Here is a 68164-nt window from a genome sequence, read left to right on the forward strand (position 1 = left end):
ACCAAGCTGTGTGATGAGTCCAACATCCCTGAGAGAGGGGATGCCTGGGGATGGACAGACTCAAGCAATTGGACCATGCAAACCTCATACAGTTCAACAAGGCCAAGTGCAAGGAGCCGCACTTGATAGGGGTAATCAGCAGTCCTCCTTTACTCTTCTTTCATGAGGTCCCACCTGCAGTAATGCACCCAGCTCTGGGGCTCACGGCACAAGAAGGACATGGACCTGTTGGATTGGGTCCAGTGGAAGGCCATGAGATTGATTAGAGGGCCAGAGCACCCCTCCTGTGAAGATGGGCTGAGGGAACTGAACTTGATCAGTCTGGAGAAGAGAAGGCTCTGGGGAGACCTCATTGCAGCCTTCCAGTACCTAAAGTTCCCTTTAGGTACTGGAAATATGGGGAGGTGTGAAGGATTGCAGTGACAGGACAGAGGTTAACAACTTTAAACTAAAATAAAGGAGACTTAAGTCAGACTTAGATCAAGATTTTTTTTCCTGAGAGGCTGGTGAGGCACTGACAGGCTGCCCAGAGAAGCTCCATCACTGGAGGTGTTCAAGGCCAGGTTCAGTGGGACCCTGGACAACCTGATCTAGTCGGTGGCAACTCTTCCCATGGCAGCGGGGGTGGGACTGGATAATCTTTAAGGTCCATTCCAAACCCAACTGTTCCACAGATCTATGGAAAGCCTCTGATAGCATCTGGAGCTAGCTCACAAAACACTACCTGGAAAAGTGGGAGTCCCTGGTTGTCTCTTCTCTTCATTTTGGCTGTTTTATTTCATTCCTCTTCAATCTCTTTTGGCAAAATTAAGCAGGATATCAAGGAAAGTTCAAGAATGGATGAGCAATGCCCTGGTGCAGCAGGTATTGGGGAACCTCCTACTAAATCACAGCATCTATTAGGGCAAACTGCATTTTAGGATTCACAGAACAGCCAGTTGATCAAAAGTAATTCTCACACTATATCTAGTGTTGCTGTGGGCTTGATACATTCGATTTTCTCCATGTTAAGGCCTCTGAAATGATGTTAAGGTCTTTGAAATTGTTCAAAGGAGGGCAACAAAGTTGGTAAACCAGCTGGAAGGCTTGAGGGGCTAAGGACTTCTGGGTCTGAAGAAAAGGAGACTGAGGAGTGACCTCATAGCTTGCTGCAACTTCCTAAGGAGGGAAAATGGAGATGGAGGTGGTGGTCTCTTCTCCCTGGGAACCAATGCCATGATACATGGAAATGGCCACAAAGCTGCACAAGGGGAGGTTCATTATGGACATCAGGAAAAATTTATTACTGCAAGGGTAGCCAAACACTTTAAAAAACGCATTCTGGAAAGGTGGTTGATGTTCCTACACAGCAGTGTTGAACGATATTTACATAACACCCTGAATAACATGCTTTAACTTTTGGTTAGCCCTGAAGTGGTCAGGCAGTTGATCTTTGTAAGACCCTAACAACTATTCTATTCTATTCTATTCTATTCTATTCTATTCTATTCTATTCTATTCTATTCTATTCTATTCTATTCTATTCTATTCTATTCTANTCTATTCTATTCTATTCTATTCTATTCTATTCTATTCTATTCTATTCTATTCTATTCTATTCTATTCTATTCTATTCTATTCTATTCTATTCTATTCTATTCTATTCCATTCCATTCCATTCCATTCCATTCCATTCTATTCCATTCTATTCTGTCTTTCTCTACTCTACTCCATTTCATTCCATTCTCCTCTCACCATTATGATAAAGAGCAGCATCTAGGAGCACAGACATGGGAAGAAATCCTTGATCTGCAGCCAGTAGCAGTTCCCTGCTCTGATTTTACACCATCCTGTAAAGGGGAAGGAGGCCTCTTCTTGATCCCACCTCCTAGCAGCCACAGCAGGGGCAGGACATTAGCAGAGCTGGTTGGAAGGCACAGTATAAGTATCCTTTGCCAGAGAACACATTTGTCTGAGGAACAGCAGAATCCCTTTGATTGTGTTGAGATTTTGCTTGGGAAATTGAGGGTTATTTTGCTGAGTGACTAAGGAATAGGGAGTTGAATGACATATCTCTGGGTTTAGATTATCAAAAGCCAACTTGTAGTCACTGGTGTCTTTGGGAAGCAGCCAAATCTCATCCCTGGGCAGGAGCCTCTTGGGGTAGCTCTGTGTGCAGCATCCAGCCACCGAGGCCCAGTATGGGGGAGATGCTGCCAGGAGAGAAATCCAGCCTGCACAACAGGAGGGAGGAGAGGTGGAGTCCAGCAGCGTCCAGGCATTACGGTCAGCCTTTCTGGAAGGAAACATTCAAGTTTTCCTTTGGAAATAATTTCTCATGTTCCACTTCTCTTCAGTTGTTTCTCGCTATCTCACGCTATAAATACCATGTCTTCAGAAAGTAAAAATCAAATATTGCCATGTTCCTTCACTGAACTCTTCCTTGGACGTTCTTTTGGTGGAAAACACAAAGGCCAGAAGGCCAAAACTGAACAAAACTAACATCAGTCTCTACAAGCCCCTCTTCCACACTTCTCTCCGTGCCCTACACAGATTTTTCCATCCCAATGGCCAATGTATGGGCACACAGAGCCTTCAGCAAAACACGAGATGAAGGAAGAACAAAGGGGAAGGAGCTGGAGGCTGTGCAATGGAAGAGAGCTGCCAAATCACCATGGACTGTAGGCACTGGCTTGGCTCCCCTTGTTTATTGCCTCTCTGGCGCTTTCCCCCTTTAATAGCCAAGCTGCCCAATGAGCCACATGGCCCCACTTGCGAGCAGAGATGAGGAGCCATCCAAGCGCTGGCAGGTTTGCTCTCACATCCCCAGGTTTCTGGCTGTTGTTTCTGCCCTGACATCCCTCCGTGCCAGCCCAGCCCTTGCTGCTGCCGGTCAAGCCCTGGCAAAGGGGAGTCCCTATAAATAGCAGAGTGCACAATATCTTCTTCCCTCTTCAGCTGTGAGCTTGCCCCCAGTTTGCAGTACGCAACATTTGGCGTGCAGCCATGCACAGCGGTGGGAGCAGCTGAGTCTGCTGGGGGAAAGAGCCAGGTTTACTCTACTCTCATCCTTACAGCAGCTGTGGTGTTCTCACTAGGACAAGAACGTACCACAGCAGCAGGGCTGAAGGTGGAACTGCTGGTCATGGGCAGTGAGCTGCAGGGTCCTGCATGCTTCCTTCCCTCGAGTGATGGAGGTAGATGAAGCAAAAGTTCTGGAGCAATATAGTACAGCTCTGGAGACAAGGCACAATGCTCATTGCAATTTTGCAGAGCAGAGGTGAAGAAATGAGGAAGATGTGGAGCTAAAGGAAAGAAGGAGACAGCCTCTTTAGCAGGGCCTGTTGTGATAGGACAACAAGAAATGGTTTCAAGCTTAAAAAGGGCAGATTTATGTTATATACAAGGAAAAAGTTTTTTACAGTCAGGGTGGGGAGGCACTGGAACAGGCTGCACAAAGAGGTGGTGGATGCCATGTCCCTGGAGACGTTCAAGGCCAGGCTGGATCTGATGCTGAGCAACCTGATCTAGCTGTGCATGTCTCTATCTATTGCAGAAAAGTTTGACTGGATGACCTATAAGTGTCCCTTCTAACTGTAAGGATTCTATGATTCTGTGTGATCTTGCTAAGAAATCTATGTGCCATTGTGGGTAGTATCTGTAGAGTGGCACCTGGCTGGGTATCTGCCAGCAGTTTCTCCTTGCATGATGTGTCTGGCCACAGCTGGGACAAGACAAGCTGCTAACAGAGCTTTGCATGGCATGGAGCATCCTGCCATCCCATTGCAGCTGCAGGACAGCAAGATGAATTGGTACAAAGCAGAGCTGGCAGGGCAGGAGCTGTGCAGCACCACTTGGGGTTTTTACTGCCTCCTTTCAGCAGTTGCAAGCAGCCCGAGCTGTGACCATAATAAATAAAGTGACAGCCAGGGAGCAGAGCTCTCTGGTTTCCTGTACACTCCAGGCTGGCCAGGGTAAACACACAGCAAGCCTGCACTTTGAGCAGGGCCATGCCCAGTGCACGTCAGCCAGAGCCTGGCCACACCAGGCTTTCCCTTGCCTTGTCCAGCTCATTAGGAACCCAGGCCTTTGGGACACCAAGTACAGCCACTGGGGCTGGGCTTGGGGGCACGAATTGCAATGCACAAACATCATGGGGTTACACTGCAGCGTTCACATGCATTCATCTCCTACCCTCAGTTCCCTTCAGGCAGAATTCCACTGATCTCAAATGCACCTGGTGATTGCTGAGGACCACTGGCCTGTCCCTTGCTACCATGATGCAGCACCTCCGCTGTGGCCTTACACATCTTGCTTTGAGCTTAGTGTGAAATCATAGCCTGGAAGGGAGAGCAGTGTGTAGCCCAGGAGGTTGGAGGGGTCCTGTGTGAGTCTATTACAGCGAAACCTAAGCCCCAGCCATTATGCTCATGTGCTCAAGTCCTGACCTGCCTATACAAGAACTGGTAGTTCCCCCTCTGGGCTAGTGTCTGCTCAGAGCTGACAGGGAAGGAGGAGCCCAAAGGCCCCAGATTCTGCCCTTCTGGGGTGCTGAGTGGGTGACCCACTGCTGAGTGGGATGGAGCAGCCAGTCTGGGTTGTGGGATGTGGGATGTATGTGGAGGTTGCAGTCTGAGTCTGAGGATGGAGCAGAGCAGAAGCTGCAGTGTCAGAGCTGTAGGCTGTGCCTGCTTTGCTCAATGTGTGCCACAGCAGCCCCGTCCCAAGGGCCCTGGTGTGTCTTTGCTCTCAGCCCTAATAAGCACCCCACTGTCCGAGCAGATCCCACCCTGCTCTCACCAAGAATGCCCCTTCCTCACTCAACATTTCAGTCTCTCCTTGCTGGCTCCGCATGCTGCTGGTGCCTAAGCATGGCCCTGTGTCCCAACACCCTACTGCCAAGTGTCTGTCTGCACTGTTTACTGCATGACCCCTCAAAATCAATCCCCATTTTTGCCTTCCCAACCTCACTTCTGGCAGAGCTGGGGGATTCCCCGGATCTGCAGCGTGGATGGGCTCTCCAGCTTTGCAGAGGCAGAGAAAGCAATGCGTGGCTCCCTGCCAGTCCTGGCGCCAAGCAGCCCAGCTCTCAGCTCACAGCACCCCACAAAGCACTGGGGAAAGCCCAGGGTCTGCTCCCAGTTGGGAACCACAGCCAAATGCTTACTGCCACCCATCCAGCCCCAGACTTTCCTAAGGAGCTGATCCTGCAGGCTGCAGCCCGTGAGCATTGCAGGGAATGTGAGCAGAGCAGCATTGTGGAGTTGGAAGGGGAAAGCAAGAAGTTGATTGGAGGGAAAAACTCCCTTCCCAGGAGCAGTTCCACCTACATCCCCAGGCACCCAAAATCCCCATGAGCAGATGTGAGCAAAGAACCTGAGAGGCTCAGGGAGGGACATCCCCAGCCCTGGCATGGCCCCAGCATGCTGTGGCACAGGCAGGGCAGATGTGGCCACATGTGGCCAATGAGGTTGCAGCCCAGGCCACGAGCAGATGTGCCGAGCTGCAACATTCCTTGGGCAGTGTGGGCACATAGCCTCAACCACAGCCAAGCGCATGCCCACATCATGGCCAGGAGCCTGTGTGCGTGCTGGGCTGGGCACACTCACCCTACTGCTCCCAAAGTCCCCATTTTAGACTGGGGAAAGACTGGGAAAATGTGCAAAGAACTGCAAAAAACCATGCTTCTCCCAACCATATGGGAGAATTGAAGGGAAGGGACCACTCATTTCCAGCCCTGCCACCCTAGGGGAAAGCTTAGTTTGCCCCTTGGATCGTGATCATTGAATTCCTTAACACCTCATATCCCAGTCATTACATATATTAATACCCTAGGGCAGAAGGCGGAGGAGGTTGCATACAGGGAGGGGTTTCCCTGTGGGTTACACCACTTCCCCAGTGCACTGCTTGCACCAGTGCTGCTGCGGCAATGGCAGCGTGCACAGCCTCGGGGCACGCAGTTATTGTAGAGTTGTACAGGAAGGTTGGCCCAAAGGAAAACACCAGTTTGTTACTGCGGGATTACACGGGAGGTGAGGTGACTCACGGGCTTGTTATCGTGGGGCTGCAGAGCACGAGCAGGTAGTTGGGTGCTGTTGAGTGGTTGCAGAGGAATGCAGTGATGCGGGCAAGGAACATTTTGTTACTGTGGGATTTCAAAGTTGGGATGTGATGCAAACACACCTCGCTTATTCCAGGGGGGCTGCAGTGCACTCTGTTATTGCAAGATAGCTGGAGTTGTGCTGTGTGGATGCTGCATGAACACAGGCACGTGGCCCTTATCAGGCTCTGTGCCCGTGCATATAGAAGTGCTGGGTCTGCATGGGGCTCCCTTAGCTGCAGCTTTGCTGACCTCAGCTGGGGTTTTCAGCCCATCCTGGGAGACCCCAGACTGTGCTTGGACCCAGGTACCAGGGGAAAAGTCCCTGTGGGTTTTGACTGGATGGTTTCCCACTGCAGAATTTCATCACAGTTACTCCTCCTGCAAATATTTACTCTAATGGAATATATACATACACACACACACACACACACATATATATATACTCCAAGGGAAATCAGGGAGGGCAGTGAAGAGGTAATGCTCTTTAGAAAAGAGGAATGCAAAAGTACTGAAGGACATAAGGAGGAAAGAGGCTTTTATTTTTCTTTTTCCCTTACGGCTGAGGGACACGAGCCTGAGGGCCAGATTTCATCCTACGAGTTAACAAGCTGTAACCCCTGTAACACCCAAACCACAAGGAAATGACAGGAGCAGGGAAACTGAGGCACGGGCAAGACCTGCATCACCCCTTTCTAGGATGCTCTGCATCCCAGGGGGACCCTGACCCACGCAAGCCGTGAGCCCCGACGGGACCGGCTGGGCGAACCGAGTGCCCCGGAGCCATCGGGATCCCGAGGGGTTCGTGCCCCGGGCTGATGGAGCCGCACACCGGAGGGTGCGGAGCTGCGGGAGCCGGTGCCGGTGCCGGGCGCGGCTCGCAGACAGGAAGCGTCCCGGAGCGGCGGCGGCAGATTGGCAGCGCCCTGCTCCAATTGAGCGGCGTCGGGCCCGCACCGCCCGCGTTGCCTCCCCAGCCGGCCCCGAGCGGGCTCCCCTCCGTCGGTGCAGCTCTGCGGACCCGTTGCCGGGCCCGGCCCGGCTCGCTCAGCACCATGGACACATAGCCCGGGAGGCGCGGAGGAAGGTAGGAGCAGCCCCGCTTCTCCTGTTGGTGACTCTCCGCCCGGTTGCCGGCTGTTGCAGGCAGGCAGGAGGCTGAGCGCCGTGCTTTGCCGCTTGCCCCGAAGCTCGGGGAAAGGTAACTCCCCGCTCAGCCCGGGAGCAGCCCCGCGTTTTCCCTGCATGCGGGTACCCGGCACTGCTGCCCTTCTGGGCTCAGCTCCCGCGTGGAGATGCATGGGGGGTGGGAAGAAGTGCTGGGGTGGAAATTTTGAGCCCCTTCCCCATCATCTGCTCTCAGTCTCCCCTCTAAGCTCCGGGGATAGTTTTCTGGAAAAAGTTTTGAACAATACCAGGCAAAGTGCCCTCACCCCTGCGGAGCCACAGGTCTCCCTGGCAGGGCCCTCTCTTCTCCTGGGGGGTCTGGGGAGGAGAAAGCTGTTCTTAATTACGAGAGGCGCGGAAAGAGCTGCTTTCTCATGCGCAGGCATTAGAAGGGCTCAGCCTGCCTTGTCCCTCCTTGCCCTTGTCTGGCTCAATCACGGCTTCTTAGTCCCTTGCGGACACCCAGCTCTGGTGCTGCTTGTGTCACCTTCCCTGGCCGTGTCAGCCCCCGGGTCTCTTCTTGACTTCTGCCAGCAGACTGGTTAACAGTGTGAAAGGAGCTGAGTTTCGCTTGAACTTTGCTGCCACAGCTGCCGGCCCCTTCTGTGATGATGCTTCAGTTTAATTGTATCTCTGCAAGAGGAAACACAGAGATACAGCAATTCAGGGACGTGCCGCTGTGCCCCAGGCAACAGTGCGGATGGCACAGCTGCTGCTGTGCGTGGCTGGCCCAGTGAGTGCCAGGAGGTACCTGCTCCTGCAGGCTGCAGCCACGTCTGGCGTTGGCTGGAGGAGGAGGTGGGGTGTTTGCACTCCGTCTGTGTTTATCCGAGGGCAGGTCATGGTGTGGTTACGCTTGGGGCTGCACGGAGCTTGTGGCATCTCAGCCTCAGAGCTGTGAGCTGGCAGTCAGCAGGGCTCCTCCTTGGGCCAGTGCTGGGATGGGACATGGCCACCTGGTCTTCGGTACTGTGCACCGTTGTTCTCCAACAGCCCAGCTCAGAGAGGAACAGGGTTTGCCCTCCTCTTGTCTACGAACTGCCGCAGTCTGCTGGGAGCCTCGTGGGGCGGGGAAAACATGATCCTATCTGATAAGCCACTTTTTCCCTGTCCTAGAGAAGCAGTCTGGCTGTCACGGTAGCGGGGGGAGGAGGATGCTTGGCTGGGTGCAGGCCCTGTTTATGAAGGATGAATGAATGACTCACTGCGTTGCAAGTCTCTCCGCTGTATTCAGCCTGGAAGCGCTGCCACTTCCCTTTTGCAGCTGCCTGGTTCAGCAGAAGCTGCTGTGCTGGGTGGGCACCCAGAACCCACCCTGTGTCCCCCTGTCTGCAGGTACCTAATGCCACCTGGCCCTGCCTTCTGTGCCATCTCACCTGGACCTTGAGATGGGAAATCTATGCAGCTGGGGACAGCGTGTGGCATCCTCATCTGCCAGAAGCTTTCCTTTCAAACCCTTCCTTTCTGCTCCAAGTTGTGTTCAAAGGCAACTCCAAGGCTTTTCCTGCACACGCAGGACTAAACCTCCCTCTGTTTTCCTGCCTGAGTATATTCCTGGAGAGTTTATTCCCATGTGGCTTTCTGCCAACATTGTGCTTTTAGTTCAAGACCTCTTCTCCCTCTCCGGTGTTTACCCTGCTGTATTTATAGCATCTTCGTTATTTTATATGGTCAAGTGAGCCAAGAGATCCTTGTCTCCTAGTGCTGGATCAGCTCCGGGTTGCCTTCACTTCATCCTCCACTCTCCATCTCTATCCCTGGCTTGCACTGTCCATCCTCAGCCATTCAACATTCCCTAGAGGGCTCCTGCTGTGTCAGTGGTCCCTTTGCAAGGTGTGTCCCCCTGTTTATAAGTTGCTCATTTTTATATTGGCAGAACCTTGGAATTCAGGTGAACATTTGTCCTGGGGACAAGGTGTCCGCATGCCCAGAGCAGCGGGCTGTGAGCATCATGCTGGAGATGTGCACTGTGGGGTTGGGCAGAATGTACCCAGAGCCTGGCAGTGTGCCTGTGTGTGTAATGTGCTTTCATGTGGGCACATGAGGCTGTCCTCTTCCTGCAGGCCTTGCCGTGAAGGAAAACCCTTTGAGAGATGCTTCCTGGAGGAGGGGTAGGTGCCAACCAGCTCATGGCTCTGCTTTCCTCCTGTACAGCATCATTAGGGAAATTTGGCACCTTTCTGCCTTTCTTTCTTCTCTTCTTGCTCGGTCATGGGATGTGGTGGCTCTACCCATGCCAAAGCCACAGCCAAAGACAGAGAATGTCTCGGGTGGGAGCTTTCCCCTGGGGCAGTGAAACGGGGCCTTCTTTGGCTTTTGGAATGCTGATGCAAAACCAGCATCAGGAATTAGCTCCGGGGTGACTTGCTGGGATTTTTAGAGTTTTGGGTTTTGCTAAGTGTTCCTGTGATTAAGAAAGCATCTCATGTGTGAAAATCACCAAGTCTCTCCTGTCAGAGCTTTAAAGTGACTCTGTGACCCCAGTTCCTACCAGCAAACTCCATGCCTCCCAGTGATGCTTTTCTCTGATGCGCCCTCCTGCTGGGCTGTGGAGGTGGAAAAGGGTGATGGTGTCTTAGAGTCATGGTTTACTTGTCTTCCCTAAGAGTCACATTCCAGTGGACCATTTCCATGGAAAAAGAAAAATTCCTCTGGAAATTAGAAGCAGGTTTGCTGTGTCAGAAATCAACTCATTAGTGGGAGTTATCTCTTGAGTCTGGCTGGTTCCCAGGTCTCTGAGTCACCCTGTCATTGAGGCAGCCCTGGCATGGCCTTGGGATGGGGTGAGTTTCAGGTTCCGTGGGGCTGTCCCATCACCCGCAGTGTCAGGAGGAGGATGGATGGATGAGTGAGGGAGGATGGAGGCTGAGTAGCAATTCCACCTCCCCTCCAGGCTGTGAGTTTTAGAAATGGGGGAAAAAATGGGAAACCACCTCCTAATCTCTGCTGCATCTGTTGTTTGGGATAGGGAGGGCTTGGGATAAGAAAGGCAAGGAATTAAGCTATGCTCTAAGACCTGATTCACCTCCATCCCAGCAGGATTTTGTGCTGTGGTCACATCTGACCAGTGGAGCCTGGACAGGGGCCAGCAGGGATCAGTCATTGCAGAAAAAGCTTACAAGGGATTTTGGAAGGGTTTGCTGGAGGGTCTGGCTGGGGGAAGGCCACATCTGTTCATACACATTTTCTGAAGATGCATATGGAGATGGCAGCCGGGCTGGATGGACCACTGGTGAGAGCTGGTATGGGTGGATAAGTTGCTGAGCTGTGCAGGGGGGTGAAAGGTAGGGTCATGCACTGAACCTGTGGGAAAACACACTTGAGGAGGAGAGATTAAAAGTGATGAATCCTTGGGTTTCCAGTGGGCTGTAGCCACTGGGGACATTTATGCAGACCTTGCTGTGGACAATGTGGTGGAGGTATTTGTGGCAGTGGGCAAGAGGGTTGGGTGTGCAGAGAAGGGCTGATGCTGAGAGTGTTTGGTGGGGTTTTAGAGTCCACTCCAGGACTCCCCAGTGGCTGCCAGGTTCTGGTCCTCTCCTCTCAATATGGAGAGGGCAGAAATAGAAACAGCATAATAAAAATGGTTACGGCCCTGCAGAGATTTCCTTATAGGGAGGGGTGGAAAAGTTTAGGGCTCCTTCGTGTAATGAAATCCTGATGGTGGAAAGAAGGTCGTTTGGGCATTTTCTGTTTTACCCGAGCTATTAAAGTGAAAACAAGGGATGCCGAGCCTGGTTTACAGAACAATGCTGGAGACATAGTAAGGGGCAGGGGCAGAGAAGCTACAAGCAGGCAGAGCTCCCCGTACACCACAGTGGCAGGGCTGGCTTACCCCCTGGATCACAACCCATTTGGGGGATGCTGCGTAGCATCCTGTGGGCCCCAAGTGCCTGGTTTTGGCACAGGGGTTTGGATTTGCTGCAGAACACATAATACTCAGTGTCCCTGTGCAGGGCATGTCCCTGTGCCCACAGGGTTAGCACAGCTGGTTCAGCTGTTTCCTTTGCCTTCCTCTTTCCTTTTGCCAGCCCTTTCCTTTGGGACTGTGCACTCCATTCTGGCCAGATCTCAGTCCCTGGAGCTGGTACTTCACCAGCTCCTATTTGACAATGGTCAGCCCAGACATCAATGCTTCTTGAATTCAGTGATAAGATGAAAAGAGTGATTCAGACCTTGCCTTCCTGCAAAGGCAGCTACAAAAAATAAAAGGGTGACAGGGGGCTGCTGCATGGCTCAGCTGGAGCGTCACCCCATGGCATGTCAAATTGCAACAGAGGAGCTGCAGTACAGAAAGCTGTGCTGAAATGGCCCCACGAAGGTCCCCTGGGGCTGGCCCAGCTGCCATGTCCCTTGCATTGCTTTGCGAAAGCCACTGTCACGCACGGTGCCTGGGCCAGCTGGCATCTCCCCATACTTTCGTGCAGAGCCAGGACAGACCCTGAGCCCCTGGGGAAGTCCACAGGAGTCTGTCCTTTGCTTTCCATGAGTTTTGCCCAAGGGCCAAGTCTTAGGAGGAGCTGGTGGGCTGAACCAGCTCTTGCTCCATCACCATCTTGCAAGGGCCAGCATAAAACTCCAGAGGGTTTGGCCGCCCTCAGGCTGCTTTTGACTTTTAGCTCCTGCGAGGCTCCCAGGAGGCTGCTTCACAGCTCCTCTGAGGCCGCTCTGCCCCATCACGGCTTAGAGTTTCGCAGTCTTGCAGCTGGAGCGTGACAGCACTGGGGAAGCATCCTTTTCCCTTTGGCCATCCCTGATGTTCTTTTCATCTCCTGCGGCCAGAGTAATGCCTGTTGTCCTTGTACCCATGGCACTCAAAGGCAACATGGGTGCGTGGGGCTCTCCATGTGCAGCATTGCACTTCCCTGTAGCACAAGGAGCAGGATGCGGCTCCTTGCAGCAGTGCCAGGTGTGAACTCCAGAGGGGATGTGTTCCTGGAGCATCCTCTTGACACTGGCTGCAAACTCCTCCTTGCTCTCTCCCTGTAGGCTTCATACAGGCACTGAGATCCCTGCAGCTCTGACTGTTCCAGGAACGTCTTGCAGGGCTCTGAGGTTTGGCTCCCAAGCAGCACAGGATGCTGGGCTGGGATGGAGACCTTCAGATAACTGTTAGTGTTTATGCTGTGCTTAGGATGTAAGGATAAAGGGCATAAGGATGAAGGATGTGAGCAAGGCAAGGTCTGTGGATCTGTTTTCACCCAAGATGTAACTGGAACAGTGCTGGGGCATTGTCTGCAGGCAGTGTCCCCCTAAAACGTATCACTAGTGGATGAGGCCACGGTTAGCACCAAGCAGGTCTAGGACCAGACCCTGCCAGCTGTACATTTGCTTCCTGCAGTGCCTGGAAATATCCCTGGGAGTTATTTTCCTCGGTGTTGCGGGGGGGGCAGCAAATGCCTTCCTCCATCCTTCACCTCAACGAAGGGAGGGTGGAGGGGAGGCAAAGGAAACTTTTGCGGCCAGCTCGATGAATTTCCAATTAACAGCTCGCCTGTAGCGTGTCTCACCACCACGAGAGGTTAATGCACCTAATGCTTGGAGAAACGATCCATTTTTCTTAGTAATTTAATAGCGTGGGCAGTCTGCTGGCTGACTGAGATCCAGCAGCCAGCACTGAGGAGCTTGTGTGCCGGGCTGCAGCCCGTAACCACCTTCCCTATGCGAAGGAGGAATGCTGACCTAATAGAAAAGACATTTAAACAGAAGTTTTAAAGAGCAGCACGGGTTGGACTGGGGTGCAAAGCTGCTGGCTGCAGTGGAATCAGTCTGTGCATCGGCACAGTGCAGCACAGGGACGGCCCTGCCAGGAGCACCAGCGGCCGCCCACCAGGTTACATTGGGCAGCTGCTTTGTTTGCAGGGGAAAAAGTGAAAAAAAAAAGGCAGTTTTTGGGAGGCCGGCACACGCTGTGAATTGAGGCTGGGTTCAGCGCCTGGCCTGGGCTCTTGCCAGGCTGGAAAAGCCGTGGCGTTTCGTTCTGACATTTTCCAAATGAGACGTTTTGATTTTATTTTATTCCCCACCCCAAGGTAATGTTTGGAAGCCAAATTTAGCTCGGTTTAATTCGAACCATTTTAAAAAAGTAAAACCGCTGAAAACTAAACAAGGCCTATCATTTAGAACAAAATGTTTTGGTTTTCGTTTTCCTTTTGGCACAAAAGTTCAAAATGTGTTTTGTTGGTTTTTGTTGGTTTTTTTGATTTTTTTTCCATTCTCCTCTTGACCCACAAACAACTTTTTTTTTTTTTTTTTAATTTTTGTTTTTATTTCTTTCCACTCCTGGTTGTTTCCCAAGATGATGCTGTGATGTGCATGGCATGGGGACAGCTGTCCCCAGCAGGATGACATGGCATGGAACAGGACCTTCTGTGTGATACCTGGGTTGGAGACCCAGCGCTGCAGCTGGAGGGATTTCGGGAGCACATCCCGCTGCCAGCACTGACTCAGCCAGGAACTCCTTGAAACAAGGGAGGCCCCATGGCAGGGGAGGATTTGGGACTGTCCCTGGGGTCCTGCGACCGAACACCGGGCTGTGTGTGGATGCATCCTTGGATTCAGGGAGCTGCAGGGAAAAGTGAGCACTGGCATTGCCTTCTCCCCTTGTTTATTCAGGTTTAAAATTAATCTGGCCTTCCCCCGCTCAGGCTTGTACAAACACTGCATGTCCCGGGGCGGGGAGCTCCCTTCGATGTGCTTTCCCCCGGCTCTGGGTAAGGTCCCTGATGGTGTGCTGTGGGCTGGGGGTACAGCAGAGCGCCCATTCTTGCCATGGGTGCAGCATCATACAGGGATGGAGCCTCCAGCCATAAAGCAGGGCACGGTTAATCCTCTGGACAAACACTGCCCAAAGCCAGCTGCCAAAGGAACAGCCAGGCGGCCGTGTGCCTGGATCTGGCCCCTCTGGGCTGGGTGAGGTGCCCATCATCCCCCCGACTGTACCAGCCCTACTGCTGTCCTCCGCCCCCCCGGCCGTGCCAAAGCCCCGCTCTGCTTTCCCTGGCCTTACCGGGACGTCTCCAGGCTTCTGGCTGTGAAAGCAGCGAGGAAGGGACAGCGCTGAGCCAGAGGTTCACGCTGCGATTCCCTGACTCATTCAGCACCTGATTTTATTTGTATTTTTTCCCCTCTCCTCCCGAAGCAGCGCATTCCACAGCGCTGCTTTTTATAGCCCCGGCACGCTCCCGGCTGCATCCCCACTGGCTCTGGGTGGCACAAACACCGTCCCTATGGCATTACAGCAAGGGGAGAGCGCAGGCAGCGGAGGAAGGGAATTAAACCCTCACCCGGAGCCACGCTCCCGTTCCACAGAGGTGTTTAAAGACCTGCATTAGTCACCCACGTGCCACGTGCCGGTGGCAAGCGGAGGTGGCCGGTCCGTGCCTCTGCGGTCCTGCTGTGTGTTCGGGGGTGAGAGGCAGGACAGGGGCTCCCAGTGGGCGCTTTGTGAGCATAGGGGGCAGGCTGCCAGCCCTCTACATAGGCCGTGCATCCCTCCAAAAGACGTGGGATGGGGGTTTTGCACTGCTGGGGAGGGGGCAGCCGGCCAGCAGGCAGCCAGCAGGCAGGGCAGGATCCTCCTCGCTCCGGGGACGGCTCCACGCGTGCTTTCTCCAGACGTGATTTCACTGCTGCAGGGAGGGCCCGCGGCCAAGGGACCGGCCCCAGGCGCCCCGGTGGCTCCCGTTAGTCACTCAGTGGGGCCAGGGGCCGGGGCGTGCCCGGGGTCCGTGCGCGGTGAGGGGATGGAGGCCCAGCAAGGCTGTGGTTTTGTTCTGGGGAGCTGCCAGGGAAGGCGGAGGGAAGGAGGGGGAGAGGAGGGAGGGATGGGGGGAGGCCGCCTGTCGGCCCCCTCCTCACTGCCACGTGGCCGAGAGCTGCCTGGGGAGGGGGCAGAGGGCAGCGGCAGGAGCCAGGTGTGAGCAAGCAGGTGGGGATTGTGTGGGGATATGGGGATGGCATCCAGGGACACTCCTCAAGGAGTTGGCTGCTGGGCATGGCAGTGAGGGAGCACAGGATGTGCCACAGGGGAACAGCATCCCCTGGTTGGGAGTAGATCAGGGGAGGTGATCCCATGGCGGGGTGTAGAAGGAGCCCCTCAACTCACCTCAGAGGTCAAAGCCGCCCCTCACAGTGGTGGATACCCGCTCAGATCTACACCAAGGGAAAAACTGGTGGGGGGCAACAAATCCTTGCCACCCCCAATCTGTATCTCTTCTCCTCCTGTGATAGTTAACACCAGAGTCAGGCGTGATGCCAGGAGGTGTGAGCAGTCACCCTTGACCTGCTGCTCCTTCACCTTCAGGGACACGATACCAAAAGGTGACCTGCAGGCAGCACTGGGAATGTGCGGGGGTGGCATATGCATGGGTGGTTTTAACACTATGCCAGGTTCTGCAGGGGGCTTCAAAACCCGTGTCATCCCACAGCCTCTGTGTTTGCTGAGTGCCTCAAGCACTGTTGAACAGGGTTGTGACAAGTGCCATATAGGCTTGCCTCGGCCATACGTTCCTCACTGTGCCCCAGCAACTATGGTGATGTGTGCCATACCCCAGCAACTGCTTGAGGACTGCAGGGGGTGGGGATCCTTCCAGCAGCACCTCATCCAGTCCCTCGTGCAGCTGGTGGCAGGCACAGGGATGGCCCAGATGGATGCTCAGGGCACAGTGCTGTCCCTCCACTCCTCAGGACATGCTGAGGGCCATGGCCATGTGCTGGGGCTGCTGCCACAGAGCTGCTCGCAAGCAGGCCAGGTGCTGAGCATGCCGGGAGAGGGGAAAGCCTCGGAGACTCGTTCAGAAACAAGGCTGCCCTTTTATTCTCCTTTACGACTGTGTTTTAATATCCACAAACACCCCTCCCTCCCCGGGCGGTTGCCAGCAGAGCCTGCATCGCTTGCACTTGGCCGACCAAAAAACCCCAGCCAAGCTCAGGGCCTCAGAGCAGGAGGGAGTATTATTTTCCCCCTCCTTTTTAATATATGTTTTCTGTAGCTCTAATTGGATGGGCTTGAGCTGCAGCCAAGGCAAACACACCTGAGGGAGGCTTGACTTGCAGACCCCATCTGCTGTGCCAGAGGCTCTGCTCTCCACACAGCCGCTGCCTGGCCCCTTTATAGGGAGGGGGCTGCCTTTGAGCAAGGACTGTGCAGGAGCCCCTGCGCAGGAGGAGGAAGCAGTGCAGCATTGCACCGGCAAGGCTGCCCGGGAGATGGTGCAGAGCTGGGGGGGCAGCAGGCAGCTGCAGGGGACCCCCCTTTCACGGCATGACCCCCGCCTCACCCGGAGCCGAGGTACCTCCCCACTTGGGTGCTGGCGGTGGCAAGGGACGCTGCGCCTTTGGGGGTGGTGGAGTGGGTGCTGGCCTTCCTGGGGTGACCGTGTGGGTGATTCAAGGGGTTGCAGCCCCTCTAGAGTCTCCTGTGTCCCCAGGGGAGAGTCATGGCAGTGGGGTAAGGATGCAGGGGGTCTCTATTGTGCCCTGCTGTTTCTTGGGCTGCAGGGCCACCTACCCAGTGACACCCATCCAAGGAGTGTTTGGGAAAATGAGGAGGGGACATTCATGTGCAAGGCCACCACAATGGCTTGCATTGACAGCCAAATCCCAGCCCGGTGTTTGTTTAGCACTCTGGTTCCCTGGTTCGTCAGCTTCTCTTGGGTGGGCTTTTCAGCTGAAATTTCCTCACTGCCTTTGTTTCAGGGCCACCCTGGTGTCACCATGGCTGGGTGGCTGAGCTGCGCAGTGAGATCTTACACCATGACGGTGCCAAGCAAGCCGAGGAATCTCTTGGGGGTCTCTGCTTGCCCATGCTCTAATTCTTGGGATTAAATCTCGGTGCCAAGCAGGGAATGGGGTGCACACCCCAACCGTGTGCTGTGGGTCACCTTTGGGTGTCACCCACTATGGCCTGTACTGGGAGGAGCTCTCCTCTTCCTCTCTATATGCAGTCTTTCCTTGTGTGCAGGGGACAAGGCAAGGTACCCTCTCCATCTACAGGGAAGGATGCAGCATGGCATCTGCTCCTGCTCCCCCTGTGGCAAACAGGCAGGCATGGAGCAGACATTACCTGCTGCAAAATGCTGCAGAGAATCACTCCATCATTAAAGCACAAAAAGCTGGATCCAACCCTGCAAGGAGCTGATGGATTCCTCCAGGTGGTGGGCTGGGCAGGAGGGATTTGCACAGGCTGGGACATGTCTGCCTTCCCCCTCCAGTAGGGTTGCAGTTTTGCCATGCATGGGTATTTTAGGGTGCAGTGGCTGTGGACGGAGCCAGGCTGCACAGAGGGCAGCTCAAGCATTTCACGAAGGATTTCAGAGCTGTCCTGGCCTCGAGTCAAGGCAGGCTGAAATGGGAACATTTCGAAATTCTTTTGGATAAGGAAAATTCCACGGGCAGCCCCCCTCCAAAGAAAGTTTGGGATGGTTGAAATGTTTGGAGAGAGAGGCTGTTTGCTTTTGTTTACTCTGAACTATAACTTTTCGGGGGGGGGGGGAGGTGGAAAAGAAAAAGGAGAAAAAGAGACAATGGGAGCTTGTAAACAGAGCTGTCCCCAAGCGGGGCCAAGGCATCCCTCCAGCAGTGTGGAAGGAGATGTGTCAGCACGCTCCCAACTTTGCCCTGCTATTCCCCCCGCTCAGATACACTCACACTCAATCCTTCAGGAGCACTTTCTTTTTTTTTTTTTTTCCCCTCCCCCAGCACAAAATGATCCAGCCGGTGTTTTTCCAACCTTCTCAACTCAGAGCCCCCCCACCCTCTGGCCCTGCTCTGTAGCCCCCTGTCCTTGGCAGCAGCCTCCTCCTCGCGTACTTTCCATCGTCACTGCTGTGCCATGACTGCCTGTGCCAGTAGGAGGTGACAATTAATCAGTGCAGCTGCAGGGAAGCGTTCTTCCCATTCTGCTGCATTGGTTGTGTGCGCAAAAGGGTGCAACTTTGGGTGTCCCACTATGCAGGGACACCGGAGCCAGAGCGTGCAGAGTTAATGAGCTTGTAGTGGTTTTATTTGGCTCCCCAGGTGGCCCCTAAAGGCACCTGAAATCCCCATCCAGCCCAAAAGAGATTATTATTTTTCTTGCAGGAGAGTGACAGTAAATTGCTAGTTGCAGGAGTATTTGAGCCATTGAAATGAAACGTTAGCAGCTCCTGAAAGCAGGCAGTAACAGCAAAATGTTTATTTTGGACCTGCCACCCTGCGGTGTCTTGGCTGACCCGCACGCCTTCGTGCCTTGCAGATGGAGCTGAGCCCAATTGCTCCCAGACACTGCTGAGCCCCCTAGCACTGGATGGGATGGAGCTGTGCTGTGCACTGAGAGGCCCCTGTTGCCCCTGCTCCAGGCTGGAGTTCATCAAGAGCAGCCTGATTAGCCCCAGCACCAAGGTGCTGCATTTGCCATGGGGCACTCACAAGTGTGCAGATGTAACGTAGGGCTGTGCATGCGCTTAATCACAGCTCCAGCTTCTGCCCCTCAGCACTTGCTCCAGGGACTTTTAACTGGGACCAGGCGCTGCCTGGGGAGCACACCGTCTGGTCTGCACAGCAGAACCCTTCCCCATTCTAAAGGAAAGCTCATTGCACATCCTCCAGCACCCAAATTCTTTCTGGAGCAGAGAAACATCCCAAATCTGAAACTTAACTGGGACGGGAGAAGTCATTCCCTCCCAGCCTTTATCCTGCCAAGGTCCCTCCAACCCAGTCGGTCACAGTTGTCTCGGACCCAGCTACCTCCATGGGGTCACCCTCCCATGTCTTCATTTCATCCCTTGCCCTCTGCTGGCCAGCTGTCTTTGCAGCCAGAAGATTATTTTTAGGAATTTCTCCAGTGTGCGGCTTAGGGAGGAGGTTGGTGGTGGGGGACAGGGGCGGGGGAGGAGAGGCTGGTGTTGGGGGCTCCATTTGCCCCCCCCACTCCGAATAAAATGCAGCCAGCTGGCAGGGCTTGGGGCTGCTGGCTGCTAACAGAGCTCTTGCTGTTTGGCCCCTGCTGATGCTTCAGGTTACAGCCGGGAGCCAGAGCCTTCGCCTTCCGCGGGATGGGGCAGGGGAGGGTGCGAGCGAGGGGCCGGGCGGAAATCGCAGCGTTGGGGGGGGGGAGTTTCCCAGGGTTGGAGCAGTGAGCCGCCCCGCATCCGAGCTGCCGCGATGCCGAGATTTGGGACCCCAAGCACTGGGTCGTGCTAGTGGCTGCCGGCCTGCAAAGGAACGAGGTGCAAGGGGTGGTCCCTGGGTGCGGGGTTTGGGTTTGGGTATCGGCGGGGCTGTGGGTGGTGGGGCATGGATGGGTTTGGGGGGCTTTTACTGAGTTGGATGGGGATGGGTATTTGCGGTGATCGTGGAGCAGAACCCTTTCTCTCGATCGTGTTGGATTTAACCCTGTGTTTGGGATGCTGTGTTTGGGGTGCATAAGGCACATTTGGGCTGTGCTGGGTCTAAGCTTCATTTTGGGCTGAGCAGTAGTCCCTGAACCCCACCATTCTCTCAGGACAAGCCTGCAGTGGGTTTAATGCTTTGTTCAGGGGTATTCCCACAGTGGGTGCAATGCTGAGTGCAGGACTGTGTATGTGTGTGCAAAGGGGTGAAACGGGAAACAATGCTTTTTGGTGTCCCTGAGGCATGAGATGAGCGGGAGTCACTCCTCGGCATTGGAAAGATGTTAGCAAGAAGAAGTTGCAGGCAATGCTAGCAGTCTTGGTAGCTGCATTTATCCCTGGTGGCCCCAAAAACAGCAGAGGGCACAGCTCCATCAGCAGTGGCACTCAGTGTTTAGATGCCTGCAGGATGGGTGCTTGCAGTGTGCTCTCCAGGTGCCCTGCGATCCTCCTCCTTGCTCTTAGACTTGAGTGAAAGAATGAATGCAAATAAAAAGCACTGAAAATGAGTGCATGGCAATCACTTCCCAAGTGGTGAGGCACAGAGGTGTAGTTTGAGATGCAGGATACAGCGCCTTGCAGCCACGTGAGGAATTGCAAGAGGCAGCAGGGTTGATGTGGTTGCTGCAGGTTTGTGCCACCTCCAAGTCAATGTTGGGTACACAAAGCACCGCAGCTGACATGGAGAGAAGATGGTGCCAGATGTGCATGACAAGGATGCTGCCAGCTTTCTGGGCAGAGCAGCAGCACCGTCACTGGTGAAGCCCACACTGCAGTTCCCCAGACCCCACAGCATGGCAAAGGACAAGGAGGGGGTTAGCGAGGCACTCCCTCCCAACCCTGAAGGAAAGCAAGCTGAAGAGGGAACTTCCTGCTGCTTCCAAGCGCCACCGCCCTTGGCTGTGGGACTGGTTTCCCACAGCGGGCACTGGCAGGGAGCAGGGCTGGGCAGAGGGGCAGGGATGCTCCAAAAGCACAGCACTATGGCATGAGCATGGCACTGTTGTCACACCTTTCCCACTGCAGATGGGCATTCTGTAGGTGGTTGACTCCAGCGGAACAGAACTGCCAAATACAGTTGGTTTTATTTTCCTTCATTTCAGTGGTGCTGCCCCACAGACCACCCTGGGGGAGGCTTGGAGGCACTACGGGTTTGTGTGCTCAGTTGGGAGCACCCTTGTGTTCCCATGGCACCGCCTGCATGTGCTCCCCTGGCTCTGCATGTGTCTCTTTCTCTTTGAAGAGCAACTTCAAATGAAGCAAAGTTTTAAAAAAAAAAATAACAATAACCGCTGTCTTTCAAAGCACCGACTGCAATGGAAAGTTGGCGTCCCCCAGGAATCTGCGCCCAGCTCTGCCAGGCCACCGTGGGTCATGGCACAGTGTGACTGTGCTGAGGGGACTGTCACATCCCATATGTGCATCGGCGCTGTGTGTGTGATTTGGGGGCAGGACGTCTTGGCTCGCAGTGCTTAGGTTTCAGAAGGATGCCACTGGAAGGAGCTCACAGCAGGGCAGGATGGCAGCATGGTGTGGGATGGAGGATGGTACCTTGCATTTCTAGCTGGCCCCTGAGAGTAAAGAGGGCATCTCGTGGGGCGGGAGCCACCAGCCCTGACCCAGCCACCGCAGTCACCCTGCCCTGGCAGGGAGCAGCCGCCTCTCGGCCTGGGACCAGCCCGCAGGGAGCAAGAAAGGCTCTGATTGTTCCCTCTGGTTTGGCTCCAGGCCATAGAGCCGGGACTCCCTGTCCCCAGCTGTGTCACTGCTGGTGCAGCACAGAGGGATGTTTTCTCCGTCTGTGTGGGGATCCATGAGATGGCAGCTTGGCTGAGGGAAGCAGCCTGACCATACACATGTGTGGGCATCCATTTGCATGTGTTTTAACCTCGGTGCAGGATTTTGGTAGCAGAAAACCAGGGCATTGTTTCTAGACAGATTGCACTGAGCAGCTGGAGACCTTCAACAGCTCACACCAGTCTGCAGGTCTCCCTCTTTTCTGTGGCTCCTGCCTGCTGTGGGACAGTGCTGTGGATGCTGCTTCACTGTGTGTGGGCTTCTGCTCTTGGCCATTGGGTTGCAGAGCAGGGATTGCCCTGCATCCCATCTCTTTAGGATGTTCAGCTGTGGCCAGGCTCTGGCAGCAGGCAGGAAGGTCATGAGGAGCAGGATGATCAGGAGAAGAACTTGTTTTACTTTAAAGCATTTTGTGTTTGTCCGTGCTGCTGCACTCTTCCTTCTCCCTGATCCCCTCCAGCACCATCCATTAATTCTGGCTCATGTGGTGCTTGGAGTTATTTTGGGTTGCTGCTTTTAAAGTGTATTTAAAGTCTTTTTTCCATCACTGACATATTTTACTTCTAGGCCTAGTGTTCCCAGTCAGTATCAGTTACCAGCATAGTTTTGGCAGAGTGCTTTTGACTGATGTTTCTTGGGAACGTTTCTCCGTGTGGTTTAGTAGGAAAAGCTTATGACAGTCTCATGAAGTTATTTATGTGTGGGGCTTGCATTGGAGGCTGCCTGGTGGGTGTGGGAGGATGGGGAACAGCAGCTTCTTCAGGTGTCTGAAGCATCACAGTGTGCTATGGAAGCATCAATAGTATGATGCAGGGACTTTGAAGTGTGATGCAAGGACATCGTGTTATGATGGAGGGTCATCATGGTGTGATGGAAGAGCACCATGGGGTGATTCAGGAGCACTGTGTTGTGATGTAGGATTACCTTGGTTTGAGGCAGGAGCACTGTGGTGCAATGCAGGAGCAGTACATGCCTTTTCCCTTTCATAGAGGAATCCAGAGGCCAGCTCCTCACCTCACTGGGTTTGAGCACATCAACTCATTTCTTTTATTTCTCATAACCCCAGTATTACGTGGTTTAATGTGCAAAGATGCTTCCAGTTCTCTGGGCTCGGTGAGCAGCACCATCCCCAGCTTGCTGTACTGCCTGCAGAATGGACACTGTCAGCTGCTCTGTGGCACGTTTCCAGGGCTGTGATATTCCCCTCCAAGCTGTCAGCCTGGGTGACTCAGCAGGACATGGATTCACACTCACGGGGCTGCAGCTTGCACCTGCCCCTGTGCCTGAGGCTGGCAGGGAGTTTGCTGCAGCCCCTGTGGCCATATGGGAGAGAATGAACAACCCAGCCCAATAGTGCCTGCCTCTTGTTATCAGACAGGCAGCAGGAGGTATTCCAGGGAAAAAATAGTTCATCTGTTTCTATACCAGTTTGAGCCAGGGCTGTAATAGACAGGACAGTGCTGTCTGGAAGGGATGGAGTGCTGGCCAGGATGGATGGGGCCATGCTGGCTGGGATTCATAGGACAGGAAAGGCAGGAATAGACACGTTGGGGTAATGCTGGCTGCAAAGGTCAGAGTGATGCTGACTGCACCACAGCATCCCCTTTGATCCCTCCTTGTTCATTTGCCTCTCCAGCTGCACTGTCACAGTTCTGTGGACTACACTAGTTTAGTCACAGGGAGACAGCCAAGGCTCTCAGCACAGGGCTGAAACAGCAAAGAACCTTCAATCCATCCACTTTGTGCAGCCCTGATCTCCTTAGTGGTGTTTGCCTGTCACCTTCCCATTCCAAGCACTGGGACTGCTCTCGCTGGGTACAGATGTGAGAGTGGCACCAGTCACTGTGTGGTTCACAGCAGGATGGGGAAAAGCAGTGGGACAGGATACAGGGATGCTGACACTGAGTTAACATGCTCTGTTTTCCCTGTCTGCTTTCCCCAGATGCACAGTCACATCCAAGGCCTGGGCAGGGTGATGGTGTTCCTCGCAGCAGCTTTGGCATCAGCCTCCCTCACCATCCCCGAGGGCTGGGGAGAGGAAGGTAAGCAAAGCAGAGCCCTTGTGGTGTGGGGACACTGTGGCTCCCTCAAAAAAGCAAGGACCAAGCAGTGTCTGTGCCTGCCCTACAGATGCCCTTCCTTCCCTAAATTCATTTGTAATTCATTTCCTCATCCACCACCCACTGCCCAGCCCCAGCCAGGACCAGACCCTCCCTGCTCCCCAGTGCAGCAGGACCCCAGTGTGACCCCCTCTATGTGCCCCTGCAGGTGTGCAGTACGGCCAGCTGGGGACGGACGTGACCTTATCATGCATCGGTGCCCGCACTGGGTAGGTGTCTTATGTGCACAGTGGGTGATCTCTAAAAATACAGGAGCAAAGCCAACGTCTCCATCCCTATTTTTGCCCATCCTTCTGCTCTGCACTACTACAGCTCACAGGGTGTCCCCATATCCCCATCCCCTAACACTCTGTCTCTCTCCCCTACAGCTCTCTGGTCCAATGGAGACGAGATGGGGCTATGGCACTGCCAGAGGGCTCAGCCATCCATCAGGGAGCCCTGGTGCTGCCACACGCCAGCCTGGCTGCTGCTGGGACCTACAGCTGCCACGACGAGAATGGCAGCCTCCTGCATGCCGTGTCCCTGCAGCTGGGGCGTGAGTAGCACGTCCCTTGGCTGGGTGGCATGGGGGTGGCATAAGGGGGTGACACATGGGTCCCTGTGTGCTGGCTCTGTTGCAGGGTGGGAGACTCTGTGGGGACCCCTCACTGACAGTCTCCTCCCCTTGGTCTCCAGACCTGCCGGGGGTCCCTTCTGTGTCCTGCAGAGCATCTGACTATGAGAACTTCTCCTGCTCCTGGACCTCCAGCCTTGAGACCTTCCTCCCTACCAGATACATCACTACCTATAGGTGAGGCCTTCGGTATGAGCCTTCCTGAGCTTAACCCATCTTATCCTGCCTGCACTCTGACCTTCACCCTGGATTCATATCCAGTCCCACAGCATAGCAGCCAAAGAGTAGGCTGTTTCCAGGAGCACAGCTCCTGTTCAGAAAGGGGCCTCTGAGCAGCACTGGGGGCTAGCACAGGCAGGCTCCCTTTTTTGCAGTGCTGGAGGAGGTGGAGAAGAGAAGCAGGTCGTCTGCAAGCTGCCAAGTGCTTCAGCATGCTTCAAGATGAAAGGAGTTAGGGAAACGACGCTGCTTCTAATTATCACAGCAGGCCAAATTATGGGACTGCTTTGAAGTCAGCCAGATTCTATAAAAACCTGCAGCAATGCTCAGCTCCACAACATGCAGGCACAGTGGGGATGCAGGGCTCACCTCACCCCCCAGGCATCTCTGGGTGCGTAGGCACAGCACGGAGAGGGTGGTTGGAGCTGGAGCTGTGCAGAGCTGGCAGTGAGAAGCGGTGGGGTTTGAGGCTGATGCATAGAGTGAGAGCAGAGCCAGCTGCTGGGGAATGGAAAATAACACTGCATCCCTGCAGAGCTGCTTTTGTTAGTGTCTCTGTGTGCTTGCTCCTGCTGCTTGATGAAGTTAGTGTGGAACCCCCAGGTTCTCTGCTGGTGGGACTGGGTATGATGTTACTGCTAATCCCTGTGCCATAGTGCCCATGGGCAGCAAGGTGGGAGTGGGGTGCAGCAGAGCAGCTGGTGCAGAGACCCCTGTCCCTTCTCTGGGTCATGATTGGGTTGGCCTTGTCCTGTCCCCTGTCCTGCTGTCCTCAGCATCTGCTTTTCCTGTCTCTGCTGCAGGAAGAAGTCGCTGACAGGAGAAGAGAAGCGGAGGTAAGGTACACTTCCACCTGACTCCCCATTCCAAAATCTCTGCCCATTTCCTCCTGGTCCTGGAGGCAAGGGCTGGGGAGCCCATGTAGAAACACAAGTCATGTGGCTTGTGGGGGTTGTGAGAGTCATATGGGGGGATGATGGGAGCTGCCCAGACCCTACTGAAGCTGTAAAGGGGTCTTCCTCTTCCATGGAGTTCCTGGCATGGTCAGGGGAAAACGTACCACCACCCCACCTCCCTGTCCTGCAGAAACAAGAGTGGGCACGTGGGGCCATGCCTGCAGGACCCAGCACGCAGCGGCACCTGCACCGTCCACCGGTCAGAGTTCTGGAGTTCCTACCGGCTGAACATCACCGAGGTGAACCCACTGGGCTCCAGCTTCCGCCTCCTGGATGTCACCATGCAGGCCATCAGTGAGTGCCTGTCCCCCTGCCTGCCTACCCAGCCATCCACATGGCACAGCAGAAGGGTGACACAGTGTGATGGAGCATCCCCTCCCATGCAGTTAAGCCAGACCCTCCAGAGGGGTTGGTGGTAGAACCTGTCCCCCTGGCCCCAAGGCGGCTGCACGTCAGCTGGAAGTACCCTGCATCCTGGCCCAAGGAGCCCCACTTCCAGCTGCGGTTTCGCCTCCAGTACCGCCCCGTCATCCACCGCTCCTGGTCCGTGGTAAGCAGAGGCCAGGAGGGGTTTCACAGTGAGCTGGTGGCCTCCTGTAGGGGTGTCCATGTGCCAAAAGTCTTCTGCTGCACAGGTGGAGACGGTGAACTTGTCTGAGGTGATCACAGACGCTTTTGCGGGTCTGGAGCACGTGGTGCAAGTGAGCGCGAAGGATTTCCTGGATGCGGGGAATTGGAGCGAGTGGAGCGCAGAGGCACGAGCCACGCCGGTCAGAGGTCTGGGACAGGGGTCCTACAGGCTGAGAGCATCCCTCTCGTAGCCTCCCCAGCACACTGGGCACCTCTGTAGCCCCTTTCCATCCCTTGGGTATCACGTGGGCAAGCCCTAGCTCCTGGTGCCCCTTCAAGTTGCCTAAAAACTGATTCCACAGTGGGAGGAAGCAGCTCCCAGACCATTGAAACTCATGGCAGGGTGTGATTTGGGAATTGCCCCCACCATGGCCTTCAGGGCACCCTTGGGCTACCAGGACCCTGTGGCCCAGAGCACCCTTCTGTACTCCTTCGTGTCACGCTGCCTATGGTTTGGGGTGGACTAATTCCCAACCCTTTTGCTGTACCAGACCCAGCCACCATGGTGAGTGAAGAAACCACTACAGACGTCAGCCTGGGGAGCCTGGCTGAAGAGCCCTCACAGGCTCCCAACCCTGAGCCCATCAGTGAGTAGAGCTGGGGGTTGTGGGGTGGGAGCAGGTTCCAAAGCCTCGCTATAGGGTCCGTTCTGAGTGCCAGAGGCTGTGACAGTCTTCTGTCCCAGACCGCAGTGACCCCCTGGAGAATACAGCCATCCTGGTCTCCCTTGGGATCTTCGCCTTCTTTGTCCTGGCTGCGGTTCTTGTCATTGCCATACTCATCTGGTAGGTTGGATTTAGTCCTGACTGCCCAGCATTGGTGTCCCGTGATGCTCTGTCCTGTGGCCCCAACACAGCTGGGCACAGCTGGATAGGGGTGCACGGTGGAGGCACTCCAGCAGTGTCAGTGTCCAAGGAGAGCTGCTCAGTGTTCTCAACAACTGTTGTTCTGTCCACAGGCTCCGAGTGAGGAAGCACAGCAAAGATGAGACCAAAGCCCACAACTTCTTGGTTGCTGCCACCCACTTGAAGGCTCTGCCAAGTGAGTGCTGGGGTAGGGGAGCATGAGGCCAAAGGGGCTCAGGGAAAGGCTCAGGACAGAGCCTCTGACCGTCTGCCTTCTTTCTCTGAAGGGACCCAGATCCTGCCATGAGCTGCAGCTGACCCCGCTCTGTGCATCTGCTCACCATGTACGGGACATGACACCACTGTTGGCCCCAAGGGCCCCATGCCATGCAGCCTCGGGCATTGCCCTCAGCACCCCCAGGGTGCGAGATGGACCCTATGGACAGAAGCTGCACTCCCAGGATCTCTGGGCTGCCTGTGCCTGTCAGGAGCGGCTGGACTCATGGGGATGGGGCACCGAGCCAGCCCCTCATCACCTCAGCATGCCGCCTCCATGGGGATCATGGGCACAGGCTTCTCCCAGGGGTGCTGGGCATCGGTGACCGCTGAGCCCCCCACCAGCCGTCAGCAGGCAGAAGGGAACCCTCCTTCTGTAATCTCAATAAAGAGGGCAGTGTTGGCGCTGCCCAGACAAGACCCCTTTGCACCAGATGCTGGGCAGGAGGAGCAGTGACAGCTTGGTGACCCTCACTCCGTTCAGCTTTTGATGAATGCCAGCAAAGGATGGAACCCTCTACAGAGCCCCCCACTTGGTGTGTGCTGCCTACCCCCCTACCCCCACTTTGACCCAGCCCCTGTAATCGCTTCCATGTGTTGGCACCTCCCAGCCCCAGTACTCGGCGCCAGTGGCTTCGTGCCCAACCAGATCCATATGAGGCTGAGTGGAAATGTAGGCAGCAGCAGTGTGGGGAGCATGAGGAGGATCTGGGGTTCTGCATTATACAGGATTTATCACACTGTTCCCCATGCACCATTAGGCAGCACTAGGACCTGGCTCTGGTCTGATCTGACCCCAGAGCTGTGCAGAGAGAAAGCTAGACATTGCAAGAAAGGAGTCAGATTTGTGCCCTTTGCAGTGGCACCACCAGTTGTCTGCCTATCTCCTGCTGTGTGCTAATCAGCTCAGCTCTGCCCTCTGCATGTGCTGGGGCTTGGCTTTGCAGGTTCCAGTGTCTCTGGCATGTTACAGGAATTGTTCCATACTGGGATGGAAGCCTACAGTACCCAGCCCAGCCATGCCTTATGTGCCACTGTCACCCTCATCCTCCTTGATCCTCAGCATGCCATGCACAGCCCCTTCTAATTAGAAAACCTCTCTTAGCACCATCAGATCCCATTTCAGCACCACTGGGCTGCAGTTGTCCATAGGATGCTGTTGAACACATGCAACACCAACCCTGTATCTGTGACTCCAGTGTCTGCAAACAGCTCAGCGTGTTGCATTCACCTGGTGCTGGTTTAGGTGTTGACAGCTGTGTCCCCCATATCCCACCCTGCTTATAAACGTAGAGTCTGGGCTTACACCAAGGGGAAAAAAAAAAAAAAAGGGAAAAAAAAAATAGAGAATTGCTGCTTGCTGGCTGGGGAAGAGCAGAGACCTCCAGAACCTTGCACACCTAATCTAGTACCGTGCCTTGCCGTGCCCCCAGATGTGACATTTAGCAGCCTGGGAGCCCAGTAAGCAGTCAGTGCTTGGGGTTCTAAAGGTACGCAGAGCTGGGGGCTGCGTGCTCAGAGATTCAGCTGGTGTTGGATGTGGCTCTCTGGAGCAGCGAGATGCGAGGCTGGGGTGAGCAGCAATCTGGGATAAAGGAGAGGGCTCCGGATGCCAAAGTCAACTTTGCCTCCAAGCTGTGGAGGAGAAAAACAGGAAAGGACCATGAGAGCAGTCCCAGTGCCGGCACCTCCCTGTCCCTCTGCTGGGCCAGGGCACTTCCTTTGGGGCTGGGGCTCCTTGGTGGCTGTGGCTCCAGCAGAGCTGGCAGGAGGTGCTGCCAAACCAGCCTCGCCCTGATGGGTCACGGGTGGGTGGCTGTGTGCAGTGCCTGGCTGTCTCGGGTGGCACAGGTCCTGCCAAATGTCTGGGCTGGCCCTCGAGCCCCAACTGCTCTCCACCATCTCTGCCAGGACCAGAATGTACTTTAAGCAAGGGGAGGTGGTTGCAAAGCAGCTCTCACTTTGCTCTCCTGCATTCTTCTCCTCTAAGAGGTAGAAGCAGTCCCAAGAATATCCTAGAAAACACAGGCATACAGATGTTCTGGGGCATGGGATAAAGGAATGAGTACATACACAGACTGATTCAGCAGGAAGGGAAGAATGCATATATTCATAGAATGAGTCTTACAGATCTATAGTGTGGTGCAGAGACTGCTGGACAGAGGGAGGAAGGGATGGATGGGTGGGTGGATGGATGGATGGATGGATGGATGGATGGATGGATGGATGGATGGATGGATGGATGGACGGATGGACAGTTTGGACACCCAAATGCCATCCTAAGCATCAGAGATGTTCACTGTGCAAGGATTGATTTGTAAAATTGCCTGGGAGGCCAAGTGCGTAAGATCACAGTGAGAGCAAGGACAATGTAGGGACAGGTTGCACTGGTGACCTACACAACCAGTCCCCATGGAAGTGGCATCATATCTTGCACAAGGAGACACGGCCTGAAACAATATTGAGGCAGGTCCCAGAAATACAGCCCCAGTGCCAGGAAGAGAAGTGACATCTCAGTCTCCCTTATTTCATGCTGTCCCTACAGTGTAAGCAGGGCAGGGATCCCACCCCAGGGGCACAGTGAATCCAGACACAAATGCTTTTAAAACCCAGAGATGGACATTCACTCTGGCTGTAGATTTCAGTTCATCTGCCAGCAGGGCACCTCTTCCTGAGCTTTTAAGGGAGGGTTCAAGTTCCCAGTTCATGGGAGTCTACTGACGTCACCCATACTCTTTTATCTTCACCTACCCCCTTAGCAGCTGCAAACTCCAAGAACAACTTTCACTGTCTCATCATGGGCTTCTCCCTGCAGACAGGTTGCTTCTTTCTTTCCTAAGCAGGATGCCTTATTGTTTTTCATGGTCTAGAAATATCAAATAGATATGGGATGCAGAGGTTCTGGGAGGCTGAAGCCAGCAGCTTAGCTGCTCTTGATGTTCCCAGGAAATGGCTGTATCCATCCTCAAACCAGCAGCATCAGTTGGGATAACCTCACCAACCACTGAGCTCTCTGCTTTAGTTTTGCACAGAAAACAGGACTGGTGTCAAAGCTGGAGTTCACGTCCCTCATCCATCTGCCTCCTGAGCTGTGTGGTTCAAAGCAGGGAGGGAAACATTTCTGGGGCTTCCTTCATGGAGTGATAATGTGCATTCTGACCTCCTTGCCTCCTATCAGCTGCATCCTGCTCCCCCAGGAAGATGCTGACCAGGAAGGTACCAGACTTTGTGAGGATGCCAAGCTGGAATACACCATTTGTCCATGACGTAGTGCTTTCTCTCCTATTCCAAAGCAGTTCCTTCAGCTCCCCAGGTACACTGAGTACCAGCACAGCCAGGAGCCCCCCAGTCAAAGCACAGAAGGATGCCCAGACCTTACTTTCCCACTAGATGGCAAACGCTGCCTTTAAAACAGTATTTCAGTGAGTGAACATGACTTCCTCCGGCAGGGGAGGCTGAGAAAATCCATCCTCAGAGCAGAAGCTTGAGGTTGGGTGTGACACCCCAGCCTGCTGAGGAACTGGGGTGGTGGGCAACCCACAATGGTCCTCCATACCACAGGTATTCTGCTTTCCTTCCATTCCTTTGATTGCCCTTCATTCCCACTCTCTTGGTTTTGCCCCAGTCTGAGGAGATCCATCTCTGTCTCAGTGCCCCAGACATGCACAGGAGACATCTGATCAACCCTGTGGAACACCCTGAACCATGGGCAGCCACAGAGCTAAACCTAGAAGCTTTGCTAGGAATTAATCACGCTGTGGTTTGCAAACCGAAGTTGTGCTCACGGCTGCTTGCCGGAGGTCAAGCCTCCAGCTCCATGTGCAAGCCATTATGCTAGGCACAAATAAAGGATGAAGGCTGTGCAGGTGGATGTGTGTGCTCATGCAAGATCTTCTCCCAGCTCAAATGTGTTTCCAGGCTTGTGTGTGTTTGCTTGAATTCAGCCCTGGAGCATCCCATAGTCACTACACTAACCTCACACAGAAGATTTCTGTGAGTTTTCTACTGGCCCTGGCACTGCTGCAATATTCCTGTGCAGTTAAACATGACATGTCATAGCTAAGTAAGGAGCTAACTGTGGACAGCAAACATTTAATGCAGGCAAATCATACCAGTGAGACAACACTAGGAGGGGAACGTGTCACGTCAGCTCCATGCAGAGAACAGGGACTGGGGAAGGATGTTAATGAACAAGCAGCAGCTGCTGCATTTCCTCCACGAGGTGCTCAAAGCCCTGCTCCTGGCATTGCCAGCTCCATTTGCTGCTTCCAGTGTTTCCCGTGCAGGGTTATCAGTTGACATTGCTTATTCCCAGGCGAGAAGGGCCCTCTGGGCTTCCCGGACACTTTCACTGGAAAAGGTTAATGCCTCTTCGTCCTTGAGGATGGGAATTCCCTCTAGGGAAAATGTAGAAAATGAAAGGATGAGAGTGATTGGGGAATAGAAACTGAGGGATCTGGTGAGCGGCTTGTGGCCGAGGGCAGCGCAGCCAAACCCACTGCCCCACCACAGCCACCACCAGACCACAAGCAGAGCAAGCAGAAGTCCTGCTGGCTCACTCCACAGCTGGGCTCCCAGACAGTGCCTGTGGCAAAAGGATGGTGCTGGGCTCTGGTGTGTCCCGATGGTCAAATGCTTCCCAGTTCCTCTGTCCCCAGAATCTGCAGAGCAGCAGTTCAGCATGGATTTGGCTGTGTCACGCTGCACAGTGTGATATACAGATCCAAGAGGGTTTGACACAGGGAAAAATATTTAGTTGCCCAACCTGGGCTCCCCAGTGCCCCCCAGTCTAACTGATACCCTATTGCCCCTGGCTGTTGGCTTCACCTTTGACCTGAACACACCAAGGGATGTCATGGTGCTGCCATGATGTGTATCTGGCCCCAGCTCAGGTCCTAGGAGTGGTTCTGGTCCTTTTCTGTAGGCTGGAGGTTCTGGGATTGTTCATCCTGGGTAGTTTTCACTAAACAAATGCTTCCTGCCTATGTGTGGCACCTGATGGGTGCCTGGCTGCTATGGACAGCATGCACCAGCCTTGCTTTTCCACTTGTCTTCAGATTGTGGAGGCTGGAGCCTTTTCAGGCCATGGGCTCAAGTGGTCCCAAGACAACCAGCAGGACAGGGGCTCTAGAGCCATGTCTACTCCTCCTGAAGCTATGAGACCATTCCCATCCTTCTGCTGCTGACAGCAGAGAGCATAGTATCAGAGAATGGCTGAGACCTCTGGAGATGTTCTGGCCCAACATCCTCCACCGCAGAGCAGAAACACCAGAGGAGCTGCACCACACTACTCCAGCTAAGGAGCTGTGGGATTTCAATGGTTTGCTTGTTCCTCTTGTATAAGCACTTTGGCTCTGCTCCAGGATGAAGTTCTGCAGTAGATAACATTTTGTTCCTTTCATCACGTTCCTGCTAATGCAGAAGTTCCTACGCTGTGGTAAAGAAGTAGTGGGTGACCCTTAGACCTGACTTCTCCCATAGTGCTTCCTGCTCCGCAGAGCTGCCTGGAAGCCCACAAGAGACCTGAAAGCTGACCAGGGTCTGGAGATGAACAGAATGGTACCAGTGCCAGAAGGGCTGTGCTTTCATTTCCTCCTGCAGGCAGACAATTTGAAGAAAAGACCCTGAGTGGATCTGCCGCCTTTTCCAGCACATTGCCTGTGAAAGGAAGTGAAAGTTCCCAGCTCAGGCTCCAGCACAGCCCACCATGACCACAGCTGTGGATCCCCGGAGCAATAAGCCCTGTACCCTTCCCCAGAACCCAGCTGGGAGCCAGCAAGTATGGAAGAGGCCAAAAGGACAATGACACATGAGGAGGCTGAGCACTATGTTGGTGGGAGATGGCAGAAACCCAAAGCAGTGCATGAAGGGCGTGCTGCCCAGTTTGCATTTGCTGCTCAATTCCAACCCCTCTCCTCCTCCCCAGCCCCCCAACCCCATGCTTCTTGACTGTCCCAGGAGTAACAAGGAGGCTGCAGGGCACCATGCGCTGCCACTGAGGCTGGAGGCAGGACACAGTGATAAAGTGCCTCTAATCCATCAGCAGCAAAGGATGAATTGCCATCAGCCCCTGCAGAGGTGAGGCTTGCCTCACCCTGACCTTCATGCCGCCGGCATGTGAAGTTCCCCATAAAATCACTGCAGCTCTGGTGGCATTTAAGTGCTCTTCAGAATAGAGGAGGAATCTTCTTGCAAAATGCAGGCACTGAATTACAGCCTGGTTGGTGCACTGCAAGAAGAGAGGGGTCAAGATGAGGTGGCAAGAGCTGCAAGTGCCCCTTTAAGGATATTATATTGCTGCGAATAAGAACACAAATGTATGCAGCGCTGTGCAATTTACAAGTCTGAGCAGATTGTAAAGAGGGTGATAAAGCACTAAGCTCTCCTTTGATCATTTAGATTTGCCTTCACCTTTTCCTTCCACCTTGAGGATGGTTACCAGGCTGAGTTTGTGTATCTTGTACCCCATAAAGATATTAAGAGCCCTTTAATCTCCTGCTGCATAATCAACAGCTGATTTTGCTGCGGAGGTAAATGATGTCAGTGCAGTGCATTTGCTGTGTGTGGCTTGGAGCTCCTGAACAACCACCTCCATTCGCTGGGCAGCACTTAGTGCTTGCACATGCTGCAGGCCAGCCTCGTCCCTTGCAGTTGCAGACCTAGTCAGCCCAGAAGTGGGAAGATGCCTGGACTTGCTGCCCACATTTCCCTGCAGTCCTTGTGTGATTTCAGGGACCCCTCTCTCATCACTTGGGCTCAAAGCTGCCAAAAGGAAGGACCTGGCTGTCTTTTGCTTTCCTGTCATGCTGACTGATGCCCGGAGTCCTCTCCCCTCTGTTTCCTGTAACAAGGGATCCACAAGCGCATCCCACCTCAGCAGGGCATGGGGCCAGCCTGGCTTATCAGACACTGAAGAGCCAGCCAGGGACTTTCCACTCTTAGCTACTGTGCCCTGGTAGGAATACCAGCCTGGTACACTGTATTGTCTTTGGAGACTTCCCCAGCTCACATGCCCTTTGCTGCCTTTGCACTCTTGGCAGCTCTGCCTTCCAGCTTCGCTCCCTCTAATGACTTTTTGCTGGCCTTGGTCATATTCTGCCTGGAAATCCTCAGTCCCAAGGATTTCCTATAGGAATGCCAGGAAGGAAGGTGCAGACCCCCTTGTCCTGTGGGAAGCCCCTGAAGACCCAGTCACCATGGCCACTTCCTTTGCAAGCAGCAGAGAAAAAGGCTCACTTGGGAGCTTCTGAATTGGTCTCGGTCCATTCTATCCCTGATGGTCCACGTAAAGGTGGCACAGAGCTGCTGGCTCTTCATATGAGAGCCGATACCTGCCTTCACACCCTTGGCTTTCAGAGGAAGACCTTCGTAGCAGTTTCAGGCTGAAGCACTGCAGAATTACCCGTCCTTCCTCTTCATGCTCAGTCTGGCACTGAGAGCAGCTTTGCTGGAAGAAAAGCAGCAATACTGAGCAGACTGAGGCTGTTCAAGTTACTGGCCCAGAAAGGGGAATGATTTGGCTGTTGGGCCTAGAAACCTTGTATTACTGCAACCAGCCATACCTTAAAAGGAGCAGGAGAAATCCCTTCCCGGATGAAGATGAAGAGGTTCTGGGAGCAGGAGAGCAATGACCCCCCTGAAACCCAGCCAGAGCTCTTGTAGAAAAGTCCTGTGGGGTCACATTTGCAAGGGTCAAGGCCTTGCTGGAAGAAGTTGTTCTGTGCCTGCATTTGCCTGCATGAGGTATGGGAAAGGCTGCAGCCTTCACACAGATGAATCAAATGAGGCAGAGCCCCATTGCACAGCTGGGAGCTTCTGCTCGGCACGGGCTTGCCCTGGCAGCCAGCAAAACCATGATGGATGGCCTGGCGTGTCCTGGCACACTGCGGCCCCATAGCACTCAACTTGAGACAGCTGCAGCACAAGGAAGACAAATGAGATCCAGAGAAACCCAACCTGCTGTCTGCTCCTTTCATCTCTGTTTACATCTGCTTTTTCTTTCAAGACCGTGTATCTGCTTTGTTTAGGAGTGTGTGTGGCTCTTGATCCAATTCCAGATATTTTCTGCTAAAGCCTTTCCTCATTCTCTTACAGCACTGAGCATGGACATTTTGGGGCCAATTTTGTTTACAGTTCCTTTACTTCAGACTCTTTAGAATCACAATCTGGCTTATCTTGGAGGGGACCTTGAAGCCCATCCAGCCCCAACCCCTGCCATGGGCTGGTTGCCCCCACCAGCTCAGGCTGCACAGGGCCCCATCCAACCTGGCCTTGAGCATCTCCAGGGATGAGGCACCACTGCTCTCTGGGCAGCTGTGCCAGGGCCTCACTGCCCTGTGAGAAAAGAATCTCATAGTGTCTATGGCTCCACATACAGCACGAGGCAGAGGAAGCCCACCTCACCTGCTGGGCAAACCACAAAAATACAAAAAAGAAAGGACTTTGAATGGCTGTCCCAGGCTATCCTGCCCACCCTGTGCAAAGCCAGGGCCAGCACAACTCAGGAGGTTTTGACTGTAAAATCCTCAGCATTTCCTTAGCTGACCCTTCTTGATAAGTGGAATTTCCCCCCGACATCTGACCCCAAGGTTTCCTGTGACTTCTTGTCCTACCAGAAGTGAACTCAGAAAACAGCTTCTTCCCTTTCTTTTTGCAGCAGCCTTTTGTGCATTTGGAGACCATCTTGTCCATTCCTGGAAGCCGTGTATATCCAAGCTCCATCAGCCAGTGCTTGGAGGTCAGAGCATTCAGACTGCTACTGCTCTCCAATCAAATTCACTGCCCATCTTCACAGCCCTCCCAACTGGGTGCCCACCTGCCCAGACCCATCCCTTGCTCTCCTCCAGAACCACCTCTCCAACAAAATGATGTCCAATATTCTTCCTGAACATAGCTCAGATTAAAATGAAAACAGTCATCTGCTCCTTTCATCATCCTTAAAGGTGTATGTTTGGTGGCCCTGCTAGGCAGGGGGGTTGGAACTACATGATCCTTGAGGTCCCTTCCAACCCGGGTAATTCTGTGATTCTGTGATCTTTACAGGAGAGAAGGGAACAGAGCCTGAGTGCACTCCTTTAAATCCAGAAGACCTGTAGCCCCTCATCATCACAGAACCAGAGAATGGGTTGAGTTGAAAGGGGCCTTAAAAATCATACAGTTCCAGGCCCACTACCATGGGTAGGGACATTTCCCACCAGATCAGGTTGCCCAGATACCCATCCAAACTGGCCTAGAACTCCTCCAGAGATAGGGCACTCAGAGATCCTCTAGGCAACCTGCTGCAGCACCTCATCATTCTTATAGGAAATAATTTATTCCTAATATCTAATCTATATCTACTTTCTCTTAGTCTGAAGCCATAGCCTCTTGCCTATCACTGCACTCCCAGGTAATGAGTCTCCTCCCAGCTATGTGTAGGTGCCCTTAGGCACTGGAAAGCACTTCCCTCACCTTGCTGTCCATGCTCCTTTTGATGCAGCCCAGGACATGATTGATCTTCTGGGCTACAAGCACTTTGTCAGCTCATTATGTGTTTCTCTTCAACCAATAGACCCAAATTCTTCTCCTCAGTGCTGTGCTCCATTTATCCATCACCCAATCTGTATTGATCTTTGGGTTTGCTCTAGCCCAGGTGCAGTACCTTGCACTTCCCTTTTATGAGGTTCACATGTGCCCACCTCTCAACCTGTCTGTGTCCCTCTGGATGGTAATTCTGTCCCCCAACATGCTGCCTCCACCTCTCAGCACCCACAGACTGGCCTCATGCAGCAGCCACAGCACAGTTCCCATTTCTCCACTACCACTGCACCTGCTGCCAAGCTGGGCTGCTGGGCCAAGCACTTCATGGTATTAGACTAAATGGCTCTTTGTAGGGATTTTTTGCTGTAGTCTGCACAAACACTGTTTTTAACGCTGGTGCTCCAGCACACAAGCATGCCAGGAGATGTGATTTTTTGCACCAAGCCACCTGCATTTGATTTGCTGTCAGCAGGACTGGTTAGCAGTTTAGCTTGAAACCAGGCCAAGGTGGAGAGAGCTTCCCTCCTGCCATCCCCCGTCATGCTGCAAATACCTTCTGCTCCCAGCCCTTTCTCAATGAAAAGAAGGCATAGTTCTCCAGCCAAGGTGTGAACTGCAGATCTCCAGGACCTGCCCTGCCCATGCCAACCAAACCCAGCAAACAGCAGTGGCACAGCATGGGCTCAACCCAGTGGACTTCAGCCCTGCCTCTCCCCCAGAACAGGCAGTGAAACCCCATGGGCATCAGCACTGGGAATTCCCTGCAGGCAGCTGGCTCCGAATTCTGAAGCACTTTGCACCGGCTGAGAAATGAAACCAAGCACTCAAGGAATCTGTAATTGCAGTGTATCTGAGACACTTCTGCTTTTATTCTTTGTAAAGCAGTGGCTGATATCTATCCTTTAATATACTGGTCAGTGCCTTTCCAAAAACCACAGCATCCAAGTGCAAGGTGGGAAACTACAGTTTGCAGAGCACTGCAGTGAAAACTCTTCCAAGTTTGTTTTTCACCAAGGATTACCTACCTCAGAGGCTCAGAAGGCACTTGACAGTGCTGCTTATTTGGAGCAGCATCTTCCTAGAGACAGTGGAAAGTCACGGCTTGATAGTTTAAACAAGATTAAGGAACATGTATATAAACACAGTTGTACTTTCAGTGCACAGCCCAGCAGAGGAGGGTTTTTCCCAGCTAACACATCTGCAAGAAGGAAACTTTTTTTTTTTTTTTTTTTTTTCTGTAGGAAAGCAGAGAAGAGTGAGATGTGCTGGAGAAGGCAGCAGATGGGGCTGCAGATGGTGACCCTCCCAGTGGCACACGGGAACACTTATCTTCCCCACTTTCCAGTCCTTATCCTATGGTTCTTCCTCCTACCTGCTCCCAAGTGGATCTCATGGAACACTTGGCTGATCCTTGATCCCCTTCCAGCCCCATCCAAGCCAGAGGTGCCCACCTGCTCCCTATCTCCTACAGCCCCACAGCCACTGCATCACAGAGATATTCCTTTATGTTGCAGAGCACATGAGAGAATGAAGTTTTCCCCAGACTCCTGGCCAGGAAGGTACACCAGTCACAGCCTTTCCTACAAGAAAAGCATGAAGGAGAGGTGGGCAGTGCCGCAGAAAATGGAACTAAGCTCCTCACTGATGTCTACCACATTGCTAGGAGAGATGGCTCATGTGGAAGGTACTTTCCAGAGGCTTCTGGCAACAGGACAGATTTACTATTTGTTTGTCCTCCTGGGCTTTCTCTTTCATCTCCAGGTTTTACTGCTACCATCCATAAAAAAGAAGATGGGTGCATTTGTGAGCAGAGAGGATGGCCTCTCCTCCCTTTCCAGAGAGTGCTCTGGGAGTGGGTAAGGGTGCATTTGTCTGGTGGTTGAGCCTATTCTGCATGTAAAACCATGGGGACAAAGGTCCACATGTCAGACAGCTGCTGGGCTTCATTTGACTGCAGGAACCTGGACCAGGAAGAACAGCCTACTTGGTCCCCTTCTCCAGCCCTGCTCAGAACCTAGAAATCAGACCATGATTTCTCCAGGACAGACCATGTTCTCCAGGAACAAACCATCAGGTGTAAAGGACAAAAGGGAACATCCCAGCCTGTCCCCCTTTTCAGGGCTGGTAGGGTTTCGCTGCTGTTTCCGCCCTCTGGTAGATGCATACTCTCTGCTTTATCCTGCTCTCCAAAAGTATGACCAGCTCTGAAGGTCAAGCTTTGGGTGATCAGTATTCAGGTACCCCAAAACTGCCACATCCCTACTCCTATCATCTCTTGACAATTCACACAATAGCTTTCTAAGCTCAGGAAGTGCCTGTGAGGCATGTTGGGGTGAGAACCCCAAATCCTACCGTCAAAACTTGGTTTTGATTGGAAACCCATCTCTTTCCTTTGGTTGGGCTGGGATTTTTGTTGTTGTTGTTTGGACAGATCTGGCTGTACGTTCAGGTAACAAAAGTCAGAACAAAGCACACAAGCAGATGGAGAAACCAAACTAAAAGCCCTGGGCTGGAGATTGATTCTCTGTGGAGCTAGGAAGGCAGTGGGCAGCCCAGGCCCAGCACTTTGGTGAAGGTGAGTTGGATTCATCCAGCCAGCCCCTGTCCTGAGCAAGGAGAGCTGGATCTGCTCGCAGACACCAATTTTGGTGTTTGCTGATGGTGTAGGCTGGATCATGCCACTAGGATAGCCCAGCTGCAGGATAAAGTTTCAGGTATAGCACCCATGGGAGGAGCAGTTCTGCTCAGAGCCCCACAGCTTGGCCAAAGTTGCTGTCATCTTCCCACAGGACAAAGCCTAGCAGAAAGTGTCCAGACAAGCAGCACCGGAGATGATGCTCTGGGATTGAATGAAGAGACAGAAGGAGCCTGGGTCGGAGAGATGCCAGATCCGGATCCTCTCCATCACCCACACATGTTGCTGATTAGGCAGGAGCTAACAGCACAAGGGAAAGGAACCAGCAGGGCTTTTCTCCTCCTGGGTTCCCACTCTGCCCATCTGTCCACAAGTCTCATCCCTCCAAACAACTTTCAAGTTTCTGAGCACCTGTCAACTGGGTCCACTGCTGGAGCCAAGGGAGTTGTGCCTGTGGAGAGCAGCCCTTTCCTGTGGCACCAGGTAGAGGATACAACCATCACAGTGAACAGCTGGTCCTAGCACTTGGACACTAAGGTCACAGCAGATCATGCCTGATCTGTCTTGTCTCCATTTGGGCGGCATCTGAGGCAGCTTCTACCAAGCCTGGAAGGTTCCCTCATCCCTGGATGCATTCAAGGCCAGGCTGGATGTGCCTCTGGGCAGCCTGGTCTGGCAGTTGGCGACCCTGCACATAGCAGGGAGATTGAAACCAGATGATCAGTGTGGTCCTTTTCAACCCAAGCCATTCTATGGTTGATTCTTTGATTCTATGAAAGCTCTCATGACCCCAGCATTGAGACCTGGGGCAGAGAACAATGCAGAACATGTTTGGTTTGCTTGCATAGGTATAGCCTTGCCTTTCTTTCCTGGCCTTGAGAGCAGTAACCAGAAGAAGGGCTGTTTTGGCAAACTTTCTATTTATAATGACATGTGAGTCCGTAACATGAGAAAAATTTTGTCAGGAATTGATAAAGCACCCTGGGTGACTCAGTTGACACTCCAGAATACTTAATATCAAAGTGGTGTGTGCAACAAAACCCTGAACCTACTGAGGGCATGTCTGCATCCCACAGTGACAGTTCTCCACTCTGTGGATGCAGAGAGGGTAAACAAAGAGCAGGAAAACACAACTGGAGAGAAAGAGACAAACAAGAAGACTTGGAGCACTTGTACTGAAATTGTTTTTTGGCTGTGACCCAGCATTTTGCTGCTTTCTCCAAGGACTATGACCTCTGAAAAGTCATTGACTTTTATATATATATGTCAGAAAAACTCACTGTGCTGTTGTTTCTTTTCAAGTGCAGAGTATTGCTGGCTTGGAGAGATTCCCAAGAGACTGGCTGAGGAGCATGGAGAGCTCCAGGGTTCTCCCCACCAGAACCACACATGCTGCCCAGGGAAGCATCTCCTGTCCTTCCCCCAAGGTCCACAAAAGGTGGGAACCAGGACACTGTGCTCCTTGACTCCCTGTCTCCAGACAAGCACAGACCTGGTCCATCTCAAGCTGAACCACCAGCTGCAGCAGCACAGCCTGGGCATGAATCCATGCTGAGCATCCTCCTCCTCCCTGCTGCGGCCCCTCACAGGTCATGGAGTGAGCAGCAGTGTGGTTCTGCCAAAGAAAGCACCAATTACACTCCCCTCCCACTCATATTGCTTGTCTTGGCCTCTCTTCCCATACCAGCCTTCCTCCTCCTCCTCCTCAGGATTATATTGCTGGAGCTGTCACTGTGCTTAATGAGCTGGGACAGAGCAGGGGAAAGGGCTCTGGGAAAGTTACGGTGAGAGACAGCCAAGCCTGGGGCACTGCAAGTGCACGTGGAGTGGAAGGACCCTGGTGCGGGGAGAGCATCTGAAAAAGAAACCCCAGCCTCCAGCTAAAGGTGAAGCTGAACAGGAGGGTAAAAGGGTTTGATGGTAACAGCCACCAGCTGACTAGGCATCCCAGTGCTGCTCCCCATGGATGCCATCCTGGGACAAGATGGTGGCCACATCCCTCCTGCCTTCAAAAAGGGTCCCTAGGTCTCCCAGGTGTTCAGTTCAAGTAACAGTCATGTGCAAGAGCATGGTGCTTGGCTTCTGGTCTTGCCACACATAGCACCTGTATGTATGTCCCATGCTTCTGCAGAAAAGAGCAGTTTTATTCTGACTTGTGTCTTGGGTGAAAGGGCAGCTCCCAAGGGGACATGAGACTATTTTAGAGCAGCAAATCTTATGGCAGACCAGCTCGGTTTTAGAGACTTGATTGTACACAGTGCTGGTGCACAGACCTGAGAGCAAAGCAACCCAGGTGTTGAGGGGCAGAAGCTGTGCCTTACCCATGGATGCACCTAGGAGTGGAACGCTGGGATTTTCACTAGGCTGCATTTCCCCAAAAGCTCTTTCTCTTGTGCAGTCCAGCTGCTCACTGGTACGGAGATGCAGGCCAGTCTGAGCATGCTGTGCCTCAGTTTCCCTCTACCACAAGGGCAAAGCTCACATTCCCAGCAGCTGTACTGGCAGCACTGAAGTGGCTTGGGCTGGGAGGTGCACTACTTCCATGCTCCCTCCCACCCTTCACCCTCTGAAATCATCCCACACCCCTGAAAGCCCTTTTTATCACCCTATGCTCCACACGCTCCCATACTCTGCACTGTTCTTTAGGCTCAAACACAAGGCAAGCCAACAACCCATGGGCTTTTTTTAAAATTATTATTATTATTTAACAAAATTACAGCTTTTTTAAAATTTTATTTTCTTAAGAAGAAAGGAAGGAAGCAACTAATGCCTGTAACTATTGCACTGAATAGACCTAGCAGCAAGTACCTGAGCATGGTGTGAGTACTGCTCCCACGTCATTGCCAAGAGCAGCTTTTGACCATGGTGGCAGGCTCAGGAACCGAGAAGGATGGCAGTATCCCTGAGTGATACCCATCACCACTTGCATCCTGCAGGCCAGGCCCTGGCCAAGTGGACACCAGTTGTGCCACAGCACCCAGCAGTGCCAGGATGGGACATCTGCCCCAGTGCACCTTTGCCTGGCTGTCCCAGATGCTGGCCATGGCTCCATTCCACCTGGTCAGGAAAGTGCACCAGGGGAAAGCTGCAAGGGAGTCAGGGCTCAAGAAAGAAACGACATCATGAGTTCCCTGAGGGCAGCATGGAATCAGCATGGTGGCAAGGGACATCCCCATCTCTCCCATTCATCCCTGTGCAGTCTTTACTGAGCAGCCCTTCCCAGGGATACAGAAGGTCTCAGGCTTGAGGCTGATGATAGAAACCCAAAGGAACAGAACAGTGGTGGAAATGAGATCACAGGAAGGCTGAGACCCCAACAAACTCATCTGTAGATCAGTTCCTCAGATCAGCTCCTTGTCCTTGTTGGTGGCAGAGGTGATGCTGACAACCTTCAAGGCTCCCGTCAAGCAGCCCCTGGCTCAGCTGGATGCAGGTTTCTCGGTCACAACAGTGGCAGAAGGGAGAAGAGAGAACAGAAGATCTGTGCCCAGCGCTGTGCACTGACACAGGTCCCAAGGAGGGTTGGTCCTGTGCACCACAGCAGGACATAGAACAGGGTTGGCTTCATGGCTTCACAAGCTTCAGATTCACAGCTGGGAGTCAGCCCTGCTCTGGGTGCTGGGGCTGGGCACACACTTCTGCAGAGCCTAATTGCTTTGATCTGGGACCTGGGAAAGAGAAAAACCCATCTGGGATGAGTGGGATTCTGGGGCAGGAGCCTTCCCAGTGCCCCTTCCCTGCAGCTGAAGTAGTTACCAGGACTATGGGCAGAGCCTCACCTTGACTGTCTCCAGAGACTGGCATCCAACACCTCTCTGGGCAAGAAGAGGGCTAGCAAAGCACACACAAACCTCATCCCAAACCTTCCCCATGGAGGTGCACATTGCCAGCTCCAAGGCAGCAGGGCAGAAGCAGGGATCTCTGCTTTGTTCCCAGTGCCATTTGCAGTTCCAATAGGACTGGGACAACCTGTCTAGGAGCAGACCCAACCCACCCCACACTGTTCCCATTCCCCAGTGCATGCACAGAGCAGGGCCCAGCTCCCACCTTCCTGGCAGAGCTGGCGTCCAGCTTCTCCCGGAGGCGCAGCACCCACGGAGCTTGTGGTGGGGCACAGAGCTGCTTGCCCTTCGCAGTGATGAACCTGCCAGGTCCACAGGGGAAAAGAAAGAGATGTCCTGAAGATGTTCCTGCACAGCTTGAGTTCTCACCCATTGCTTCCATCACCGCCCTCCTCCACGTCCACTTTTTGATGACTTGATTTTTGCCTCCCTCCCAGCCTCCTGCATGTGCCATCCCTCACCCCCCAAGGACCTATGGCTTACACAGTGGCAGGGATGTCGCAGCCATCCTGCACCAGCTGCATTCGGTAGTCCTGCACTATCCGCCATGGGATGGGCTTCTCTCTTGTCCGCAGGCAGCAGTCAAGGACGTTGTTGCCAGCGTCCACTGGAGGAGGAACAACACGTGAGTTCTTGAGGTCGCTCCTGGGCTCCATGGACACAGGGGCCATGAAGTGGGGCTGAATAATGACCACTTGGTGTGGGCAACCCCGCATGCCTGGAGCCCTCCCGTGTCCCCAGGGTGGTACCCCAAGTGCCAGGGATGCTCCCTGTAGTGGTAGGGACTTCTTAGACAGGGGAAAAAGGAAGCACATGGGCAAAAGGAAGCATGCAGATCCATTGTGCATGGACTAGGCTAGGGCACTGGGGGGCAGGAATGCTCCACCACCTGTTCCCAGCACAGATTTCTGTGTAGGATCCTTTGTGGACTTTGGGCAGGACAGAGTCCCTCTGGGACAGGTTACAAGCAGAGCATTCAAGAGAGCTGCTGCAAAGCCCCAGCACTGAATCCCTGTATTTCTTCTGCAAATGCGAAAGCAAACAAGAAGCTGTCTCCTAGCCCTTCTGCAAGAAAAGCACTCGTAAATTTTCCTTCTTACCATGCAGGATACATCCCAGCACCAGGAGATTGAACCAGAGAAGACGCAGCTGCTGCATTGTGTCGCTGAGTCAGGCAGAGGATGGGCTGCAGGCTGTGGTGCTCTGTACAGGAGAGGTAAGCTCTGCACAGCTTGCTGCGCTCTGCTGCTGCTGTTCCCCACTGCCTATTTATCTGTCCAGCCTTTGGCTTTCACTTTCTTTTAGTGAAGACAGGGGTGGGAAATCACAGTAGGCAGCATTTTGATCTTTGTGCAGTTCCCGAACATCCCGTCAGCTTTCCCTGCAGCCAGCTGTTCAGCCTCCTCACAGCCAAGCACCCTCCAGGGCATGGAGGCTGTGGCCAGGATCCTCACCCCTGGCCCCTGGGAAAAAAACTTATGGAATCTCATCCTGTGCATTTCCCACTCCCTCCTCCAAGACCTCTCTGGAACATCCCCGCTGGATGAGGCTCATCACCCAGTCGTGAGTGTATATTGGGGCTGCTTGACTCCCCCTAAAGCCCCCAACCTGTCTGTAGGAGCCTGGCTGCCCCTCCACCTCTGTGTCCTCCCCATTGCCAAGACACATTCAGAACTGCCTGAGCTTGGAACGTCTGTGCAATGCTGGTGGATGGAGCCTGGCTGAGCTCACATGCCAAAAGACAGTGTGGATTCCAGGTGTCCCTGGAGCAAATGGGCTCATGGCCAAAGAGAGCTGCATATCTTTCTGCAAATGTGTTTTCTCAGCACACGAGCAGAAATCCCCAAAGGGAGGCTTGGCTGCCAGCACTCACTGCTCGTGCAGGCATCACCAGGAGCAAAGAGCATGCAAACGTGAGAAGAGAACTGCAAACCTTCACGGCAGAGCAGAGACAGAGGCTGTCCCTCCTTGAGGCCACCATCAGGATGGTGCCACTGCAACCACCACCCTCAGCAGCCTGCTCCAGCCCTGGTGGATGGCATGAGGGATGCAACGTGTGGGAGGGATGGTGGAAGGGATCTCACCCCTGCCCCATGGGCATGTGGAGAGGTGTAGAGCCAGGATCCTCTTGGAGGGAGCTCAGGACAGGGAGAGAAGCACCAACTGCACTCAGGGAAATGCCCATTTATATCAGGAAAAATCTTTCCCCACAAGGATAGTCAAATCTTGTATTGAAATCTCCATCCCTCCCCCCTCTCCATTGCTTCAGCCTCAGCGCTTCCTTACACCTCAGTGGAGGTCACTACACAGAGACAATTTTCTTCTTGTGGACAGGAACTCCTGGGTCCCTCTGCTTCTCTCAGCAGTAGGAGATAATGAACTGCCCCTTCCATACTCCAGGATAAGAAATAAGAGGAAGCTCAAGCCATGCCACCTGCCAAACTGCTTCATCCCTGTGTGGCTACTGTGCCACCTTGCGCACAGAGCAGAGCTCTCCATCGGGACAGCCCTGCCTCCAGCTGCACCCATACCCAGCATGTCAGTACTGCCAGAGGGGACAGGAGGAAGCTGGCAGGCAGAAGGAGCAGTGCAAACAGGACATGCAAGCATAGCTGCAGCCAGACCCTCCCACTTTCATCATTCTCCAAGCTTATTAACTGCAAAGAAATCTTGGTGGGTGGAAGAAGAATTTAGGCAGCAGAGGATTAACGTCATTCATCAGTCCCATGTGGATGCAGGCTGGTGCTGGGACCTCATCTCCACTCATTCTCCCTTGATGCTGGCAAAGACATTCTCTGGAAAGGAGGATGGTGGTGCAGGATCAACAGGGAGTGCTGGAGGTTCCCTCCTGTGAGCCCCCCCCCCTCACCCCCCAAATCTGGGCACTTCTGTGGACCCTGACCTCAAGACAAAGGACAGAATATGAGTAGAAGGTAGCATGTAAGAGCTGGGAGTGCATCCTGGGGGGGTGTTAACTCCTGCAACACTCCCAGCAGCCCTCAGCCCCTGAGAGACACAGAGGCTCTGCGTTCCTGTGTGTGACATGAAGCTTTCCCAGTGCCAAGTGGGTGAAAGCATGGCTGCTGGAGTCACTTCTGCTCCCCAGGAGGGCCTTGAGAGAGTGAGGAAAGGGGCTTTCCACGTTGGGAAAAGGGGATGTGACGGTTTTCCCCCTCTGCTGGGGTCAGTGAGATTTCTAAGAAGAATGTGGTCAGCCACAAAGAATATCCAAGCGACCATCCCCCCACCTCCACTCTGGTGTGATTTGGGAAGAGGACAGGATGTCATTTGCACTGAGCTATCTGAACATCATCCAGCACCAGACACCACAGGCGGCAGAAGCATCCCTGAGCTCTCACTCCTGAGGAAGAATTTCTTAATGAGAGCAGGAACAATGCATGAGAGTATGGGGAGCCCCATAGGAAATATAACCTACCATCATACATCATCACATCCATCCTTCAGCTCTGTTCAGGATGCACCAGCCATGCTGCTGTTCTCCCTGAGACCCTCTGAGCTCTCACCAGGGTGCTGTGCAGTGCTCTGCTCCCCATCTCCAAGCCAGGGAGCTAGAAAGGGCAAAGGGGGAATTCCAGTAAGCTCCAGACACAGCCAGCCCCTGTGGCAGCATCTGGCCTGGCTGAATACACCTCATTTTGAAATACGAGACTACATCACAGCTGCTTTGATTTCCATGCCTCTGCTTTATGATATGGGAAGCTTCCACATGTCTCCCACAGCATCTCAGTCCCACTGCAGCATGGTGCCCAGGATCTCCTTGGGATCTCCAAGCTGAGGGAACTTTGTCTGGTTTAAATGGAATTAAGGAAAAACCAGTGAGCACTTGACTTTGGCCAGAAGAGAGCAAAGAGGGTCTTGAGGTCTTGGCTAAGGCGGATGCAGTCCTGCACCAGTTCCTAAGTGGTGGACACTGGGGAGACTGGGAGCCTCCGCTGCCCACCATCCACCTCTCCATCTCCATGCTGAAGCAGGAGGACAGAGCCCAGGAGGGTGGTGTGGTTGGAAACACTGGCACTCCATGAGGATATCTCCCACTTAACAACCCAAAGTCCTCTTCTGTTTCTAACACGGAAGGAAACAAGGTCCAGAGGAAACCACTCTCCTGCAGGCACACCTACACACTGCAGTTTGGGACATCGCCACCCTTTTAGTGCCCATGTTGCCCCAGAAGCTCCAGTCTGCAGAGCTGCAGTGTGCATGCTCCCATGTGTTGTTAGCAGTGCAGCATGGAGGGCTGAACCCTGGGCATGTGTCCCCAGGTGAGCATCACTGGAGCTCAGCCCAGCATCCCAGCCCAGCACGCTGTGCTGCCAGGAGCCACGTCTGTACTGGATAATTGCTGAGCTGATCATTTGGCCCACATTCAGGACTTCCCTTCCTTTGGCTGCAGGTTGTGGTTTCTCTCTTGCTTGGCTACTTACTTCTTGTCACCTAATCCTGTCTGCTCCAGGGTGTCCCAGCTCCTGGAAATCCCCCCAGCCTAGTGCTGTTACTCCAGCCTTTTGCTCACAGAGCATCCTTGGAGTGCTCCCTGGTGTCATCACACCTGACATGTTTGACAGCAGAGTTTTGGTCTGCTCCCATCTGAGGATTCTGCTACATTTTTCACCTTGTTTTCCTCTATAACGCTGTTTTGCAGTGAAGATGACATGCAAATACCTGTGTATGTGCAGGTATGGGGCACATGCAGGCTGTTTGTGCTGATGTATGCCTTGCTACCTGGGTATCTGTGTCCACTTACAGCTTTGCCACACGCTCTTCTTTTAGGGTAAATCACTACAGGACACCTGTAGGGCCATGCTTTTCACCTGTCTTAGCCCAATGCCCATCTCACACCAGAAGGGACCAAAGCCACACGCATCTATCACCGCAGAGAAGAAGAGCTACGCTTCATGTGTTAGCCAGCTCCACCCATTTCCTCCCACTTTGCCCTTTGTGGTTGCAGACATACTTGGCCAGCCCTCCCCACCAGGGTGTTTTGCAATCATTCTCCCTTTTGCAGCCAGCACAAGAGCCACCCCTGCAGAAAGCCATCACTGCTGTGTGCCTGCAGCAGTGCCATGTCAGCCCCAGCCAGATGCCTACACATGACAATGGCATATACCCAAAGCAGATCACAGCCCCATTAATAACTCCTTTAACACCCCAGAGAGCAGCAGGAGCACTGCTCTGAGTCAAAGTCATGGCTGCAGGGATGACATGCAGTTCAGCCTTCCACCCTAACCCATCTTCCCCATCCTTTCCAGTCTTCCCAAAGACCATCACAAGCACCAGAAGGACTGTGTTGGTGTTTGAAGGATATGTTTTATTGCCTTGCATCCTGCCTGGAGCCCGCACAGCCGCACTGTGGCACTGGGCCGGCTCAGTGCCCAGGGTCGGTATCGGGTTCTTCACAGTTTCTTTACAGTCTTAAAAGAATACACCTCAACACGCGCTGGATAAAGCAATCAGCCGTATAAATGTACGCAATAGAAGCACTCAGCTACAAGTGTTCCCCAGCCAGCACACTTCCTATGCTGAAATTGTTAAGCCCCACAAATCCTATTACTGCAATCATACTGCTTAATAGACCCTTGCTGACTGAAGTCCACAAGCAAACGGCACTGTGGCTTTTGCAGAGACTTTCCATCATTCCTCAGCACAGCAGGGAGCTGCAGACAGGAGATCTGTCCATCCACCTGCTTGCACCCCCCCCTTTCAGTTTGTTTGATAGAGCTGCTCGTCGTCTCTGCAATGAATTCTGCAGATCTTTCTATTCCTGCACCTGCAGAGCCTGCCGTGCACTATTTCCACCATGCACAAATTTCATTTTGGAGAAGAAAGCCTAAGAGAGTTTCTTTTATTGTTCCTGAAAGCAAAGCAGTTTGCTTGATAATGTCTGAATCTCTGAATACAGCAAAAACAAGTGAGGACAAAGCAGTAAAACTGCACTAAAATGAAAACTTTGCTTTGACTTCATGGCAATTTTATACCTAAAAAAAATTAAAAAAAAAAATAAATTTAAAAAGGATTGAAAAAAAATAATAAATCTAAGGATATTTGGGAAAAAAACCTGTCTTCCTAAAAGTGATACTGCAACAGCTTGTTGTAAAAGCCAAAGATAAGCCCCAGCCCAGCACTGAAGCATAACCTGCAGTCCCCATGATGCTCTCAGCTGCTGTGTGTGTTTGTGGGAGGCAGTAACCTGCCTGGGCATCACTGCCTGCAAGCTGCAAAGGAGCAAGAGGGCTAGAGGAGAATGAAATGCAGCCATCATTCATTTGGTAAAAAATTAGAGCCATCTTCCAGAAAAGCCAGTCTGCAGCATAAAGGGTGCTCTGTGAAGCTGCAAGCAGAGCCCTCCAGGTTGTAAAGCAGAGCCCTCTGTGTAAAGCAGTCTTTAATATAAATACAAATGTATAATATCCCCAAATAAAGCTGCCATCCCACCAGGTGCTTTGCAGGAACGCCCCCACCATGGCGAAGGTGCTCACTGCTGGGGCTCAGCTCCCTGCTGGGGAGAGGGGGTGCCAGCAGTGGGGAGGGGGACATGGAGCAGAGCACAGTCCCCTCTTGCCCCATTGCTGGAAGGTGAGTGCGCTGCAGGTGTCCATTGCTGGGCGGTGGTCATTGGGGAAGTGTTTGTCCTAGGGGAGAGGAGAGCAAGGAGAGAGTGAGCGTCTCAGCACCCCCCAACCTGCGGCTGTGGGACACTGTCCCCAGACATTTCTGCTGCCAGCTTCATCCCCAGGAGCTGGTTGCTAAGGGGGTGGATTTGGGATGTGGGATAGCATCCTTGCCATCCCTCCCCCACCTTGTGATTCCCTCCATCTCCCGGGTGCCCCTCACCTACCTCTCCAGGCCTGGCTTAGACCTGCTTCCTCTTCTGCCTCTTGGGCTTGCCCTGGGAAGTGTTTCTTCTTGGGTTCTTCAGGTCCTTGATCAGCTTCTGGACAGCGGGGTCAGTAGGAGAGAAGCAGATTTTCTTGTTCTTCTTGGTGGTAAACCTGGGTGTATGGGCAGAGGGGTTTGCTGTGGAATCAGAGGGAGCATACAGGGAGGGAGGGCTCAGACCACAATGGAGCACTTACACAACAGCACGCAGCACACATCCTGACTCGGGGCCCTGGATGCTGTAGGACTTCACCCACTTGATGGGGATGGTCCTCTGGCTGGTCTTCAGGCAGCAGTCTGAGGCCGGATTGTCCACTCCTGTGGGATAGAGAGGGCACATGAGATTTTGGTCCCCCATTGATCCAAGGCATCTTCCCACCCCAGGGGAGCACGGTGTGAGGGGACTGCTTGGCAGTGCTCCTGGGAGTGATGCTGTGATTGTTTCACACTGATGGGCAGCTCAGCTCCAACACACTGCTCCTTAAAAGTACAGGGGGAGAAAACAGGCTGAAAGAAGGCTCATGGGTTAAGAACAGTGTGGCTATTTACAGTCATGGGCAAAACATCTCAATGTAAGAGAGATTCATACAGTTTATTGCCTATTCCTAACAGATTAGAGCTGGGAAAATCTAAAGGCAAATTAAACCCCCATTCCTCCCATCCAACCTCTTCTACCTCTTCCCCTGAGCAATGCAGGGGAGTGATGTTGGGGCATCAAAACAAGGGTGGGAGCTCTGCCCCCCAGTGCCCTGCTGCAGGGGTATGCAATTCACATGTCACCCCTGCCCTGCTGCTACTGGGGGGAAACTGAGGCAGGGATGGGCTCCTTGCAACAGGACCTCATTTTCCTGCTTTGCCCCCAAGCTTGGAGTGCTGACACCCCACCCTGACACCCCAAACACCCCACCTATGCTACACCACCACCCTGTGCTCTCAGGGCCACTGCACTCTGTGCAGAGCCCTCACCCTTATCCTGACTCCTGCCCCACGTTCACCTGCAGCCCTCACCTTCAGCCTGGTGGAGCAGGAGAGCAGCTGCCAGCAGGAGCAGAGGCAGCAGGACACGCAGGGCCATGGTGGGTGCTGAGCCTGGCGATGCTGAGCAGCAGGACACACACTGCTGTCCTGAGCCTCGGCTGCTCCAATTTATCTGCAGTCGCTTTGCTTTCGTTTTCAGTCCCCCTGGCAGCCAGCCCACTAGAGGCTGTATGATGGAGGAGATGGAGGGTGGAAGTTTCCCGTAAGCAGAGAGCCCCCCTTTACAGACCCGTTCTGTCTTGTTCCTGGCTGCCCAGCCCAGCCCAGCCCAGCAGAGCACAACACAGGGTGCCACACGGGGGGCACACCGGAGATGCAGCCCCCAGCACGTCCAGGTGATTTTTGAGCTCCTGTTTCCTACCCCATCCCACAACCTGCCGCTGCCTGCCCCCAGCTGCTGTTACTTGCCTGCTGGCTCCCCAGGCAGCGACCCTGGCGGGTGGCCGAGTCATCAGAGAAATCAAGGAGGGAATCTAATGCTCCCCCAACCTGTGCTTTGCTCCCAAGCCAAGATATTCCCCTGATGTAGGTGAGAAGGATCTGAACATAACCCCACATATGAACTCTCTCAGCTCCTCCATGATGCTACTATGGGGGGCCCCAAAAAACTTTTGATTACATCTCTAATATTGGGATGCACAGAGACCAAGATGCAAATAGGGCTGGGGGAAACAGCACAGCTTGCACCACCTCTGCATATGTGAAGATACAGAGTGTCTGCATCCTCTTTGTATCACCGAATTGTGGGGAGCTGGGGCTGAGCAGGGAACTCAACCAGACGAGGGGTCCAATGCACTGTGCCTCAGGTAGGAGAGGGGGAGGTATATGTGGCAAGAAGTGATTCTGGGGGAGCCCAACTGCAGTGGCAAAACCCAAAGAGAGGGCTCAGTCACCATGCCACAGACTGGGAGAGACTGAGAATGAAGATTTCACGACTAAAGATAAAGATTTCACAACAGTCTGGGCAACCTGTTCCAACACTCAAAATGTTCTCATGTTGAAAACATTTTTCCCTCTGTTTAATTGGAATTTCCCTGGGTGCATCCTGTACTGCTGCCTCTCACCCATCCTCAGGGTCCCTCTGAGAAGAGCTGGGTCCCACCATCTCTTCAGCCCCCTGGGCAGCCCCCACCAGCAAGGAGCCCCTTTGTCACCCCCTCTTCATCACAGACCCTCCTGATCCAGCCCAGCCTCTACCCTCTGCTGACCATATTGTGGCTCCAGTGCTCTTGTGGGTTCTCCAGTTGTAAGGGGGGTCTGACCTCCTTCCTCAGTCCTGCTGCCTGACCCCAGTGTGCTGCTGGTGAAGCTGCAGAAATTTAAAGCAGATCCTGATAAAGACCCTCATTATCAGTTATCGATGGCAATGAGTAACCCAAGGGGAGAACAAAGTCCCAGTAGAGAGCAGAGCACTGATAAGATGCCTGAGCTCTCTGCAGGGAGGGGGCAATGATCCACGTGAAGCAGCAGATTGCCTGTGGGTGCATCTCCCCAGGGTGCCGGGCAGTGTAGATCCCCACATGCCATCAGGTGTCATTCCAACCCCAATGCATCAGTGGCATCTCTGAGCACCATGGGGAATGCACATCTGGGACAGTCAGAGTGACCTGTCCCACCACAGATCCACGTGCTGGAGAAGCAAGATCACTCTTCCTTCCCTCCCTCTCTTGCCATCCATCTTGATTAGGCTTGTCCTAGCACCCATATGATGTGAAGGTGAGTGATGCAAAGGGAGGGGGGAGGTGTTACTGCTTGTCAAATACCCCAGGAGAGCTCCGAAAAACTGCACAGAACCCCACTGAATTCCTTGCTTGGTCCCAGCTCTGTCTGCTCCTGGAAAGTCCCTTGCTTTTTTGTTTTCAAGCCACTGTAGTAGCATCCTCTGGCCAGCCCCAAACTGTTGCTGAGCAAGGTCAGGGCACGTGCTTCCTTTGCAGGCATCACTTTTATTAATTTCTGGTCACTGAAATATGCATCACAAAAAAGCAGATGTCTGAGTGGACCTTCACTCTATTCCTCCCAGGAAAGTTGTTTTGGAGGGGCACAAGCTCAGGGCAGGGTTACCCAGCAGCATGCTCTGGTACAGGCTAGGCAGTGTGCAGAGCCACATGTAACCTGGGTAGGGGGGGTGCCCACTTCCACTACTGCCTCCCTTTCCAAAAGTCCCCAGTTCACCTCTTATGCTTTGCTCTGTCCCCCTATCCCCCATGCCCAGGATGAAAGCAAGGCATTTCTGGCAGGGAGGGAAATAAGTATGAGCATCCCCATCTGCAGGGGGTCATGAGGCAGGTCTACATTTTGGGAGATGGAGGAAAGGCTTTTTAGTGTTCTCCAACACCAGCAGACTCCAGGAGCAGCACTGCCCTGCTCTGGCCAGGTAAAATTTCTTGCATGTATCCCCATTAACCAATTGCTCATCAGTTTGGGCTCCTGTAGCCACCAGAGCTCAGGAACAGGGGTAGAGATAGGTACACGGAGAAGAATACAACCAGACAGGGTGCCTTTCTGAGGTGCTGGAAAATATCCTTTGATGCTGCAGCACCACGGGTCTGGGTAGCTCCAGCCCTCCATGTACCCGAGTCTGCAGGAAGAGGGGAGAGATTCCTGTGCAATGACCCATAGGACCTATAGGCAAAAACAGTCAGGGACCACAGCTATCTTGCTTGAGAGACTTTTCCAAGCCCTGAAATCACCTCAGCAGCTTGCAGGACTCGCTCATCTTCATCTCAAATGCCCCGTGTGTTTGCACCCCCCACCCCAGTGCCAGAGCCTCAGATCTGCTTATGAATTGCTCCCTGTCTTGCTGCATTGCAGTTTGGCATCTCACTCCCCATGTCAGGAGAGCCCCCAGAGCTTCTCTGCTACCCCAGCTCTGCTCCGAGCACCTTGTGCATGACTGGACAGTGGGGTCTGCTCCTCAGCTCACTCAGGACCAGCCACAGAGGCTCCTCGGCTGCATGCACGGGCTGAGGGCATCCAGGAGACCCAGGCTGGGGGGTGGGAATTTCCAAATCCATTTGGATGCTGCGTCCAAATTAAAAGTCACTGCTAACAGGAACAGGGTCGCTCGGCTTCACTCAACCCGCTGACCAGCAAATTCCTTCCCGCAGAGCCCCCAGTTCCCAAGAGAAAGCCACTGAGGCACCTCACTGAGCCCAGCCTGGAAAGCCCCCGCCACTGGGAAGGGGAGTGGGCCTCCTGCCAGCCCACACCATATAGAAACGTGATCCATGGCATCCTTAGGAAGCAGGAAAAGAATTGCTGGAAGCCAGCAGCACACGCGCCGGCTGCCTCCCCATCCTCAGCGTGCAGCAGGGCTGATGGGAAGAGCAGGGTGAGTGCAGCGTGCTGGGAAGCGCAACCCAGGACTCTCCTCCCCATAAACGGGTACTAGAGCTGCAGGGCTTTGGTGTTCTTGGACAGAGAGAGAGTTGTGCCCCGTGTACCCTCTGATCATGAAGAAAGGCATTTTCCCAGCTGAAAGTCATGGTAGGAGTTAACCCCTTGATCACTCATACACCCATGGAGGTGTTAAGCAGCTGTGGGAGCAGATAAGGAAAAATGCGCAGAAAAAAATGTGCAGAAAAATGTGCATGGGGTGAAATGGTGCTGATTGCAGTGAGAGGGACCTGAGTGAGTGGTCAGTGTGGATGTTCTCTTCATCCTCTGCACGGTGTGCAGCACTGCCCGTAGCACTCCCCCTCTACCTGATCCAAAAGAATGGGCTGGGCTGGCTGCCTTTTGTTAACCCCTCTAACCAGGAAAAACTGGGATGCTGCTCTCACCCTCTTGGCCACACAAAGCCCAGTACATGGGATCCTCTGGGCTCAGGTTGGTGTGAACTTGTACATTTGTCACCATGGCACCAGCACACTCAGCTTTGGCTGGAAGGGGTGATGCTGGTCCCTCTGTGGCACAGTGGAGACATCCTTGGAGTGGTAAAGTTTGTGCTGGGGAGGGGACACAGTGAAATGCTCCTGCTCTTGGTGAGAAAGAAACAAGCAGCATGGCAAAGGCTTGATTCAGAATTCCTGCAGTTTCTTTTGCTGCAGTGTAAAACGTAGTGGAAATTGCTGGTACCAGTCCAGTTGTTGTGGAAAACGGAGAGGTAACAAGTCGTAAATCCCCCAGGCAATGGGCCAGGCATGTGACAGCCAAGCCAGGCAGTCTGAAAGGTTTGGGTTGGGCTGTGAGCAAGGACATACAGAGGCACCTTCCCAATGCAGCCTGCATAGTGCTTGAATTCAAAGAGATTTAGGGAAACTGCTGGGAAAAGAGACAGCTGAGCGCTGTCAGAAAGGAAACGAGTCCTCCTCCATTTCATGGCTCTGTGCTGAGGGAGGCTGGATGCTGGGACTGAAAACAGGCAGTCATGCCACAGACACCTAGCATCTGCCAAGCTGCCCTGCACTGCCCCTGGCATGAATTTAGCCACAAGGGGCTCGGCCAGAGAGAATGTATCCACTGCCTATAGCAGACAGGATCTGGCACATGCAGAAAGCTGGGCAAGAGGGAGGGGGGGAAGAAATTAGAGGCTGACGAAGGGAAATGAAGCAAAATGCCAAGAAGGCTTTGAAGGGTTTGTAGAAGATGTTAGAGCAGTATGTAAGCTGGGAACTGGATGTGCTTCAGCTCTGCTCACAGCTCGGCACTGAACAGGGAAGCAGCAGCCCAACGGCAGAGAATGCAAATGTCTGGAGATGGAGAGAGAGCCAAGAGACAGAAGATGGAGCCCAAGGAATGAGGAGATGTGAAGCATTGCATTGGGCATGGACTGGTAGAGTGTCAGCTTTGTGTACCATGAGTGCCTTCAGACAGAGCTGGCACCAGAAGTTGTGTGGAAAAAGCTGTTGAATAGAGAGGAAGTGTTTGGTGTTGCTCAGAGAGCCCTGCTCCACGGTGCACAGGTCTCTTCTGCCCGGATACAATTAAGCAATAGGAAGAAGTTATGAGTTCAAATTCTAAACATGGCTATTCATTAGGACTAATACAAGCAAAGCCAAGGAGCCATCAAAAGCCGACAGCAGCTGGCTTTATGAGACAATGCTTGAAGGCACTAGCGGTGACCTGAGACTCATTTTGGCAGCCAGGAGCAACATCAAGGGGTTCTCTGCACCAATTGTATGATGCAGATCAGCTTCCTCACAGACATGCACAGAGGTGAAATAACTCAGATACACCAAAGATCTGGGAAAATAGGAGTGGCCATATGGCTTGGTCTCCAAATTGGTCTTCAAAGGAGGCAGAGGGGAAGAGTGTGGAGTAAACATTGTCTGGGGCTGGGACTCTGCTTGAGATGCTCCATCCAGCCGGCGAGCATCCAAGCCCCTTGGTTCAGCGGGTGGCTGCAGATGGTGTCCAACGGGCCACGAGCAGTGAGGGGCTGGAAAATCCCCTTGGGGCTGGGGATCTAGCAGGATGGCTATTTACAGTGAGGGAGCAGCAGGGAAGAGCTACAGAACCAGGTGCCAAGAGACCTCCCAGCAGCATCCGCCTGCCAAAGCCCCCTGAGAACTTGCAGTGGCAGCACCCGTCTTAGCTCTGGGAGAATCATCCAGCTGCTTTGATAGACACAAAGGACAGAAGAAATGGGTATGTTTGTCCTGTCTGATCAGGCCAGGAACTATCATTGACTGAGCTCACAGAAGTGGTCGATCAGGCCAACCACTCTGGTGTAAGCATAAACCAGATAGCCCTCCTGCCCACCAGAATGCTCAATTTCAGTAGTTTCAGCAGCCAAAATAACCTGCACTCACAAAACTCATGGCTGGAGCTACTGCCAGGGAATCACACTCAGGGCTTTGGAAGTGATGTATGTCTATGCGTGTGCATATCAGCAGACTGCTGCTGGCACAGTCCTTTCTGGTGTCAGCCTTTCAGAAGGAAAAAGGATAAGGTATTGAGAAAAGGATGAAGAAGGACTTACAAAAAGATTTTTAAAGAGATAGGGTGTAACCAAGACAGAATCTCCCCTTATGGCACTGGGAAGAAATAATAGGTGTCTCTAATGCATCAAGAGGTTGATATGCAGCCTTCACAGTCACCCAAATACTTTGTGTTCCACCAGATTTGTCCTACAGTGGTACTTGTCAGACACAGATACTGGCTCACAGCTGCAGAGCCTGAAAAGAAACGAAAGACCTGCAAGTAGTTCTCCATAACTGCGGTAGGCCATGGCCAATGGTTTATTCCTCAGTGACTGCAGTGTTGAACTCTCCCATGTTTACAGCATCCAGTTTCCACAAATAATACCCCAGAAAACAAGAAACAACCTCAGTGCTCTTCTAACCCAACGAGTTGGTCAGTCTTGTCTCCATCCACGTGACGTGTCTCCAATGCTTTGGCAGGCGGATGCTGCCGGGAGGTCTCTCGGCGCCTGGCCCTGTAGCTCTTCCCTGCTGCTCCCTTGCTGTAAACAGCCATCCTGCCTGATCCCCAGCCCCAAAGGGAATTTCCAGCCCCACACTGCTTCCAGACCATCGGACACTGCCTGCAGCCACCAGCTGAGGCAAAGAACTCAGATGCTCACTGTCCGGCTGGGGTGCGTTAAGTAGAGCCTCAGCTCCAAATCTTGTTTTCCCTGCACTCTGGCAGTTGCCTCTTCACATCTCCCTCTCATTAGAGAACAGTTCAGCGTAGCTTAGGACAGCCTTTCTCCTTTGCAGAGAGCGATGGAGACCTTAAGATGATTCTAGCACACCCAGGGTAGTTGTAGAAGACAGACACCTGATAGAGTTGGCATCCCCATGCACTCAGAGCAGATCTGCCTCCAGAGTCTATGCAGCAGAGTGGTTCTGCACGTACCCAGGGAACCTTGCAGTCCAGCTCTGGAGGTCCAGCTCCTTCTTGTAGTATACTGGGGTCCAGAGGTTCCATTCCTACCTCTTCAAGTGGGTTCCATCCCAAAGTCTTGGCAGCAGAGCAGACCCTGCTTGTTGCACATGTCTGGAGGAGCTCGGGGCTGCCCAGATTAGATTCAGACCAGATCATGCCCCACACAGCCCAACAGTAATTGACTTTGTTTGCAATTATGAGGGGGATTTTGCACCCCCAGGAAGACCACAAGGGCCATGGCCCTAATTCCCATCTGTGCAGGGCTCTGCTCCAGTCCCGAAGGTCTCTCTGAGAGTTGCCAGCATTGCAAAACAACGGCCTCATTGGAGTGAGATGGGGAAGATGTTCAAGCCAACAGCAGAGGACTGTACCATTTCAGTGTCGAAATTTCCAGAGATGCTCCTGCTCTCTTTGCCTTTGCTGTGTGCTCCTTATCCCGGGAGCAGGACCACCAAACTGTTATGTAAGCCTCAGCCTGGGGGAAACCCAACCTCCCAATCATCAGCTGTGACTTAGTTGCCTGGATAGCTCTTCTGGAACCTGATGAAGTTCACAGTTTCTCCACTGTCACAGGGAATTAGACAACTCTGCATCGAGCCAGGATCACACACATCCACTTTGGCTATAGCACTGCAAAGATAAGGAGAACTCTAAACATCCAAACAGCTCTTGGAGGTCAAGCTGCTCTCCATTCCCACTTGATGTTATCTGCCTTTCAAGCTCCTTAGTCAAAAAGAGATTTCGGGAAAAAACACTGTCTTATTGAAAAACACTTTATCATGTCCTCCAGCATGGGGATGTGCTAGTAACTAAGTGGTCCACCAGACATGTGCACCATCTTTCTAGTTCATCCCTGTACCCTTGTCAAATATTATTTTAACATTTTTTACTAAATCTTTTGGAAATCCCCGCTGTCCCAAGACTTGGCTGCTTCTTGGGCTCAGCACACTTTGCTGAAATAGGCAATTTATATGCACTAAGTGAATGATTAGAAGATCTTTCCTTGGAGTGAGTGATACTCATTGGAGACTGCAGATGTCCCTTCAAGGACTTCTCCGAAGCTATGTACAGTGTCCATTTACCTGCAGGCTTCACCTATGTGCTCAGGAGAAGCCGTGAGCACTGGCTGCCCTGCAGCAAAGGTTTACAGACTGAATTAATCTGTGTGGTTGTCACTCTTCCTAAAACTATTATGAGCTCCCAGGTGCAATGGGAGATGCATGCCCAAGCACCACGATAAGGGCAAATCCTGGACATGAGCCATTCCTTGTTCAAGGGAGGTCCCAGTGAGCTGGCCCCAAGCTGCCTGGGAAGAGCAGGGTGCAGAAAGCTGTAGACAGGGCCATGCAGCTGGAGCCACACCATGTTCCTGGCACACAAAGTGGATCAGCTCCTCACCCTCACAGCCATCTCACTGTTATCTGTGGCTTGTAGAGGGCTATGTCTGGGCAGATCAGTGGTTTCTCCAGCCTTGAACTCAGTTTTAGAAGAGGCCGGGTGGAACAAGAACCAAGAGAAAATATGGCACCCAAACCTTCCTCCATCCTCACCACATCACTCTCCTGCCTAGCCCTGGCTGCTGGAATATGCACACCACAAGCTTCCACTCAAGCCCACTCCCTTCTTCTGCTCAGAGGATGTCCCCATAAAAAGCTGTCCTTCCAGTCTTTCAATACTGAACTCAATATGATGCAACTTCTGGGAAGCTTTGGATTTCAAATGTGTTTGTCCCACTTCCCAGGCTTCCCAGCTGTTGTGTTCCATTTAAGCTAATCACAAAGATTAAGGCAAAGACCCAGCCTGGAAGGTTTGCAAACAGCTCCAGACTACTTCTGCAAATAGCTTTTACAGACAGCAGTCCTGCACAAAAGCACAGGGGCTAACAAACCTATGGCATGCATGCAGGGAATTCCCAGGAAAGCTCAGTTCTAACAGATCCCAGCCATTTCCAGTTACTGGCTTAGTGACACTGCAAATCCCAGGACTACTGGACACAGGACCCTCGAAGGGAAGTTCATGGTGGCAGCAAGGGTGAGAAAAGTACATGATGCATCCCAGCACAGAGGCTGGATCCTGTTGTCCCTTGTCCGCTCAGAAGGCTTGCAGTCAGGCTGCGTGGCCAGCCCAAGCAGAAGGAAGCCCCAAATCATTCCCATTAGACCCTCATGTTCTCAGCTGCAAGCAGTAGCTGCTGACCAGAACTGTGCACAAGCAGATTGACTCCAGATTTTGCAGCCTTCAATCTCTCACAGCCAGGAGACATGACAGATAAGCCACCCCACAACTGTCCAGATGTGTGCTGAGGTTTCCACAGCCACCCACTAAGCAAGCCCTGTCAGAGTAAACAGGTCATCCTCCCTCTTGAGGGATCACTTTGAACCCCCAGCCCATCTGCAGCCCCGTGTTTGTCCCCATATTAAGGAAGCATCTTGCAGCTGGCTGTGCTAGGACAGAAGGGGCCCTGGTTGACTGTAGTGTGTGATGGACAGTTGACAAACTGACCCTTCCCAGAAGTTCAGTGTCAAGTCCCCATTTGATGGGTGGTGGTGAGGAAGAGCTGAGAGAGAAGACAGATGCTTGTCAAAGAGGGGATTGTGGCTGAAATGTGATCTTCCCTCTGAGCGTGGTGGGAACACTCCTGCTAGTATTGCTGCTACTGAGGCAAGGAAGACATTTTCCAGGACAGTTTGCCTCCAAGAGCATGGCAGGAGGCTGGGACTGCCCTGATGCGCATGAGACTTGGGAACACACGGTGGCTCCTGCCAGATGTGTCAACAAAGGGGAAGGAGCAGAGCACACAGCCCGTGTACTGTGCAGCAAAAAGACCTGAGCAAACTTGCTTCAGCTCCAGTCACACAGCACACCATGATCTGTTCTCCCCTTCCCTTCCACAAGGCCCCTCACCCACCCCACTATCAGCACAGCACAAGCAGGGCGATTTACCAGCAGGCTTATGTGGCTGCAGACATTTGGCATCACTACAGCTGTGCCAGCACCTTGTTCCCTGCCGGCACATGGTTTTGAAGGCAAAGTGCAATGCTCATACTGCAGGAAAGCACAAAGCTCAGGCTAAGCACGGCTGGCTTTTGGCAGGATGTAGAGTGAGCAAGGCCAACAACAGCCCTGAAAGCAGTGATCTGAAAGGTCTGGGCTCAGGAGCCTGCTGGCTGTCATATCCGAGCACCTTGGCTAGAGTAAATCTCATCCATCCCTTCTCCAGCACAGTGTGGCCTCCCATCCATGACAACCTCAGGCTTCTGTTGATAATGCAAACAGGACATGTTGACCCCAAAACCCAAAGTCAGTTAAACCAGAAACATTGATGAGACCTCCAGAGGGGAGATTTTAGGGTCAAATAATTTATTTACAATGAGGAGCACAACTTGGGGGTGAGGGGTGGGAGGGGAGAGAATAGGAAAAGATATTTCAATTATCCTCTGTTGTTGTTTGGGAAAATAAACATTTTCCTGAAAGGCAGGTGGCATAAAATCAGGGGCTTTCCATCCAGGAGAGCTGCCAGAGGATCACTGGGAACCCTGTACAGATCAGGGGACCCAAGGAACCTGCAGCACCGACCATGTCCTCATCTTTGACCATGACAAGAGGGTGTATCTTCTTGCTGCAGATGAGGGGGCTTCTCCACACCAGGTGGCTGAGGTGCTTGGTGGCCTTCCCACGCATGCTTTGTCAGCTCATCCAGACTTCTCCTGGTTCTTCTTCTTCTTTGACCAGGAAGGCGGTGGAATCATCGTCCCTGGCAGTGTTCAGGTGGTGTCCAGATGAGTACCTACGAGATATGGTTTAGTAGCTTGTGGTAGTAATGGTGATGTAATGATGACCTTGTAGGTCCTTTTCAACCTTGTGATTCTATGATTTTAAGATTCCCACTCCTTTAATAGATTCACAATCCTGTCCAGGCTGGAGAGGACCTCAGGAGGTCTCTAGTCCAACCTTCTTCACAAAGCTGTGACAGTGATGGTATCAAACCAGGCTGCTCAGCATTCTGCACATCAGAGTCTTGAAAACATCCAAAGTCAGAGATCCCACAACCTCTCTGGGCCCCTCTCCCAGTGGGTAACTTAGGGAATACCCTCAAAGTTAGCCTGTTCCTCCTGAGCTGCACCTCCATTAAAAGCCTGATTCCATCTTCTTAATAATCTCCTCACAGCTGTTAGGGGGTCGTCTTAAGTCCTCCAGAACCATCTCTTTTCAAAGCTGAACAAGCCCAACTCCAAAGTCTCTCATCACGTGGCATTAACTGCAGCCCCTGTGTCTCAGAAGCTTCTCACACCTCCTGGAGAGCTGCAGGCTGGAGCCCTGTTGAGAGCTGCGCAGATGCCTCCTCAGTGTAATTTCATAACCCTTTCCTTGCCCCTTGGAGCCAATAGATTTCATCTCTCTGTGTGGCTAAAGTGCATGAAGGATGCCTTGCACCCAAGGGGATGCAGATGCCTGAGCAGAGAACCTGGCAGAGCATTGCCTGATAACACTAGAGAAATTCCAGTTGTATAACAAATAAATGTTGCTAAAATTCAGCCCATTTTTCAGGACTATTGTGTACAATTCTTCTGGGCTGCTTCTTTTGAAATATTTGTCCTCGGTGTACATCGTCCCCTCCTGTGCCTGATAAACAGGATAGCATCTTCCAGACTCACTTGCACTTTCCCAAACAGTGGATACAGACACTGCCTATCTTACAGTATCTTTGCTCATCAGAAAACAGCCAACAGCTCAACAGCATTTACATTTTTTCCTGGAAAGCGACCGGTATCAGAAGCATGGCTATATACCGAATTCATAGAACTGCTCAGGTTGGAACCTGAGAACCTTCAAGATCATAAATTCCAACCTCAACCTAACCATGCAACTCTAACTCCAACAACCAACTGCAAAATCATGTCCCTGAGCACCCCATCCAGGTGGTTTGTCAATAGGTTGCCCAAGGAGGCTGTGGATGCCCCATCCCTGGAGGCATTCAAGGCCAGGCTGATGTAGCTCTGGGCAGCCTGGTCTGGTGGTTGCTGACCCTGCACATAGCAAGAGGGACTGAAAAGAGATGATCTTTGAGGTCCTTTTCAACCCAGCCATTCTATCAGTCTATGATAATATGACAGCAACCCAGCCACCTCCCCGCAGCACCACCTCCAGTGCTTAAATACCTTTTTTGTAAGGGGGTGTTTCTCCCTCCTCCGGGTTACACATTAATCCACTCCCGCTCAGATCATTGCTCCACACCCGCACCGCCTTTGTGGCTATTTTCTGGACACGCTCCAGGGCCTTGAGGACTTTCCTGTTCTGAGGAGCACAAAAGAGAACACAGTGTTTGAGGGGTGTCCTCACCAGACCAGAATGCAGAGGGACGCCCATTTCCCCGCTCCTGCTGCCCACGCTATTGCTGACATAAGGCAGGATGCCATCGGCCTTCTGGCTGTTGGGCTGCGATAGGCTGGACTGAGCCCGGCCAGTGGCCATTGGCGCTGCGGCCGTTGCTGACAGCCCGAGATGGGTCCCCGGCCTGCAATGTGCCGCTGCTTGGCACACAGGTGCAAGGGGAAAGCTTGGGCCTCCTCCAACCCACACGCACGTCCCAAGAGGACTTAATGGAACTCTGTGAGCTGGCCCTTACCTGGTCCTCCATTACGTTCTTCTTTACGTGACCCTCCCACAGCCAAGTGGATGCTGATGACAGAAGCCGTGGGCACCCACAGCCCCTCTGCCTCCTTGATGTCCGCCAGGGGAAGGAGGCGATATGGGGCCAGGTCTCTCCGCACTTCCAACACTGGTGATGTTGGCTTGGCAGCCGTCGTCCTCCATTGCCAGCACTGAAGCCGTTGGTGCTGCCTGTGTTGCTGCCTTGTATTCACCTTGGGATGTGCAGGAACCTGCAGGGCCACCTCTGACCGGTGCACGCGCGGACGATCAGTCCCACTGGCACCTCTGCTCCCACCAACTTACTGCCACCTCTGTTCGCAGGATGCTGTCATGTACAATTGTCCCCTGCTGTGGCCGCCGTCAGTAACAGCAGCAGCTCATAGCACGCCGCTTAGCAGCTCTTCCCTGTTGCCCTTGCTCCCTTGCTGCCCCTTCCGAAGACTGTCTGGCANCTTCAAGACTTCCTTCTTTAAGAGCAACCAGCCATCTTGGACCCCTTTGTTTGCTAAGACTGAACGCCAGGGGACTGCCCCTACTAGTCTTCTTAACAAATCAAAGTCTGCCCTCCGGAAGTCTAAGGTGGCAGTTTTGGTATTCTCCCTCCAGACTCCACCTAGAATCGAGAACTCCGCCATTTCATGGTCACTCTGACCAAGACAGCCCCCAACCTCCACATCTCCCACCAGACCTTCCCTTTTTGTGAACAGCAGGTCTAGCAGGGCAGCTCCTCTCATGGGCTCTCTCACCAGTCACATTAGGAAGTTATCCTCTGTGCATTCCAGGAACCTCCTAGACTGCTTCTTCTCCACCATGCCGTACTCCCAGCATATGTCAGGGAAGTTAAAGTCACCCATGAGGACAAGGGCCGGTGACCGTGCAGCTCCTGCCAGCTGCTTATAGAACAGCTCATCTGCCTCTTCATCCTGCTTTGGCGGTCTATAACAGACTCCCACCAGGATGTCTGCCTTATCAGCCCTTCCCCTGATTCTTACCCATGGGATTCAACCACATCGGCCCCAGTCGCAAGCTCTGCAGCATGAAAGCATTCCCTGACATAGACAGCCATGCTGCCACCCCTCCTTCCTTGCCTATCCTTCCTGAAGAGTCATCCTTTATATACCTTCACAAATTTTTGTTTTGTAACTTTCCCATCCACCCTTACAACTTTCCCAAGCATGCATATGTCAACAAAGCATTCTACAAAACACTTTTCAACATTCCATGCAGGCACATATCCAATCAGAGCTGTGAGTCCCTTCTTCTCCTTCCAGAGGTGTCCTTGGTTCTCATGCTATTTATCTTGTTCCAAAGCTGCTGCACTGAACAGCTTTTCTTGTATTCCCACAGGCTAGTGGGCAGGATTGGATACAGGTGGACACTGGACTAGAGGATCTCAGAAGTCTTTTCCAACCTTAACGATTCTATCATTCCTCCTCCTCTGGCCTTTTAGGAGAAGGTTCTCTCCTTCCTAGGCCAGCTGACTTTCACGGCCATTGCTTCCATCTTTGTAGGGGAGCAACTGACAGCGGCCCATTGGCTCCTCTGGCTGAGCTGGGAGGGCGCTGCACGCACTGAAGAAGAAGGCGGCACTGTCACGAGGCGTCGGAACCACCTCAGGGCCTATGGCACACACTGCAGTGACTGCAGAGGCTGCTGCCGGGACTGTAGATACTGTAATGGGAACAGGGCTGCTACATTACAAGGATACTCTACACTCTCGTACAGTAACTGCTCCGGAGGAAAGGGGGAAGCTGAAGGAGAAAGGGACGGTCGGAAACGGCGGTACCGTCTCACCCTCAGTCTCACACGGCCGGGTTCCGGCTGCGGGCAGGAGGCGCCGAGGAGCCGCAGCGCAGGCCTCTGCCCCGAGCGGCCGGGCGGGCAGCGGGACTCGCTGCAGGGCCGCCTTCTCGCCTCGAGAAAGGTCGCTACCCGCCTCGTACCCGCGAGCCCGTCCGGCCATCGGTGCGGGAGGCGGCGTGAACGCCGGCGGCCGGGCGGGGGGCTCGGGCGAGGCGGCGGCGCGGCCGTTGGGCCCCCCCGGCCCCCGCGGATGCGGCGTTACTGAGGGGCGGATCCGCCGCTCCGACGCCGGCCGGCGGGAGTGGCCGCTGCTCTTGTGCCGGGGAGATGAGACGGGCAGTCACCCGCAAAGTGCCGCTTGCTCGGCGGCTGAGGCTCAGCTTCCCCATGCAGCGCCGCACGGGCACTTGCACCCACTGCGGCAGGCTGCGCCTTCTTGTCTTGCTGTCCCACCAACGTTTGTCCCTGTCGTTGTCGATGAAGGCCCCATTCTCAGGTGGCTGCTTGCAGGTGCAGCTCATGTGCTCCCCTGCCTGCCTGGGAGCCCTGGGACAACTGTCCTGGGGCTGCGGGGACCACAGCTGCCACCAGATGCCAGCCCTCACTCACTGTCTCGCACTGAGGCAGAGCTCAGCATGCTGCTGCTGCACTTTGCCGTCACTCTGCAGTAGTCAGGACGTGAAGGTGCTTGCTGTGGTGCTCACTGTGCTGGTGCACTAAGAGAACTACTGTGCACATGCAGACATCAGTCCACTGCACCTCTGCCCTCCCACCAACGTATTCCACCTCCTGTTCGCAGGATGCTGTGCCTGTACAAACTTGTCCTTTCTGTGCGCCGTCTGTAACAGGAGCAGCGTCCCAGAACGCCGCCTCAGCAGCTCTTCCCTTCTTGCCCTTGTTCCCTGCTGCTCTTCCGAAGGACTGTCTGGCAAAGCTGGAAGCCTGTGAGACACGCCTGCTGAGGAGGGGCCGAGATGATCTGGCCTCCGGGGCAGCCGCCCGTCTGGGAGAAGATGCACGGTGCAGTCCATCTCCTGGTGGCTGGGTAGAGAAGCCACCACTGCCGTGCTTCTGTTCTCTTTTTCCCACCGAGGAAGCCCTGCTTGCAACACTGAATGGGCTACCTTCTTCTGACCTGCAAGTGTTGTTCCATTTCAGAGAGACCACTTGGTCTCCCCTGTGTGTCTTCTGGACGGTGTTTGTCCAGGAAACTCCTTCCTGATGGTTGCGAAGGCCTGGTGGATTCACTGCCCACGTTGAAGGTGCACGACATTGTCCAGCCTCTGAGGCAACCGTCCATCTGGAGAGGATGGCCTCCGCAAAATTCAACTCCTCCGCAGGTGGCCGGCAGACCTCGCGTGCGGATCTTCTGCTATGCTTGGCTGGCCTGACCACCGTGGTACATCGTCTGGGCGGTTTCGTTTGCGATCACCACTGTGGCGGGGCTGGATTTCTGCCCACTCAATGTGGCTCTGTTGTATCTTCTGTTGAGCTCTGGACACCTGAAGAGCTGCAGCAGGACAGGCTGCCTCTCCACAAGCGCCGCAAATCCTTCCACGCAACATTCCCAGAAGGTCACGCCCCAGAAGTGCCGACGTGCTCACGCAGTTGCTGACTGCACCAACTGCTGCAGCTCCTGGTCAGGCTCGCTGGCAGTGCGTTGCATCTGGGGCAGCAGCACTTGGCCCTATGTCTGTCGTCTACCTGCCAAAGCAGGAGGGACCTGAGCCACAGCAGGAGGGGAAGGCCCTTGGCCCACCATGAGATGCGAGGTTCCTGCTCCAGGGCTGGGCTCCTCCCATGGGACCTTGCACATATCAGGCAGTGCATGCCAGATGGGCTGATCAACGAAGACTCACCTGACTCCGCTGGTGTTTTCCATGCTGTTCTCTGCTCTATACTGACGAGCTGCAGCAAGGACGAACTTGCCCTGCTCCCACCAGCTTCGCCCAGTCCCTCCAGGCAGGCATCCAGAAGTCAGCCAGAGTTGCAGACGCTGCTCAGCAGTGCTGACTGCACCAGCTGCTGCAGCTCCTGGTCCGCCTTGCTGCAGCTGTTCCTGCTGGAGCAGCAGCACCGTGGCCTATGCCTCTGTGTCTCAGCATCTGTAAAAGGGAGGGGGCCTGAGAAACCACAGGCAGGATGGCGGCAACAGGGACAACTGTCCCATTCTGGCTCGACCCTGCAGTGCTGGCCAGTTCCCAGTCCAGGGCTGGGCTCCTCCCATGGCCCCATCCCTGCACCCCCCCGCACCCCCCCCCCCGCCCCCCCCATGGCGTGAATCAGGACAAGGCTGGGGCTCTGGTGCATGACCCACTGGTGACACTCACCTGACTTATGGTGCTGCTGCTCCTCCTAGCCATGATCATCCTCAGACACAAGAATTAGCTTGACAGCCTGCAGGCACCAATGAACGTGGACAAAGTGAGGCATCTGCGGGAAGCAGCCAGCGCAGTCGGATTCCAAATTCCCCCAGCCCTGAGTCACCAGCCCCATATAACCCCATCCTCAAACTCCCCTACCTGTAGGGTGCCACAGGGTGTGAAGCAGAAAGACCCGGCCACAAAAACAGGCCATCCAGGAAGAAATGGTATGTAGGGACAAGAAGAACGCTGTTGTCAACCATCGCTCAAAGCCGGTCACAACCGCACTGAGAGAGGCGGGGTGCTGGTCACTGGCTCCTAAAGATTCAGCTTTGGGTGGGGACACCTCTGTGAGGTCACAGCCCCGCAGCCCACATGGGAGCCAGTCAGTGCTTGCCCTCTGTGTGCTGGTGGGAGAAGTTACAAATAAATCTGAGGATAATGAAAAAATGCTCATAGCAACTCAGCAGCAGAAGTGCCCTCTGAGAGACTGAGAGAGGTCATCTCAGAG

The 68164-nt window shown here is 53.4% G+C and overlaps 4 protein-coding genes and 1 long non-coding RNA gene across 10 annotated transcripts in view; 1 reads left to right on the forward strand and 4 right to left on the reverse strand.

Annotated features, from left to right (window-relative positions):
- The first annotated feature begins 7033 nt into the window (after window positions 1-7033).
- IL11RA (interleukin 11 receptor subunit alpha) lies at window positions 7034-27514 on the forward strand. 4 transcript variants are annotated; one of them, XM_015848449.2, is made up of 13 exons: window positions 7034-7166; window positions 23357-23456; window positions 23683-23743; window positions 23903-24069; window positions 24210-24324; window positions 25170-25202; window positions 25453-25616; window positions 25709-25872; window positions 25958-26099; window positions 26444-26539; window positions 26638-26737; window positions 26911-26993; window positions 27085-27514. In XM_015848449.2, the coding sequence occupies exons 2-13, from the start codon at window positions 23357-23359 to the stop codon at window positions 27102-27104; spliced, it is 1245 nt and encodes a 414-aa protein (XP_015703935.1). In that variant the 5' UTR covers window positions 7034-7166; the 3' UTR covers window positions 27105-27514. The 4 variants fall into 4 exon arrangements, with proteins under 4 accessions (XP_015703935.1, XP_032297279.1, XP_015703932.1 ...); XM_032441388.1 differs by lacking the exon at window positions 7034-7166 and adding an exon at window positions 7259-7280; XM_015848446.2 differs by lacking the exon at window positions 7034-7166 and adding an exon at window positions 16419-16538.
- Window positions 27515-41940: 14426 nt separating this feature from the next.
- On the reverse strand, window positions 41941-44764 carry LOC107305825 (C-C motif chemokine 19). Its single transcript, XM_015848431.2, has 4 exons — window positions 44170-44764; window positions 43553-43676; window positions 43275-43371; window positions 41941-42895 (listed from the first exon to the last, which is right to left on the reverse strand). The coding sequence occupies exons 1-4, from the start codon at window positions 44225-44227 to the stop codon at window positions 42875-42877; spliced, it is 300 nt and encodes a 99-aa protein (XP_015703917.1). The 5' UTR covers window positions 44228-44764; the 3' UTR covers window positions 41941-42874.
- Window positions 44765-48370: 3606 nt separating this feature from the next.
- Window positions 48371-51263, reverse strand: LOC107305824 (C-C motif chemokine 21-like). The gene is made up of 4 exons (XM_015848430.2): window positions 50972-51263; window positions 50161-50281; window positions 49923-50076; window positions 48371-49716 (listed from the first exon to the last, which is right to left on the reverse strand). The coding sequence occupies exons 1-3, from the start codon at window positions 51036-51038 to the stop codon at window positions 49938-49940; spliced, it is 327 nt and encodes a 108-aa protein (XP_015703916.1). The 5' UTR covers window positions 51039-51263; the 3' UTR covers window positions 48371-49716; window positions 49923-49937.
- A 9917-nt stretch (window positions 51264-61180) lies between these two features.
- Window positions 61181-63932, reverse strand: LOC107305841. Its single transcript, XR_001551900.2, has 3 exons — window positions 63462-63932; window positions 62995-63130; window positions 61181-61622 (listed from the first exon to the last, which is right to left on the reverse strand). It is a non-coding gene; the product is annotated as an uncharacterized LOC107305841 (long non-coding RNA).
- Window positions 63933-67299: 3367 nt separating this feature from the next.
- Window positions 67300-68164, reverse strand: part of LOC116652527 — a 9442-nt gene continuing 8577 nt past the window's right edge. For 2 of the 3 annotated variants that reach the window (XR_004305658.1, XR_004305656.1), the window contains one exon: window positions 67300-67395. The gene's annotated coding sequence lies outside the window, so the exon portion shown is untranslated. Of the gene's footprint in view, window positions 67396-67817 lie in introns of those variants that run through there. The other variant, XR_004305659.1, reaches the window with a different exon arrangement.

This window comes from Coturnix japonica, chromosome Z (genome assembly GCF_001577835.2).
Source record: "Coturnix japonica isolate 7356 chromosome Z, Coturnix japonica 2.1, whole genome shotgun sequence".
Classification (NCBI taxonomy): Eukaryota; Metazoa; Chordata; class Aves; order Galliformes; family Phasianidae; genus Coturnix; species Coturnix japonica.

Excerpts from the sequence above, each read along its gene's own strand:
- IL11RA (XM_015848446.2), top strand. The coding sequence starts at position 16,512 with ATGACCCCCGCCTCACCCGGAGCCGAG. Across the intron at positions 25,617-25,708 it reads TGTCACCATGCAGGCCATCA|TTAAGCCAGACCCTCCAGAG; the intron begins GTGAGTGCCTGT and ends CCTCCCATGCAG. Across the intron at positions 25,873-25,957 it reads TCCACCGCTCCTGGTCCGTG|GTGGAGACGGTGAACTTGTC; the intron begins GTAAGCAGAGGC and ends TCTGCTGCACAG.
- LOC107305825 (XM_015848431.2), bottom strand. The coding sequence starts at position 44,227 with ATGCAGCAGCTGCGTCTTCTCTGGTTCAATCTCCTGGTGCTGGGATGT. Across the intron at positions 43,677-44,169 it reads GCTGGGATGTATCCTGCATG|TGGACGCTGGCAACAACGTC; the intron begins GTAAGAAGGAAA and ends TTCCTCCTCCAG. Across the intron at positions 42,896-43,274 it reads ACGCCAGCTCTGCCAGGAAG|GTCCCAGATCAAAGCAATTA; the intron begins GTGGGAGCTGGG and ends TCTCTTTCCCAG.
- LOC107305824 (XM_015848430.2), bottom strand. The coding sequence starts at position 51,038 with ATGGCCCTGCGTGTCCTGCTGCCTCTGCTCCTGCTGGCAGCTGCTCTC. Across the intron at positions 50,282-50,971 it reads CCTGCTCCACCAGGCTGAAG|GAGTGGACAATCCGGCCTCA; the intron begins GTGAGGGCTGCA and ends TCTATCCCACAG. Across the intron at positions 50,077-50,160 it reads TGTGTGCTGCGTGCTGTTGT|GTTTACCACCAAGAAGAACA; the intron begins GTAAGTGCTCCA and ends CCATACACCCAG.